Source organism: Scyliorhinus torazame, chromosome 25, assembly GCF_047496885.1.
Source record: "Scyliorhinus torazame isolate Kashiwa2021f chromosome 25, sScyTor2.1, whole genome shotgun sequence".
NCBI lineage: Eukaryota > Metazoa > Chordata > Chondrichthyes > Carcharhiniformes > Scyliorhinidae > Scyliorhinus > Scyliorhinus torazame.
The window spans coordinates 41524912-41596139 of record NC_092731.1 but is presented as its reverse complement, the minus strand read 5'-3'; the positions used below and the strand labels follow the sequence as shown (position 1 = coordinate 41596139).

The 71228-nt window shown below is 50.6% G+C and overlaps 1 protein-coding gene across 5 annotated transcripts; it reads right to left on the bottom strand.

Annotated features, from left to right (window-relative positions):
* Window positions 1–14386: 14386 nt before the first annotated feature.
* Window positions 14387–62922, bottom strand: LOC140402503 (uromodulin-like). Of its 5 annotated transcripts, none has more exons than XM_072490353.1 (9): window positions 62856–62922; window positions 55803–55905; window positions 48287–48336; window positions 37136–37295; window positions 33857–33933; window positions 33587–33751; window positions 29442–29540; window positions 18129–18211; window positions 14387–15656 (listed from the first exon to the last, which is right to left on the bottom strand). In XM_072490353.1, the coding sequence occupies exons 3-9, from the start codon at window positions 48318–48320 to the stop codon at window positions 15591–15593; spliced, it is 684 nt and encodes a 227-aa protein (XP_072346454.1). In that variant the 5' UTR covers window positions 48321–48336; window positions 55803–55905; window positions 62856–62922; the 3' UTR covers window positions 14387–15590. The 5 variants fall into 5 exon arrangements, with proteins under 5 accessions (XP_072346454.1, XP_072346450.1, XP_072346452.1 ...); XM_072490349.1 differs by having other exon boundaries at window positions 55803–55902; window positions 62856–62917; XM_072490351.1 differs by lacking the exon at window positions 62856–62922 and having other exon boundaries at window positions 37136–37280; window positions 55803–56218.
* Window positions 62923–71228: the final 8306 nt, after the last annotated feature.

The window sequence follows — 71228 nt, the reverse complement described above, 5'->3', positions numbered from 1 at the left end:
TACTTTGAGACACCAGAACAGGTTTGGGCTTTTATTAAAGATAAGAAGCTGGACGGGAACCAATGGGCACTTAGTGTTTTCAGTGCTGTACAGTGGCGGCGGTCTGTTAACCTAACCTGCTCTGACTAGGAGTGGACATTTATTAAGAGTAGAAGCTGGACTTGAACTAAAGGACTCGGGGCTCTCAGAGCTGTTGTGTGGCGGCGGTTTGTTCAATTATCCTGTTCTGTAATGTTTTATCCAGGATTGTTTTCAGCTGGGACAGAGAGCGGGGGCTGGAGGGCGCACTGCTTAGGGTGTTTTGGGGAGATTGAAACGAGGGGGGGTGAGAGGGGCCCTGCATAGGGGGCCCTGCACTTGGTATCTTTTGGCAGGAGATCGGGGCCTCTGATAGGGGGATGGGCTAGGGGCTGGTTAAGGGACTTGAAACGGCACGGGGAGATACAATCAGGTTAATGGGTCCTGTGTGTGTGGGGGGGAGGGCCCGAGCACTCGGGCGGGAGACAGTCAGGCACCAAGGGCAGGGGTCAGCGTAGCTAGCGTAGGTCAGGGGGCACCAAGGAGAGTAGGAGGAGGGACGGGCTAGGGCCAAGCGCAGGGCTCACCTGGCAGGTCAGGCCTCGGGGGGGGGGGGGGGGAGAGGGGAGGTGGAGGGGGGGTGCAGCTAAGAGGTAGAGCAGAGGAGAATTAAGTGGGCAAGGGGGGGGTGACCAGGGATCCCCCCGGGGGAGAAAGTCGCTTGCAGTCTCTCAGGGAACAACGCAGGAAACCGGCAGCAGCAGCACCCGAGAAGGGGGGTGGGGGAGGGTGGAGGGGCTGTGGGGGTGGGGGTGGGGGGGTGGTGTGGGGGCGGGGGGGGGAGGATTAGAGCCACAATAGTTTAGTTCAACACGTGGGGCATGGGAAAACAGAGCTGATAGGGGAAGTGCCTTATGAACATTATTATTCTTTCCCACTGTTCGTTTTCACTATGTTCAGGCTCTTTGCACAGGGCCTTTTTTTCTCTCTGTAAATGTTACAAATTTGTTTTAAATAAAAAATTTCCAAAAAAAAAAGATGTTCTCAATGATGGGCGGAGCTAATACATCAGGCATCTTGCAGGAGGCAGGTCACTTGTGCTCTGAATAAAGCTGTGCCCAGAAGTGAAACTTTTGTTGCTCTCTGCAGTTCCGTGAAAATAAATTAACCACCTTCAAAGCAGTGGAGGCTTGTCTGATAGCAAGGGGGAGCTGAAACTCGCATGTAAATATCTTCTCAGTACATCCAGTGTCATGGGACTGTCCCTTTAAGAAAGGGTTTTGTCTTATCACAGGGCTTCAGTGGTGTCATTTTGTGGGTGGAGCTGAGTGGTGGCTGTGTGAGGTTTTTGCTTTCGCTTGAAAATTTGACTGCGGTGGACTCAGAGTGAGAAAATAATTATTTTGGCCTGTCTCTCTCTATTTGCATTTCAAATATCTGTTCCAGGAAAAACGAAACATTGATTACAGCTGCCTGCTTCGGCAACGTAAAAACATATAGTTTGCTTTCCGGAAGGAGTTAAATCTGTTGAGGAGATGGGATTAGAATCTCCGGGAAAGCCACTCTTATTCAAGTGAGAATGCAGAGTGCTGGGCCACACCCTTGAAAAGGGGTTTTGGTTTGTGGGATTATGTTTTTGAATTGGAACAGTTCAGCAATAGTTAATTAAGTGTTATACACAGATCACTGTAGCTGCGGGGTGCTTTCTGTTTGTAATTGACAAAATGACTTGCTGTTTGCTTCTATATATATATATATATGTCAACTAAGTTCTTAGAATAGAGCTTGTTTTGATTAAAGTGTCAAGGAAGACAAACAAACCATACCTGAAGGGAAGGCTCTTGTGCTTATCCTACCCAAATTCAATATAATGTTTGTAGGTCAGGTGGACTTCATAATATAATTTGGAATTTCTGAGACCTTGCCCGAAACAAAATTGTGTGCTCATGGGATAAAAGTCTATCATTCGCGATTGGATTTGGCTTAGTGAACTTAAGACAGGTGAGGGGTCAACTTATTTGTGTTTGCTTTTCAGGTGTGGCATTCAAGTTTCAATAGGGAGTGCGTTGTAGACAACGGCTCATTCAGAGGGTTAGAAGTTTTTGGGGGTGGAGAAGGTCATGCACAGTACCTTACAAATGGAGAAAAAAGAAAGGCTTATCGAAATGGCAACAAGAGGTGATTTGTGAGAGGTTGATTGATTGAGTGATTGATATTTATTGTCAAATATTCAGAAGTACAGCGAAAAGTGGGGCTGGTTTAGCACACTGGGCTAAATCGCTGGCTTTTAAAGCAGATCAAAGCAGGCCAGCAGCACGGTTCGATTCCCGTGCCAGCCTCCCCGACCAGGCGCCGGAATGTGGCGACTAGGGGTTTTTCACAGTAACTTCATTGAAGCCTACCAGTGACAATAAGCTATTTTCATTATTCATTTTTTTCATTTCTAGTATTTTTCTGTGGCCAAGGGAACGTACACAGCACGTACATAGTAGGCAAAAGAATAATCAACAGAGAACATTGACAAATGGTACATCGACAAACAGTGATTGGTGACAGTGCGGAACAAGGGCCAAACAAGAGCAGCATAGGGCATTGTGAATAGTGTTCTTAAAGGGAATAGATTAGTCCGAGGGAGAGTCGTTGAGGAGTCTGGATGCTGTGGGGAATAAGTGGTTCCTATGTCTGGATGTGTGGGTCTTCATACTTCTGTATCTTCTGCCTGATGGAAGGGTCTGGAAGAGGAAAAAGCCTGGGTATGAGAGGTCTCTGACAATGCTGTTTACCTTCTGAGGCAGCGAGAGGTGTAGACAGAATCAATGTGGGGGTGGCAAGCTTCTGTGATGCGTTGGGCTGAGTTCGCCGCACTCTGCAGTTTCTTGCGATCTTGGGCCGAGCAGTTGCCATACCGAGCTGGAATGTAGCCGAAAAGGGTGCTCACTATGGACATATGTAGAGGTTTGTGAGAGCAGATGCAGACATGCCGAATTTCGTTAGCTTCCGCAGGAAGTAGAGACGTTGTTGGGGTTTCTTGACTGTTGCATCAACGTGAGTGAACTAGAACAGACTGTTGATGATAGTGACCCCCAGTAACTTAAAGCTGTCAAACATCTCCACTTCGGTGCCATGGATATCGGCGGGGATGTGCGTTGTGCTGCGCTTCCTGAAGTCGATGATCAGCTCATTGGTCTTTCCAACATTTAGAGAGAGTTTGTTTTCTGTACACCATGCAACCAAGTGATCAATCTCCCTTCTGTAATCTGATTCGTTGTTGTTTGAGACACGACCCACCACAGTCGTATCAACTACAAACCTATAGATTGAATTGGCGTTGAATCTTGCCACAGAGTCGTGTGTGTATCCGGAGTAAAGTTGAGGACTGAGCACACATCCTTGCGGGGCCCCGGTGTTGAAAACACAGAAAAGAGTTATTAGTAATTAGTAAATTGGTTATAAGTAATCATATTTATGCTTTGTACCATGAAAGGGAATCAGAAAACCAGATATCATAGGTGCCCAAGGGGGATATTGTAAGAAGCAAGGAACCTATCAGATGAGGAGGAACCAGGCTGCAACCTCCCACCACCAATGGGACACAGGCGCCGACCGGCTTGGACACAACAACGAGCCCAAGGACAACCCCCAGACCCGAATGTGATGAGCAAATGACTGGCCACACGACTGGACACGGGTCAGTCCTGACCCCCACTGATGGATTAGGGACAATGGAACCTGGATATGAACATGTAAATGTCACGATCAATCTCACCAGCCGACATATCCCGGCCTCTTGCTGTGACATGAGCTATTGGTGCCCATGGAGAGGGAAATTTAAGAAGGGACAGCTCTGAAAATGCGTAAGCGACAGACAAGAAGCCTGGTGGCGTTGGCGGTTGGAGGATATGGGGCAGGAGTGTCAACGATAAACTCCCTTGGCATTGCAGAGGTAAGTGATGAGATAGAGCGTATGAAAGGACAAGTGAGAACTGAGGTCAGAGGGCGTATACCAAGACACCGATACAGCAGCAGATCTCAACGAACAAGCCAATAGGTGAGTATGGGAAAGCTCAAACAGTTCCAACCATTTCAAGGGACCATTAATGAATTAATCAATAGACAAGCTGATATTTCAAAAGAAATACACAGGTTGCAAATGTGCAGCATCTCTGTAATACAACTGCTTCAGAATCCCCAGATTAACCTCTCCCACATTGATCAGCACCAGGGCTCATTGGGTGAGAAACAATCAATTGAAGGCTTGGGTAAAAATGGCCCACCAAGATCCGGATAATAACCCCACCCTCCTAGTGGGGATGATGATGGATATTCCCGAGCGGAGGAGACTAGCACTCATGAGCTCCTCCGGGTAAACAATGTGGGACACTATGGGAGTGGGGTGTTAGGCTGAATGAGGCCTCTGAAAATGAAATCAACCTCAGCCAATGCAAATGATGTGGAGGCTTTGTAGAGGGTGCGGAAGCGGTCTAGGAGGATGTTGCTTGCTATGGAGGGCATTAGCTATGAGGAGAGGTTAGATAAACTCAGTTTTTCTCAGTGGATTGACGGAGGTTGAGAGGCGACCTGATAGAGGTCTACAAGATTGTGAGTGGCATGGACAGAGTGGATAGTCAGATGCTCTTTCCTAGGGTAGGAGCCTCAAATACAAGGGGACATAGGTTTGAAGTGCGTGGGGAAAAGTTTGCGAGGGGACCAGATGTGCGAGGCAAGTTTTTAGCACAGAGGGTGATAAATATTGGAACGCGCTGCCTGGGGAGGGGCTGGGAACCGGTACAATCGGAACATTTAAGGGGCAACTAGACAAATCTCTGAATAGGGTGGGAATGGAAGGATACGGACTCTGTAAGTGCATTGGGTTTTAGTTTAGGCAGGTACCATGGTCAGCACATGCTTGGAGGGCCGAAGGACCTGATCCTGTGCTGTATTGTGCGTTGTTCTTTGTTCTAACTGGTTGTGTCCAGAGAAGGACATTAATGCAGAAGACTACTGCGGGTACACTACATGCGAGGAATGCACATGAGCAGTAGATGTGACCAACCAGACTGTCCTAAATAGCGCAAAATACATAACTTACTGTATTGTAATCTCACAGAGCGAAGATGCCTCGTCCTAATATTATTCTGGCCAATTTAGCTGAAACAATTAACATTGGCGATCTCCAGTTTATCCCGGTTGACGATGAATGTGGACTGAAAATGATGACATTGAGCGGAATGATAATGACCAACATAATCCACGGCTGTGCCCAGAAGGAACTACCACACATACCGCAACAAGAGCAGACTGGACTGAGCTCAAAAACAGAGGCTCTGGAATAAAGAGCAGGAGCAGATTAAGACGCACGAGCATGGCTAAGGAAATGTTTAAATCCCAGAGTTTCTTCAGCAAGATCTGGAATTGGGGACTGAATACCAATATCCACCCATGGATATGAATTCTATCACACGTGGTTGTAATCTTGTAGTCACGTGTCCTGATTGTGTTCATTGTTGCAATATGTTGCCTCAAGCGACGAATCAGGAAATGGTAAAGGGAAATGTGTCCCTGAAATATCGAAGAACTGCTGTGACTATTGCCCATTAGTACTTCCAGCCCTGAGCCCAAGCTCCACAATATCAGTCTGTCTATTCAATAGCCTATTCTTAGGTGAACCAAGAGCCAGATGAGGGGACTGAAGGGGTGTTCTGGGCAAAAGACCATTCGATCAAAGTTGTTGGGACATGTGGCACATACATAGGCAAGTTTGTTACACAAAGTCTAGGAAATCAACAGTAGAAAATGTATTCCCTTAGCAGAGGCAATTGTAGCAATTATTAACTATTAAATATATAATCTGAAAGAATTGTAGTAATGAAACATATACATTTTTGTAAACAGTAAAAGGCTCACATGGCAGAACGGGATTAAGCCAACTGAAGTTAGCCACATCCTTCAGGGACGAGGAGTCACATATAATACAGTCTGGTCAGCTGAAAGCATTTTTTATCAGCAGCCCCAGACAGCACTGATGGATAGAGACAATAGCTCCAGTCAGGGACCAGGCTGAGACAGGACGGGCTGTATATACAAAAAAACGAAGAACTGCAGATGAAGGGTCTGAAAAACATCAAGAGAGTATGGGTAAAACGCTAAATGCCAACGACCTAATCACACAGATCCAAGCTACCGAGAGGCAGAGGTCCATTGGTCAATGTATGCATCTATAACAATAATGATTGGAGCATGTCCAGCCAAGGTGGGCTACCAGTCTTTTGAAAATGGCATTTTGAAAATTGGATGCAGTTGAACCGTGATGTCACAGCCTGCAGGTAAGTGATTGGCTGGTGACTGGTAAGTAGTTTTTCTTTTCCCTGAGGTGTTATCGTGCGGGGCGCAGTGGCTGCTGAGTGAGTGCTTGCTGAGAAGGGGAGTAATTTTTTAAAAAACTTACTGTTGGAAGTTTCCAGCTGAATCCAGTCGGAGTGAGGACAGAGTGACTGCTGGGTAAGTAATAAAGATTTAAATTGTTTGCACATGCCCATAACCGCTGATTGCTGTTCTTGTGTGGGATGCAGTAGTTGCTGGTTAAGTGTTTTATTTTTACCTGTATTTAAGTTGGGCAGTTCCTAAACCCTAGACACTACACTTGTACTGTCCCCCAGACTTCCACCTGTTTTAACATAGGGGGTAGAGTGAATAACAGGTAAGCTCTTTCTTTCTTTTTCTTTTTTTTTATCTAGAGGGGATGGCAGGGAAGGCAGTGCAATGTTCCTCCTGCAGAATGTTTGAGGTGAGGGACGCAGTCAGTGTCCCTGCTGATTTCACCTGTGGGAAGTGCACCCATCTCCAGTTCCTCAGGAACCACGTTAGGGAACTGAAGCTGGAGCTGGATGAACTTCGGATCATTCGGGAGGCAGAGGTGGTCATAGATTGTAGCTTCAGGGATGTAGTTACTCCGAAGAATCAAGATAGATGGGTGACGGTGAGAGGGGCTGGGAGGAAGCAGTCAGTGCAGAGATCCCCTGTCGCCGTTCCCCTCAGTAACAAGTATACCATTTTGGATACTGTTGAGGGGGACGACCTACCAGGGGTAAGCCACGGTGAACGGATCTCCAGCACTGAATCCGTCCCTGTGGCTCAGAAAGGAAGGAGGGGGAGCAGGAGAGCAATGGTTATTGGGGACTCGATAGTTAGAGGGACAGATAGACGGTTCTGTGGCAGCGAAAGAGACTCACGGATGGTATGTTGCCTCCCGGGTGCCAGGGTCCATGAAGTCTCGGACCGTGTTTCAGAATCCTTAAGGGGGAGGGGGAACAGTCACAAGTCGTGGTACACATCGGTACCAACGAAATAGGTAAGAGAAGGGACAGGGATTTAAAACAGGAATTTAGGGAGCAAGGGTGGAAGCAGAGAGGCAGGACCAACCATGTTGTCATCTCTGGTTTGTTGCCGGTGCCATGTGCTAGTGAGGTGAGGAACAGGGAGAGAGTGCAGATAAACACGTGGCTGCAGGGATGGGGTAGGAGGGAGGGTTTCAGTCACGTGGATAATTGGAGCACATTCCAGGGGAGGTGGGACCTGTACAGACAGGACGGTTTGCACCTGAACCAGAGGGGCACCAATATCCTTGGAGCAGCACGGTAGCATAGTGGTTAACACAATTGCTTCACAGCTCCAGGGTCCCAGGTTCGATTCCGGCTTGGGTCACTGTCTGTGCGGAGTCTGCACATCCTCCCCGTGTGTGCGTGGGTTTCCTCCGGGTGCTCCGGTTTCCTCCCACAGTCCAAAGATGTGCAGGTTAGGTGGATTGGCCATGATAAATTGCCCTTAGTGTCCAAAATTGCCCGTCGTGATGGGTGGGGTTACTGGGTTATGGGGATAGGGTGGGGTGCTGACCTTGGGCGGGGTGCTCTTTCCAAGAGCTGGTGCAGACTCGATGGGCAGAATGGCCTCCTTCTGCACTGTAAATTCTATGACACCCTGGGAGGGAAATTTGCTGCAGCTCTTCGGGGGGTTTAAACTAATTTGTCAGGGGGCTGGGAAAACGAGCTGTAGTCCAGAAGCCAGTGTTGAGAGTAGTGAGGTACTGAGGAGGGTATCAAGGTCGCAGGAGTGTACCAGCAGACAGAAAGGTGTGTCGACTTCAATGCAAGGAGCATCCGGAATAAGGTAGGTGAACTTGGAGTATGGATTAGTACTTTGGACTATGATGTTGTGGCCATTACGGAGGCATGGTTAGAACAGGGACAGGAATGGTTGTTGGACGTTCCGGGGTATAGATGTTTCAGTAGGAGTAGGGAAGGTGGTAAAAGAGGTGGAGGAGTAGCATTGTTAATCAAGGATAGTTTAACGGCTGCAGAAAGGCAGTTCGAGGGGGATCTGCCGACTGAAGTAATATGGGCCGAAGTTAGACATAGGAAAGGAGCGGTCACGTTGTTAGGAGTTTTCTATAGGCCCCCAAATAGTAGTAGAGATGTGGAGGAAGAAATTGCAAACAGATTATAGATAGGTGTGGAGGTCTCAGGGTAGTTGTCATGAGTGACTTTAACTTTCTAAATATTGATTGGAACCTCTATAGGTCGAACAGTTCGGATGGGGCAGTTTTTGTACAGTGTGTGCAGGAGGGTTTCCTGACACAATATGTGGAAAGGCCGACAAGAAGGGGGGCACATTGGATTTGGTACTGGGTAATGAACCGGGACAGGTTTGTTTGTGGGAGAGCACTTTGGAGATAGTGACCACAATTCGGTGTCTTTCACTATTGCAATGGAGAGGGATAGGGCCATACGGCAGGGCAAGATTTATAATTGGGGGAGGGGTAATTATGATGCGATTAGGCAAGAATTAGGGAGCATAAGATGGGAATAGAAACTGTCAGGGAAAGGCACAAATGAAAAGTGGAGCTTGTTCAAGGAACAAATGCTGTGTGTCCTTGATAGGCATGTCCCTGTCAGGCAGGGAGGAAATGGCCGTGTGAGGGAACCATGGTTCACAAAAGAGGTTGAATGTCTTGTCAAGAGGAAAAAGGAAGAGGATGTAAGGATAAGAAAACAAGGTTCAGTTGGCTCGCTTGAGGGTTACAAGGTAGCAAGGAATGAGCTAAAAAAGGGCTTAGGAAAGCTAGGAGGGGGCATGAGAAGTCCTTGGCGGGTCGGATCAAGGAAAACCCCAAGGCTGTTTACTCTTATGTGAGAAATAAAAGAACGACCAGGGTGAGGGTAGGGCCGGTCCAGGACAGTAGTGGGAACTTGTGCATGGAGTCTGAAGAAATAGGAGAGGCGTTGAATGAATACTTTTCTTCAGTGTTCACCAAGGAGAGGGGCCATGTTTTTGAGGATGAGAGTGTGATACAGGTGGGTAGGCTGGAGGAGGTAGATGTTCTGAGGAAGGATGTATTAGCAATTTTGAAAAGCCTGAGGGTCGACAAGTCCCCTGGGCCAGATGGGATGTATCCAAGGATTCTTTGGGAGGCAAGGGATGAGATTGCAAAGCCTTTGGCTTTGATCTTTGGGTCCTCACTGTCCACGGGGGTAGTGCCAGAGGACTGGAGAGTGGTGAATGTTGTTCCTCTGTTCAAGAAAGGGCATAGGAATGACCCTGGTAATTATAGGCCAGTTAGTCTTACTTCGGTGGTCGGTAAGTTAATGGAAAAGGTCCTGAAGGATAGGATTTATGACCATTGGAAAGATGCAGCTTAATCCGGGATAGTCAACACGGATTCGTGAAGGGTAAGTCTTGCCTCACAAATTTGATTGAATTCTTTGAGGAGGTAACTAAGTGTGTAGATGAAGGTAGAGCAGTTGATGTTGCACACATGGATTTTAGTAAGGCGTTTGATAAGGTTCCCCATGGTCGGCTCATGAAGAAAGTAAGGAGGTGTGGGATAGAGGGAAATTTGGCCAATTGGATAAGTAACTGGCTATCACATAGAAGACAGAGGGTGGTGGTGGATGGAAAATTTTCAGACTGGAGACCAGTTACCAGCGGTGTACCACAGGGATCAGTGCTGGGTCCTCTGCTATTTGTGATTTTTATCAATGACTTGGAGGAGGGGGCTGAAGGGTGGGTCAGTAAATTTGCTGATGACACCAAGATTGGTGGAGTAGTGGATGAGGTGGAGGGCTGTTGTAGGCTGCAAAGAGACATTGATTGGATGCAGAGCTGGGCCGAAAAATGGCAGATGGAGTTTAACCCTGATAAGTGCGAGGTGATTCATTTTGGTGGAAAACATTTGAATGCGGATTACAGGGTCAACGGCAGGGTTCTGAGGAATGTGGTGGAACAGAGAGATCTTGGGGTTCATGTCCACAGATCTCTGAAGGTTGCCATTCAAGTGGATAGAGCCGTGAAGAAGGCTTATAGTGTGTTAGCGTTTATTAACAGGGGGCTTGAGTTCAAGAGCCGCGGGGTTATGCTGCAACTATACAGGGCAGCACGGTCGCACAGAGAATAGCATTGTGGCTTCACAGCACCAGGGTCCCAGGTTCGATTCCCTGCTGGGTCACTGTGTGGAGTCTGCATGTTCTCCTCGTGTCTGTGTGGGTTTCCTCCGGCTGCTCCGGTTCCTCCCACAGTCCAAAGACGTGCAGGTTAGGTGGTTTGGCCATGCTAAATTGCCCTTAGTATCCAAAACGTTTAGGAGGGGTTATTAGGTTATGGGTATAGGGTGGAAGTGAGGGTTTAAGTGGGTCGGTGCAGACTTGATGGGCCGATTGGCCTCCTTCTGCACTGTATGTTCTATGTATGTTCTATGTATGACCCTGGTGAGACCACATTTGGAGTATTGTATGCAGTTCTGGTCACCTCATTATAGGAAGGATGTGGAAGCATTGGAAAGGATGCAAAGGAGATTTACCAGGATGTTGTCTGGTTTGCAGGATAGGTCTTATGAGGGACGGTTGAGGGAGCTAGGGCTTTTCTCTTTGGAGCGGAGGAGGATGAGAGGCGACTTAATAGAGGTTTATAAGATAATGAGGGGGATAGATAGAGTGGACGTTTACAGACTATTTCCTCGGGTGGATGCAGCTGATACAAGGCGGCATAACTTTAAGATTCAGGGTGGGATATAGGAGTGATGTCTGAGGTAGGTTCTTTACTCAGAGAGTGGTTAGGGTGTGGATTGGACTTCCTGCTGTGATAGTGGAGTTGGCCATTTAGGAACTTTCAAGCGATTATTGGATAGGCACATGGAGCACACCAGAATGACAGGGAGTGGGATAGCTTGATCTTGGTTTCGGACAATGCTCGGCACAACATCGAGGGCCGAAGGGCCTGTTCTGTGCAGTACTGTTCTATGTTCTGTGTATAGCTGCCGAACGAAAAACAATGTAAATTCAGAGTTAATCTGGAACCTGCCCCAGATTGCTCTCCCAGGTATGTGGGGCAAGCTTTAAAACTAAAGAATGTATTTAACCAGAGTTGCTGTCTCCGTGAGTCCTTGTGTCGGCTGAACCGTAATTAAGAAGCAAAATCCCCCACGTGAGAGGCAACTTAACCCTTAGTCTATCAAAAGGCTCCTACACGTGGTAAACACGGCTTTTCCCACCATCACCGTCAGTGGGATAAACACGGCTTTTCCCACCATCACCGTCAGTGGGGTAAACACGGCTTTTCCCACCATCACCGTCAGTCGGGTAAACACGGCTTTTCCCACCATCACCGTCAGTGGGATAAACACGGCTTTTCCCACCATCACCGTCAGTCGGGTAAACACGGCTTTTCCCACCATCACCGTCAGTGGGATAAACACGGCTTTTCCCACCATCACCGTCAGTGGGGTAAACACGGCTTTTCCCACCATCGCCGTGAGTGGGATAAACACGGCTTTTCCCATCATCACCGTGATGGGATAAATACTGCTTTTCCAACTCATCGTCACCCTCAGCCAAATTCGGGAAAAATTCAGCCTCAGTCTCCATATTTAAACGAGGATGTGCATGTATTGGAGGTGGAACAGTGATGATGGATAGATTAATCGCTGAGATTCGGGGTAGAGTAAAACTGTTGATATTGTCTCAAGATCAGAGAATAAAACATACACGATTCCGTGAGGCGTTTGTTGACACTGAGAAAGTTTTTCTGGTGGTCTCGGAATCTAAACCACGAGAATCAGACTCCGGATCAGAGGATCAGAGTAACCTTGCTGTGCAGAAGCAGAATCACAGATCTCTGAAGACAGCAGGACAAGTAGATCACAGCGCCAGGGACTCGGGTTCGTGTTCAACCTTGGGTGACTGTGTGTGTGGAATCTGCACGTTCTCCCCTTGTCTGCGTGGGTTTCCTCCGGTTGCTCTGTTTCCTCCCAGAGTGCAAAGATGTGCAGGTTAGATGGATTAGCCAGGCTAAATTCTCCACTAGTGACCAACAGGTTAGGTGGGGTTGCAGGGATAGCACGGGGGATTGCGCAGAGGTAGGGTTCTCTTTCGGAGAGTCAGTACAGACACGCTGGGCTGAATGGTGGTCTTTTTCACTGTAGGGATTCTATGATCATTTAAATCGGAGATGAGGACAAATTTCTTTTCAAAGTGTTATGGATCTTTGAAGATCTCCACTCCAGAGAGTTGTGGAAGCTCCATCTTTGAAGAGTGGGAAAGAGAGATTGTTGTTCTCAAAATTCAAGGATGTGCGAGGGCAGTTTTTTACACAGAGAATAGTGGGTGCCTGGAACTCGCTGCTGGATGTGGTGGTGGAAGCAGGGACGATAGTGACGTTTAAGGGACCTCTTCACAAATACATGAACAGGATGGGAATAGAGGGATAAGGACCCTCGAATTGAGGAAGTCTTTAGGTTAGGGGGCAGCGTGGTCAGCACAGGCTTGGAGGGCCGAAGGGCCTGTTCCTGTGCTGTACTTTTCTTTGTTCTTTGTTGGGAGTGGCCAGGAAAGTCGAGGTGAAGCCCAAGGTCAGCATGATGATTTTGAGAGGTAGAACAGGCTCGAGGGGCTGAATGATCTCCTCCTGCTCCTATATCTTGTGTTTTTCAGCCTTGTGAACAGCGACATTTCATCAGCAGAAAACTTGGCAAAATGGCCAGACTGAGAGAGGAAGATGAAGCAGGTAGAGGACAGAGGCACAGAAAGATCCCACTGGGAGGAAAAAGCCTAACATCAGTATCAGCGTCAGAATAAACTTCAATCTGGACCAGGATGGTTTTCACTCCCAATCGGATCATAAGAACATAAGAACTAGGAGCAGGAGTCGGCCATCTGGTCCCTCGAGCCTGCTCCACCATTCAATGAGATCATGGCTGATCTTTTGTGGACTCAGCTCCACTTTCCGGCCCGAACACCATAACCCTTAATCCCTTTATTCTTCAAAAAACTATCTATCTTTATCTTAAAAACATTTAATGAAGGAGCCTCAACTGCTTCATTGGGCAAGGAATTCCATAGATTCACAACCCTTTGGGTGAAGAAGTTCCTCCTAAACTCAGTCCTAAATCTACTTCCCCTTATTTTGAGGCTATGCCCCCTAGTTCTGCTTTCACCCGCCAGTGGAAACAACCTGCCCGCATCTATCCTATCTATTCCCTTCATAATTTTATATGTTTCTATAAGATCCCCCCTCATCCTTCTAAATTCCAACGAGTACAGTCCCAGTCTACTCAACCTCTCCTCGTAATCCAACCCCTTCAGCTTTGGGATTAACCTAGTGAATCTCCTCTGCACACCCTCCAGTGCCAGTACGTCCTTTCTCAAGTAAGGAGACCAAAACTGAACACAATACTCCAGGTGTGGCCTCACTAATACATTATACAATTGCAGCATAACCTCCCTAGTCTTAAACTCCGTCCCTCTAGCAATGAAGGACAAAATTCCATTTGCCTTCTTAATCACCTGTTGCACCTGAAAACCAACTTTTTGCGACTCATGCACTAGCACACCCAGGTCTCTCTGCACAGCAGCATGTTTTAACATTTTATCATTTAAATAATAATCCCTTTTGCTGTTATTCCTACCAAAATGGATAACCTCACATTTGTTAACATTGTATTCCACCTGCCAGACACTAGCCCATTCACTTAGCCTATCCAAATCCCTCTGCAGACTTCCAGTATCCTCTGCACGTTTTGCTTTACCACTTATCTTAGTGTCGTCTGCAAACTTGGACACATTGCCCTTGGTCCCCAACTCCAAATCATCTATGTAAATTGTGAACAGTTGTGGGCCCAACACTAATCCCTGAGGGACACCACTAGCTACTGATTGCCAACCAGAGAAACACCCATTAATCCCCACTCTTTGCTTTCTATTAATTAACCAATCCTCTATCCATGCTACTACTTTCCCCTTAATGCCATGCATCTTTATCTTGTGCAGCAACCTTTTGTGTGGCACCATCTGTACATTGCTCCAACAGAAACACCTTTCACACCTTGTGGTCAAGAATTTATAGATTTATTGAGCACACACTTCATGCAATAACATTGAAACACCCGCTAAACCGATCAGCCCACATGTGATGGTGAGGGATTCGAACATCTTACACTTCTCAGCTTAATATTCAGTGAAACAAACTCCCCACAATCCCAATCCTCAGGACAGTCGACTGCTTCATTTGAGACCTTTCTGACCACAGGTTTGTGGCTGTGAAAGTCCATTAATGGGAAGCTCACAGACCTGATTGTGTAATAGAAACAAGAGACAAAACCAGTGAGCTGTAAATGCTGAGGCGGTCAGGCAGTAACTGTGGAGAGAATCCCAGTTACTGTTTCAGGGTCAGGAGCCAAAGCATTGCGCTCAAACAGGAATCTGGGGTTTTCTCCACAGCCGCTGCCTGACTGGCTGAGAGTTCAGTGTCTGCAGGAGTTTTCCCGGATATTAGTCCTAATCAAGGCTCGCTCACACGAGCAGGTTCCCAGCTTCACGCTGCACAGTTGTGACCAACAGGACATTTCCACCGGGTCTATTGGTTGACATGAGTGAAGGTGGGAACACATTGCTCTCTGCTCCATCAGGAATATCGCTCCTCCAGATAAGGAGGATCTGATTGGACCCACCACATATCAGAAAAGCTGATTCCCTCCCTTGTTTAATAGGCTCCTGGGATCAGTTATCAAATATTTCACTTTGATCAACAGAATGTGTTCCTGTGAAGGAAACAAGAATCCTGGATTTAATTCTGTCCCAACAACACCATTGTCGAGGAACCCTGAGGGAAAGGATGATCTCTACCCAGAGATTGTGCTGGGATTCACTGTTGTCTGGACACCCATTCTCGCTGCTGACAAATCTCTGAATTCAGCAACTGGACACAGATCTTTATAAAATCCTCTCATTCAGCAGACGGTTAAAAAGGGTCATTTGGGGTCAGTCTCTGTCCCACAGCCCAGTGGTCAGGAGTTCCGAATGGAGGTTATACTTCCCTATTCCACAAAGCAAAAACTAAAAGCTCCCACATTCCCCAATATGAAGGAGAATCAATCACGATGTAACATTAACACAGCGAGCGATTAACCCTTTGCTCGCTGCTGAACATTGGAAAGCTATTACTGAGCGAAGCTGTGAACACACAGGTCACTAGGTGCTCACTGGTACAATTCATCACCCTCAATCTTCTGGAGCAGCCACAGCCCAGAGCTAATCGTCTCCGACACTCAAATGAAGGTCCAGATCCGGGAATCGATTCCTGAGCGCCAGCTTCAGCTACATCACAGACAGGAGAAATGGTTAATATTGCAGTGAGGGTGGGGGGATTGTGGGGTAGTGTTTGGGGACAAAAAGCCACCTTCACTGCCAATCACTGGCTGGAACGGCACAGGCTGTAAGGAACGGGGCAAATTGCTGCCAATATTTGAAACGGAAAGATCCGAGGGAGAAATGGATTCAGGGACAGACAGTGTGGGAGAGGCTGTGAGAGTAACAGAGAAAGTGGGAGACAGGATGAGGCAGAGAGATAGACTGGAGTGGAAAGAAGGAAGGGATCAGGGGTGAGCTAGCAAGGTGGATACAGAACTGGCTAGGCCATAGAAGGCAGAGAGTAGCAATGGAGGGATGCTTTTCTAATTGGAGGGCTGTGACCAGTGGTGTTCCACAGGGATCAGTGCTGGGACCTTTGCTCTTTGTAGTATATATAAATGATTTGGAGGAAAATGTAACTGGTCTGATTAGTAAGTTTGCAGACGACACAAAGGTTGGTGGAATTGCGGATAGCGATGAGGACTGTCGGAGGATACAGCAGGATTTAGATTGTCTGGAGACTTGGGCGGAGAGATGGCAGATAGAGTTTAATCCGGACAAATGTGAGGTAATGCATTTTGGAAGGTCTAATGCAGGTAGGGAATATACAGTGAATGGTAGAACCCTCAAGACTATTGAAAGTCAAAGAGATCTAGGAGTACAGGTCCACAGGTCATTGAAAGGGGCTACACAGGTGGAGAAGGTAGTCAAGAAGGCATACGGCATGCTTGCCTTCATTGGCCGGGGCATTGAGTATAAGAATTGGCAAGTCATGTTGCAGCTGTATAGAACCTTAGTTCGGCCACACTTGGAGTATAGTGTTCAATTCTGGTCGCCACACTACCAGAAGGATGTGGAGGCTTTAGAGAGGGTGCAGAAGAGATTTACCAGAATGTTGCCTGGTATGGAGGGCATTAGCTGTGAGGAGCGGTTGAATAAACTCGGTTTGTTCTCACTGGAACGAAGGAGGTTGAGGGGAGACCTGATAGAGGTATACAAAATTATGAGGGGCATAGACAGAGTGGATAGTCAGAGGCTTTTCCCCAGGGTAGAGGGGTCAATTACTAGGGGGCATAGGTTTAAGGTGAGAGGGGCAAGGTTTAGAGTAGATGTACGAGGCAAGTTTTTTACGCAGAGGGTAGTGGGTGCCTGGAACTCGCTACTGGAGGAGGTAGTGGAAGCAGGGACGATAGGGACATTTAAGGGGCATCTTGACAAATATATGAATAGGATGGGAATAGGAGGATACGGACCCAGGAAGTGTAGAAGATTGTAGTTTAGTCGGGCAGCATGGTCGGCACGGGCTTGGAGGGCCGAAGGGCCTGTTCCTGTGCTGTACGTTTCTTTGTTCTTTGTTCTTTGAGAGAGAGAGCGGGCCAGACAGGAGCAGAGAGAGAGAGAGAGAGAGAAGGTGTTATATTCTTTGTTGTAGCCCCAAAGCGAGAGAATCCGAGGTGACACACGGTGCAAGGGGTTTATTTACAAAATGCTGCCCAGACAGGGCACACTGGTGAACTTCACAAAAGCCCGCAGAGCGCTCCGATTATGTCATTGCGTAACACGTGACATTAACACGTGGGTGGCACGGCGGCACAGTGGTTAGCACTGCCGCCTCACAGCACCAGGGACCCGGGTTCAATTCCAGCCTCGGGTGACTGTGTGGAGTTTGCACGTTCTCCCTGTGTCTGCTTGGGATTCCTCCGGGTACTGCGGTGTCCTCCCACAGTCCAAAGATGTGCAGGTTAGATGGGGTTATGGGGCTACGGGGAGAGGGCAGGGGAGTGGGCCGGGATAGGGAGCCCATCCCGAGGCTCGGTGCAGACGTGATGGGCTGAATGGCCTCCCTCGGCACTGTCGCGATTCGAGGGATTCGGTTGTTATATTACACCAGCCAATGCTGTTACTCTGATACATAACAGAAAGTAAAAGATGGGCAGATGGAGACAAAGCAAGAGATTGAGAGAGAGAGAGAGAAGGTGAGAGAGGGAGAGTGAGAGAGAGAGAGAGAGACAGAGGACAGACAGAGAGTGATGCAGCAGCAGAGATAGACAGAGAGGAGAGAGAGAGTGAGGGAAAGATGCAGAGACAGAGAATGACAGAGGGAGAGGGGGTGACCCCGGGGTCAGCAGTGCAATGTGGGACTGCTTCACATCTCATTCTGCCCCTTGTTGTGTGATGAGATCAGCCCAATGGGACTGACTGTGACAAAGCCCCTGCTTTAGTTACACTGTCGAGGCTCTGACACCAACACAACAACAGGAGGAGACCACTCAGCCCATCAAACCTGTTCCAGGGGATAGGAGGGCTGCCTGGGTAATATGAGGGTGAGCAGAGGGGGAGTGGAGCTGCTGTATGTGACGTGGAGACTCCTGATCTCTGAATTCAGACAGTGAGAGGCAGGTGTTGGTGTCAATATTTAATCGCAAAACAGTTTCTCACCTCCAGAATGATTTTCTGAATCGATGCAAGATCAAAGTCTCCCATTAATTTGATCACCAGTTTAAACTCTTTGCCGTTAACTCCTAAAGACAACAATCACAGCATGAGAATGTTAAACACACTAATCACAGCTCAGAATGTGTGTGCACAGCAAGAAGTCTGACATCATCAGGTTAAAGTCCAACAGGTCTGTTTGGAGAATGTGTGTGTGAGAGAGAGACAGCAAGATAGAGAGAATGTGTGAGAGAGACAGCAAGATAGAGAGAATGTGTGTGAGAGAGAGAGACAGCAAGATAGAGAGAATGTGTGTGTGAGAGAGACAGCAGATAGAGAGAATGTGTGTGTGTGTGAGAGAGACAGCAGATAGAGAGAATGTGTGTGTGAGAGACAGCAGATAGAGAGAATGTGTGTGTGAGAGAGAGACAGCAAGATAGAGAGAATGTGTGTGAGAGAGAGAGACAGCAAGATAGAGAGAATGTGTGTGTGTGAGAGAGACAGCAGATAGAGAGAATGTGTGTGTGAGAGACAGCAGACAGAGAGAATGTGTGTGTGAGAGAGAGACAGCGAGATAGAGAGAATGTGTGTGAGAGAGAGAGAGACAGCAAGATAGAGAGAATGTGTGTGAGAGAGAGACAGCGAGATAGAGAGAATGTGTGTGAGAGAGAGAGAGACAGCGAGATAGAGAGAATGTGTGTGAGAGAGAGACAGCGAGATAGAGAGAATGTGTGTGAGAGAGAGAGAGACAGCAAGATAGAGAGAATGTGTGTGAGAGAGAGACAGCGAGATAGAGAGAATGTGTGTGAGAGAGAGAGACAGCAAGATAGAGAGAATGTGAGAGAGAGAGACAGCCAGATAGAGAGAATGTGTGTGTGAGAGAGAGGGACAGCAAGATAGAGAGAATGTGTGTGTGTGAGAGAGGGACATCAAGATAGAGAGAATGTGTGTGAGAGAGAGACAGCAAGATAGAGAGAATGTGTGTGAGAGAGAGGCAGCAAGATAGAGAGAATGTGTGTGCGAGAGAGATAGCGAGATAGAGAGAATGTGTGTGAGAGAGAGAGAGACAGCAAGATAGAGAGAATGTGTGTGTGAGAGAGAGAGACAGCAAGATAGAGAGAATGTGTGTGTGTGAGGGAGAGACAGCAAGATAGAGAGAATATGTGTGTGATAGGGACAGCAAGATAGGGAGAATGTGTGTGAGAGAGAGATACAGCAAGATAGAGAGAATGTGTGTGTGAGACAGACAGCAAGATAGAGAGAATGTGTGTGAGAGAGACAGCAAGATAGAGAGAATGTGTGTGTGAGAGAGACAGCAAGATAGAGAGAATGTGTGTGTGAGGGAGAGACAGCAAGATAGAGAGAATGTTTGTAAGAGAGAGAGACAGCAAGATAGAGAGAATGTGTGTGTGAGAGAGACAGCAAGATAGAGAGAATGTGTGTGTGAGGGAGAGACAGCAAGATAGAGAGAATGTGTGTAAGAGAGAGAGACAGCAAGATAGAGAGAATGTGTGTGAGAGAGAGACAGCAAGATAGAGAGAATATGTGTATGAGAGAGAGAGACAGCAAGATAGAGAGAATGTGTGTATGAGAGAGAGAGACAGCAAGATAGAGAGAATGTGTGTGTGAGAGAGAGAGACAGCAAGATAGAGAGAATGTGTGTGTGAGAGAGAGAGACAGCAAGATAGAGAGAATGTGTGTATGAGAGAGAGAGACCGCAAGATAGAGAGAACGTGTGTGTGAGAGAGAGAGACAGCAAGATAGAGAGAATGTGTGTGTGAGAGAGAGAGACAGCAAGATAGAGAGAATGTGTGAGAGAGAGAGAGAGACAGCAAGATAGAGAGAATGTGTGTGAGAGAGAGATAGCAAGATAGAGAGAATGTGTGTGAGAGAGACAGCAAGATAGAGAGAATGTGTGTGTGAGGGAGAGACAGCAAGATAGAGAGAATGTTTGGAAGAGAGAGAGACAGCAAGATAGAGAGAATGTGTGTGTGAGAGAGAGAGACAGCAAGATAGAAAGAATGTGTGTGAGAGAGAGACAGCAAGATAGAGAGAATGTGTGTAAGAGAGAGATGTGGTGTTGGGTGCTCTGGTGCACAGATGAGCCAACACAGTTGTATGTGGTACAACTCTATTTTATTATAACTCTTATAATACAGTTCGTTCTGGATACTCTGCACGTGCTGTCTCCCTGAGTGTCCCCGGCTATGGCTGTGTCCTGGTTCTCCTCTGCCGCTCTTTCTGACCACCAGGGGTTGTGTCTGTGCTTTTATATCTTTCTGTCATTGTTTGTGGTGTTGTGTGTTCTGATTTGTCTGTTGGTGTGTCTATCATGATGTGTGTGTTTGAATATCATGACATCCCCCTTTTTTACAAAGACAAGTGCCTACGTGGTTATAAATACAATTGTGTCGTGAGTGCATCTAAGAGTGTGCATTTGTGTTGTGTACAGCGTGTGTTTATGACGTAACTATTTACATGGGGCGATGTCGGGTGCGTCACACTAACAAGGTTGTACCATAACAAAACTTGGATGCGAGAGAAAAAAAAACTTGAACATTGGTCCGGTCAGACGATATCTGGAACAATAAACAACAACAGGTTATAATACAGAAGTGTTTGACTTTTTGAACGTATTAACAGCGTTATAAGTCCAGTCTAATGGGTGACCGCCTCAAGAATGGGCTGGTCCTCAAGCCGGTTCAGCTGTGGAGATTTGGGGTCACACTGGTTCACCTTGGACTGTTGGAGGTGATGCTGTTGCCGAAGTCTCTACTTTACCATTTGTTGTACTTCCTGCAGTGCTTGGTCTTTTTCATTCTTGCAAATATGACATTCAACATCTTTGTTAGTGGTGCCCTGGCTGTGGTTTGGTTCTGGTGGCGATGGAAGGGGCATGATCCGTGGCATCTCCACGAAGTCATCCTTGGGAACCAGTGGAGGATCCGGCGTGTGCGTACGGTGCAGTTGCGAGCGTGGAAGGCGGCGCAAAGCTCGCTGATTGCGCCTACGCACCAATCCATCCGCCCTGCATGCCAGGAACAAGGTGGAGTCTGTTTTCTTTTTATGTTTGTGGTGGACGGCATCTTGTAGCCGATGGGTCGTTGCCATCGAAGTAGCACCATCACTAATATCATGCAAGGCGATGACTGTGCCAGATGTGGAAGTTGGCCGAGACCGTGTACGCTGGTTCCGGCCACCTGCTGTGCCGGAAGGGCGACTCCGCAGAGAAACGTCGAAGCATGTCGCCTTGGATAGAGAATTGTTGCTCGCATCAACGTCTGGCGATGGCGCGAGTTGGTGTGTCCATCTTGGACCGCCGGTGCTGGTTGCCACTGCCGACCCAGTGGGACTGCCACGCGATCCATTCCCTGTCGCCGTGGCATCTGCCGTCACCCTGAGCGTGCCATCACCGAGGCCGCGACACCGCCCGTCCGGAGCAAGGTCTGGCGTGCGCAGATCAGAGTCGGCGCTTGGCTGCTCCCCATCTGGAGTCCGGTCTGCCTTCCGTCGATGCCCCCCATCCGGAGTCCCAACAGGTTCACTGGAGGCAGCCGAGATTCCCTGAAGCTGCACTTCTGGAGTCGGAACATGCAGGAATGCACCAACCAGTGGAGAGGCTCGAGCCATCGAGGGTGGAAGCGGTGCGCCGCCACCGCAGTCGTCAGTGGTCCCACCGTGATCGTTGAGTGCCTTGGTACGCACTAGGCGAGGTCTGTCACCTTGCACCTTTTGCATGGGAAGTGGGATGCTGTCGTCACTCGTCTCACATCCCGTGGATAGATCGTCATTGTCTTGCCATTGTCCTTCATTTGGGCTTTTCTTCTTTGGAACTTTAAATCTTCCCCCAGACATTGCAGAACCTTGTTTATTACCCCCAAATTCTCCCATATGTATGGTCTCGAATATAGTATCCACTGTTTCTATCGACATTGTACCATTTTCCAAAGAACATTCCGTTTCACTTTTCTTCTCAGGTACCTCATATGTAACTTTGTTTGATGTACATGCCTTCATGGTCTCTGGGTCTGATTTTGCTGGGACTGGCATGGTCACAGTCTCTTTTTTACTGTTCTCAATTGCCCACATCATACTCCCCATACATAACTGCTTGAGCACTGGGGTTAGTGTGGTACAATGGATAATCGGTTCGACCTTATCTGCATCTTCATCATTAGTGGAAAGCACACTTGGTTCACTTGAAACTGCTGTGGGTGTTAAATTCGTTATCTGGCTACTCGATGTCGGTGTCCTCAGGATTCTTGCTCCAATGTTCTGCTCAATAATCAGTGGAGTGTGTATAGGTTCAATGCAATTAATGTTCCCTTCCAGGTTTGAAGAGTCATTACTGACTAACTGCTGGTCTCCGAAGTTGGGATTTTGCGGCATTGTGTTGAAGGGAGACATTTGTCCCTGCCGTGGATATGAGTCAGGTTGTGTTATTTCCATCACCTGAGGATCAATATCTTGTCCATTTTTTCGATCCGTACTAAAACACTGGCAATTCTCAGTCTGCTCCTTGCAAGTTAAACATACAATTAATTTTGTTAGGAAATCCTCAGCATCCTTCTGTGGCCGTGCTGCATTATTAATCTCTGTTCGGCTACAATGATCCTGAAGGTCAGCGCATAAACCTTTTTTCTTCGGGCTTGGACGAGGCGATTCCTTTGGCTTGTCTTCAGTTGGGCTTGAACAGTCTTCAGCGCTGTGCCCTTTATTGTAGCATGAGAGACCGTCATGGTCATGCTGCTGTGTAGTGGAGCATGGTAGGCTGTTATAGCCTTCTTGCTGTTCACGGGAGCATGGCAGACTTGCATCGTCTGCCGCTGGTTGGTCAGGAGAGGTTGCTAGACCCTCATGGTCTTGTTCCTGCAAGGACTGCGCTCTGGAGTCTTGCGTTCCTTCCATCGTGGAGTCCGTCCACGAGCTCTCTGTGGAGGCTTGTGACACTGGAGTCACTTCTTGTTCGTGCAAGGACTGCGCTCTGGAGTCTTGCGTTGCTTCTATCGTGGAGGCTGTCCACGAGCTTGCTGTGGAAGTTTGTGACACTGGAGTCACTTCTGGTTCATGCGAGGACTGCACTCTGGAGTCTTGCATGTCTTCTTTCATAGAGTCGGGAACGTTGAGCGGGACGTGGACCACGCTCTGTGTGGCAGCAGGGCACTCTCCGTGTGCTTGCACCGCTCCCTGTCTGTTAATGTCAGGCTGCAGCATCATCCGGTACTGATAAGTTGGAACGTCATATCTGCTGGGTTGAAGATCCTCAAATCCGAAAAATGAATCCGCATCTGCGTCGGATTCAGTATGGGGGCCGCCAATGTGCAACACGAAAGGTTCATCCGAGTCATAGTCGTATAGGACCACGGAGCTATCATTGGGCTCGCGAGGTCCGTACTACACTGTAAAAATCGTCATCGAAGTATTCAAGGTCGGAATCATCGGCTTGTGCGTAGGTAACTGCTTGTCGGAGGGTTCTTCGGAGGTAAAATTCATCTCCTGGGTCAATTTGCGGCACTGCGCTGTCATTCCAGGTGAGGGAAGGTTGTTTTACAGCTTTAACAGATTTTTGTTTTTTTGATTTGGGACGTTTCCCTTTTAAATTGGATTTGGGACATTTCCATTTTAAATTGGTGCAGTCTGGGGCCTCTGACATCCTGACGCTCGGTATGTAGCACGTAGGAAGCGACTGCGCATGCTCAGATCGCTGTTCCTTTACCGATGGCCATTTTCTTAACTGCGGATGCGCACCATATTGCGCATGCGCATACGAAACTTCCGGTTCTGCGCACTTCTCGCGCAACTGTGCTAGCGTTATACCTTTAGCAAGATGGCCGTCGACCTCGACCCAGCCTTTTCTTAGGCCCGGGATTTTGGGCTCCGGGATCCCAGCCACGAGGTGAGTACTGCCGCTTTTCTTACCTTTAAGTCCCCATTGGATTGCGTATTCTTCACAGTACTTGGCGAATTTGCCCATGACTGCCTGGTAATCGTGCCTTTGCTGCCTCCTGAAGAACCTGAACCTTCTGAACATTGCTCTTGCCCTTGCACCGGCGACGATGAGGAGAAATTCAATTTTTTCCTTGTCATCCAGGTCTTGGAGTTGAGCTGCCACCAGGAACAATTCGAAATTTTGCCGGAATCGCCGCCAGTTTTCGTGGAGGTCGCCGTCGCACTGGAGCGCCTGCGGAACCGGGAGCTCGTACATCATGTCTGGGCACTGCTGGTTGTCTCTGTACACTGGATGTATGCCGGCAGGTATCGATCCACTCCTGTACCATGTGGTGTTGGGTGCTCTGGTGCACAGATGAGCCAACACAGTTGTATGTGGTACAACTCTATTTTATTATAACTCTTATAATACAGTTCGTTCTGGATACTCTGCACGTGCTGTCTCCCTGAGTGTCCCCGGCTATGGCTGTGTCCTGGTTCTCCCCTGCCGCTCTTTCTGACCACCAGGGGTTGTGTCTGTGCTTTTATATCTTTCTGTCATTGGTTGTGGTGTTGTGTGTTCTGATTTGTCTGTTGGTGTGTCTATCATGATGTGTGTGTTTGAATATCATGACAAGAGAGACAGCAAGATAGAGAGAATGTGTGTGAGAGAGAGACAGCAAGATAGAGAGAATGTGTGTATGAGAGAGAGAGACAGCAAGATAGAGAGAATGTGTGTATGAGAGAGAGACAGCAAGATAGAGAGAATGTGTGTGAGAGAGAGACAGCAAGATAGAGAGAATGTGTGTGAGAGAGAGAGAGACAGCAACCCTCAAGTGTATTGAAAGTTAAAGAGATCTAGGAGTACAGGTCCACAGGTCATTGAAAGGGGCAACACAGGTGGAGAAGGTAGTCAAGAAGGCATACGGCATGCTTGCCTTCATTGGCCGGGGCATTGAGTATAAGAATTGGCAAGTCATGTTGCAGCTGTATAGAAGCTTAGTTAGGCCACACTTGGAGTAGTGTTCAATTCTGGTCGCCACACTACCAGAAGGATGTGGAGGCTTTAGAGAGGGTGCAGAAGAGATTTACCAGAATGTTGCCTGGTATGGAGGGCATTAGCTATGAGGAGCGGTTGAATAAACTCGGTTTGTTCTCACTGGAACGAAGGAGGTTGAGGGGAGACCTGATAGAGGTATACAAAATTATGAGGGGCATAGACAGAGTGGATAGTCAGAGGCTTTTCCCCAGGGTAGAGGGGTCAATTACTCGGGGGCATAGGTTTAAGGTGAGAGGGGCAAGGTTTAGAGTAGACGTACGAGGCAAGTTTTTTACGCAGAGTGTAGTGGGTGCCTGGAACTCGCTACCGGAGGAGGTGGTGGAAGCAGGGACGATAGTGACATTTAAGGTGCATCTTGACAAATACATGAATAGGATGGGAATAGAGGGATACGGACCCAGGAAGTGTAGAAGATTGTAGTTTAGTCGGGCAGCATGGTCGGCACGGGCTTGGAGGGCCGAAGGGCCTGTTCCTGTGCTGTACATTTCTTTGTTCTTTGAGAGAATGTGTGAGAGAGAGAGACAGCAAGATAGAGAGAATGTGTGTGTGAGAGAGAGACAGCAAGATAGAGAGAATGTGTGTGAGAGAGAGAGACAGCAAGATAGAGAGAATGTGTGTGTGAGAGAGACAGCAAGATAGAGAGAATGTGTGTGAGAGAGAGAGACAGCAAGGTAGAGAGAATGTGCGTATGAGAGAGAGAGACAGCAAGATAGAGAGAATGTGTGTATGAGAGAGAGACAGCAAGATAGAGAGAATGTGTGTGAGAGAGAGACAGCAAGATAGAGAGAATGTGTGTGAGAGAGAGAGACAGCAAGATAGAGAGAATGTGTGAGAGAGAGAGACAGCAAGGTAGAGAGAATGTGTGTGAGAGAGAGACAGCAAGATAGAGAGAATGTGTGTATGAGAGAGAGACAGCAAGATAGAGATGATGTGTGTGTGAGAGAGAGACAGCAAGATAGAGAGAATGTGTGTGAGAGAGAGAGACAGCAAGATAGAGAGAATGTGTGTGTGAGAGAGAGAGAGACAGCAAGATAGAGAGAGTGTGTGTATGAGAGAGAGACAGCAAGGTAGAGAGAATGTGTGTGTGTGAGAGAGAGAGACAGCAAGATAGAGAGAATGTGTGTGAGAGAGAGACAGCAAGAGAGAGAGAATGTGTGTGTGAGAGAGAGACAGCAAGATAGAGATAATGTGTGTGAGAGAGAGAGACAGCAAGATAGAGAGAATGTGTGAGAGAGAGACAGCCAGTTAGAGAGAATGTGTGTGTGAGAGAGAAGACAGCAAGATAGAGAGAATGTGTGTGTGTGAGAGAGGGACATCAAGATAGAGAGAATGTGTGTGAGAGAGAGACAGCAAGATAGAGAGAATGTGTGTGAGAGAGAGGCAGCAAGATAGAGAGAATGTGTGTGTGATTGAGAGAGTGAGATAGAGAGAATGTGTGTTGAGAGAAAGACACAGCAAGATAGTGAGAGTGTGATTGTGTGAGAGAGAGGGACAGAAGGGGAGAGAGAGAACGTCCTGTGCAAATAACACCAAAATACCCCAAGGAAGCCAACAAACAATTCGGTACAAGGCAAAGCCGCCATCACTCGGGTCAGTGCACGCACCCCACCCCCAGCCCCCAACTCTACCCCCCCCCCCGACTCCAGCAACAGCCCCACATTGGTGGAGAGGCGCCCGCACGCAGCACAGTCCACCAGGAAAGGACAGACAGTGAGGAGAGAGACAGAGCGAGAGAACACCCCTCCCCCTCACTCGCCCCGGGAAGGACACCTCAACCCCAGTGCACAGAAGCAGGAGGGCCGCAACTGGCGAGCACCCAGGCGCTAAGCCCAAAGTAAAAAACAGAATAAAAATATAATAACCATGTAATCCCACAACAATAAATTAAAACCAAAACATGCTATGGACAAGCAGTGCACATAGTCTATTGGACCCAAAATGAAAATGGTGGAAAATCTCAGCATGTCTGGCAGCATCTGTAGGGAGAAAAAGAGCCAACGTTTCGAGTCCAATTCCAGCATGCGGTCTCCGGACACCATCCAGTCCAAAACTGCAAAAGTGAGTCCGTTCTCCTCCACTTTCAGCCTGACAGCGGGCCAATCAAAACCGCCCGTGCTCCACTCCCAGACAGTAAGCCAAAAGGCAGCCAGTGACAAGTACTGGTCCCAGGCGTGGCAACTGCAGGCAGACAAACTCTATCCTCTCTCTCCCCTGCAACCGGGGCATGGAGTGGACTGAAGTTTTATTGTGACTAGTGAGGAACAAAGTGAGCTGTACCCGGTCAGTCTGGCATCTCGTGGAGTCCTTGTCTCCGTCTCCCACTCCCCTCATTCATGCCATCTCACTCCCCTCACTCACTCCATCCCACTCCCCTCACTCACTCCATCCCACTCCCCTCACTCACTCCATCCCACTCCCCTCACTCACTCCATCCCACTCCCCTCACTCACTGCAGCCCACTCCCCTCACTCACTCCATCCCACTCCCCTCCCTCACTCCATCCCACTCCCCTCACTCACTCCATCCCACTCCCCTCACTCACTCCATCCCACTCCCCTCACTCACTCCATCCCACTCCCCTCACTCACTCCATCCCACTACCCTCACTCACTCCATCCCACTCCCCTCACTCACTCCATCCCACTCTCCTCACTCACTTACTCCATCCCACTCCCCTCACTCACTCCATCCCACTCCCCTCACTCACTCCATCCCACTCTCCTCACTCACTTACTCCATCCCACTCCCCTCACTCACTCACTCCATCCCACTCCCCTCACTCACTCCATCCCACTACCCTCACTCACTCCATCCCACTCCCCTCACTCACTCCATCCCACTCTCCTCACTCACTTACTCCATCCCACTCCCCTCACTCACTCCATCCCACTCCCCTCACTCACTCCATCCCACTCTCCTCACTCACTTACTCCATCCCACTCCCCTCACTCACTCACTCCATCCCACTCCCCTCACTCACTCCATCCCACTCCCCTCACTCACTCCATCCCACTCCCCTCACTCACTCCATCCCACTCCCCTCACTCACTCCATCTCACTCTCCTCACTCACTCCATCCCACTCCCCTCACTCACTCCATCCCACTCCCCTCACTCACTCCATCCCACTCTCCTCACTCACTCCATCCCACTCCCCTCACTCACTCCATCCCACTCCCCTCCCTCACTCCATCCCACTCCCCTCACTCACTCCATCCCACTCCCCTCACTCACTCCATCCCACTCCCCTCACTCACTCCATCCCACTCCCCTCACTCACTCCATCCCACTCCCCTCACTCACTCCATCCCACTCTCCTCACTCACTCCATCCCACTCCCCTCACTCACTCCATCCCACTCCCCTCCCTCACTCCATCCCACTCCCCTCACTCACTCCATCCCACTCCCCTCACTCACTCCATCCCACTCCCCTCACTCACTCCATCCCACTCCCCTCACTCACTCCATCCCACTCCCCTCACTCTCTCCATCCCACTCCCCTCACTCACTCCATCCCACTCCCCTCACTTACTCCATCCCACTCCCCTCACTCACTGCAGCCCACTCCCCTCACTCACTCCATCCCACTCTCCTCACTCACTCCATCCCACTCCCCTCCCTCACTCCATCCCACTCTCCTCACTCACTCCATCCCACTCCCCTCACTCAGTCCATCCCACTCCCCTCACTCACACCATCCCACTCCCCTCACTCACTTACTCCATCCCACTCCCCTCACTCACTCCATCCCACTCCCCTCACTCACTCCATCCCACTCCCCTCACTCACTCCATCCCACTCCCCTCACTCACTCCATCCCACTCCCCTCACTCACTGCAGCCCACTCCCCTCACTCACTCCTTCACACTCCCCTCACTCACACCATCCCACTCCCCTCACTCACTCCATCCCACTCCCCTCACTCACTCCATCCCACTCCCCTCACTCACTCCATCCCACTCCCCTCACTCACTCCATCCCACTCCCCTCACTCACTCCATCCCACTCCCCTCACTCACTCCATCCCACTCCCCTCACTCACTGCAGCCCACTCCCCTCACTCACTCCTTCACACTCCCCTCACTCACACCATCCCACTCCCCTCACTCACTCCATCCCACTCCCCTCACTCACTCCATCCCACTCCCCTCACTCACTCCTTCACACTCCCCTCACTCACACCATCCCACTCCCCTCACTCACTGCAGCCCACTCCCCTCACTCACACCGTGCAGAGTAATAATTGCCACTCTCTCAGTAGTGGGTTTGACGATTGCTCCGGGAGTTTTCCAGGTGAACTTTGAGTTTAAAATCCCTCCGGATGTTTGTACCTGATGATGATGATGTAGCATTTGGGACAGTCATTGAAGATGCAATGTGTGCCCGAGTGGTCTGCGGTGTGGGTGGGAGAGTTGGAACAACAGCTTCAGCTGGAAATAAGGGACACAAAGAGAGGGAGACTGAGTGAGGACAAAATCACAACATCAAAACAAAATACCAAAGTGCCGGGAATCTGAAGTCATTACAGAAGCTTCTGGAAAGAGCACATCTGACAGCATCTGTGGAGCGAGGACCAGAGAGCCTTGCAGATTGATAAACTGTTTTTGGCCGAGGGACAGCAGCCTACAAGGTTAAGTCTGTTCCACAGACAGTGCCAGACAAGCTGAGTATTGCAGATTCTTCTGTGGGGCTGGTTTAGCACAATTGGGCTAAATAGCTGGCTTGCAATGCAGAACAAGGCCAGCAGCGCGGGTTCAATTCCCGTGCCGGCCTCCCCGAACAGGCGCCAGAATGTGGCAACTAGGGGCTTTTCAAAGTAACTTAATTGAAGCCTCCTTGTGACAATAAGTGATTATTATCATTATTACCACAATCACCAAAACTCCGTTTCAAACCCTTCCAATAATTCAGCAAATGAGAGAGAGGAGGCGGAACAGCCTCCACAATCATACAAATGTGACTCCTACCCAGACTGGTCCCCACACGGACAGTCCACATACTCCTGACCCCATAACAAACCCCTCCCATAACAAACCCCTCCCATAACAAACCCCTCCCATCCCCTCCCATAACAAACCCCTCCCATAACAAACCCCTCCACCCATCAGTAAGCCCCCCACCCTGCACACCAAACCTCGACCCGAACAAGCTCACCTCTGGGGTAGAGGATCCCAAACAGTCACAACTCTGTCAGTTTATCATTTTTTAAAGTTTCCCTCCCTCTCGGCCCGAACTGGCTTCCCCATATTTTGAATTTGTGCCTCATGGTTCCAGACTCCCAAACCCGGGAAAACAGCTCAGCCACACCCACCCTGAGCCATGCCCACCCTGAGCCACACCCACCCTGAGCCACGCCCACCCTGAGCCACACCCACCCTGAGCCACGCCCACCCTGAGCCACGCCCACCCTGAGCCACGCCCACCCTGAGCCACGCCCACCCCGAGCCACGTCCACCCTGAGCCACACCCACCCTGAGCCACACCCACCCTGAGCCACCCCCACCCTGAGCCACACCCACCCTGAGCCATGCCCACCCTGAGCCACACCCACCCTGAGCCACGCCCACCCTGAGCCACGCCCACCCCGAGCCACGCCCACCCTGAGCCACACCCAACCTGAGCCACACCCACCCTGAGCCACACCCACCCCGAGCCACGCCCACCCTGAGCCACACCCAACCTGAGCCACGCCCACCCTGAGCCACACCCACCCCGAGCCACGCCCACCCTGAGCCACACCCACCCTGAGCCACGCCCACCCTGAGCCACATCGAGCCTGTCTCTGCATTAAGTATGTTTTAGGTTTCAGTGAGTGTTCATCGGGTCAGAGAGTTTCACAACACAGAAAGAGGCCCTTCAGCCCATCGGGTCAATGCTGACCTTCAAATACCCGTCTATTCCAATCCCATTTCCCAGCACTTGGTCTGTTGTCTTGTTTGCTTTGGCATTTCAAGTGCTAAACGCTACTTAAATGTTGTGAGGGTCCCTCCTCCACCCCCCTTTCAGGCAGCGAGTTCCAGATTCCCACCTCCCTCTCGGTGTAAAAGCTTTTCCGCAAATCCCCTCCATGTCTCCTGCCGCTGGTCTGAAATCTGTGCCCCCTGATTATTGGCCCCTCAACTGAGGAGAAAGGTTTCTTCCTGTCCACCCTTTACATGTCCCTCAAATTGTGTACACCTCACTCCGGTCCCCCTCGGCCTTCTCTGCTCCATGGAAAACCGCAGCCTAACCAGGGGAGCGTGGTAGCACAGTGGTTAGCACTGTTGTTTCACAGCTCCAGGGCCCCAGGTTCGATTCCCGGCTGGGTCACTGTCTGTGCAGAGTCTGCACATTCTCCCCATGGCTGTGTGGGTTTCCTCCGGGTGCTCCGGGTTCCTCCCACAAGTCCCGTAAGATATGCTGTTCGATAATTTGGACATTCTGAATTCTCCCTCTGTGTACCCAAACAGGCGCCGGAATGTGGCGACTGGGGGATTTTCACAATAATTTAATTGCCCTGTTAATCTCAGCCTACTTGTGACAATAAACATTATTGTTATTAGAGCTGGAACGCTCCAACCCAGGAACATCCTGGTGAATCTCCTCTGCACCCTCTCCAATGTAATCACATCCTTCCTATAATGTGGTGACCCAGAACCGTACACAGTTTCCCAGCCAGGGTCTAAGCAGTGTTTTATACAGCTCCATCATTACCTCTCTGCTTTTATATTCTATGCCATGGCACGTATCCCATATGCTTCTTAACCACCTTATCTACCTGTCCCGCTGCCTTCAGGGATCTGTGGACATGAACCCGAAGATCCCGCGGGCCCTCTGTGCTTCCTCCTTTCCTGCCGTTCACTGTACATTCCCTTGTCTTGTTCCTCCTCCCAAAATGCATCACCTCACACGTTTCAGGGTAAATTCCACTTGCCGCTGTTCTGGCCCTCTAACCAGCCCGTCTATATCATCCTGAGAGAATACATGTCTGGGTTCTTCAAACTCTCTTTGTAAGACAGACCAGACACCCCACGAACAAGTCTGGTGAACCTTCGGTAAACTCCAGCAATGGGAATAATATCCTTCCTCGGGTAAGAAGGGGATTTGAGGAAAACAGTTTTACCCAGAGGGTGGTGACGGTCTGGAACACACTGGCTGGGAGGGTGGTGACGGTCTGGAACACACTGGCTGGGAGGGTGGTGACGGTCTGGAACACACTGGCTGGGAGGGTGGTGACGGTCTGGAACACACTGGCTGGGAGGGTGGTGACGGTCTGGAACACACTGGCTGGGAGGGTGGTGGAGGCGGTTGCCTCACATCCTGTAAAAAGTACCTGGCTGAGTTCTTGGCACATTGTAACATTCGAGGCTGTGGGACAAGTGCTGGCCAATGGGATGAGGTGGGCAGGTCAGCTGCTTTTCATGCATCGGTGCAGACTCGATGGGCCGAAGGGCCTCTTCTGCACTCGGTGATTCTGTGATTCTATAAGGAACCACATCGACACAAACCACTCGGGGTTTGGTCTAATCAGAGTTCTATAAATTTGCAGCAAGATTTTGCTGCTCCTGGACTCCAATTCTCTGCTGACAAAGCCTAACATACCATTCACTTCCTAACTGCTCGTTGTAAATGCATGCTGGGTCTCAGTGACTTATTGATGAGGTCTCCCAGCTCCCTTTGTACGTTTACACTTTCTAATCTCTCACCATTTGAGAAATAATCTGCACATCTGTCCCTCCCACCAAAGTGATGACCTCACATTTTCGATGTTCTCTTCCATCTCCCATGTTCTTGTCCACTCACTAAATCTGTCCAAATCCCCGTGAAAACTCTTGGTATCTTCCTCACAGCTCACATTCCCACTCACGTTGCACCTGTCACAATCTTGGAAAGATTACAATTGGTTCCCTACGTCCAAATCATTGATCAAGAACAGCTGGGGCGGTCCAGAGAGCTGAGCCTTGTGGACCCCACTCGTCAGAGGCTGTCAATGTGAGAGTCACCCCTTTATTCCCACTCTCTGGTTTCTGCTTGTGAACTAATCCTTAATCTTTGCCAACATCTTGCTTTAGTTTGTTGACCAAACTCCTGTTGGTAACTTTATCCAAAACTTTCTGAAAATACATAAACTCTTCATCCCCTTTATCAATTCTGTCAGTAACATCCCAAAAAACGTCCAACATGTTCATCAAACATCTTCCCCCACATTAACCCATGTCGACTGTGTCCAGTCAGATCCTCATTCTCCAAGTGTCCATTTCTCACATCCTTTGGAATTGATTCGAGCGTTTCCCCTCCGACTGCAGCAAGGTGATTGAGTTGGGAAAGGGTTACAAAGGAGCTGTAACAGTGTCTGATTCAGTTCCCGTCGCTGGAAATTACACTTTGGGTTTCAGTCCCTTACAGCAGGAAGGTCTGATGTAACTTTGTCATTGCTGCTGCTGACCTGGGACATCCCAGAATTACCCATTTACACCATTTAAAACCCCCAATGTACCTGTGCAGTAAGCGAGGTTACAATTTGTTGTCTTCTGCAAGTAATAAACAAAGTAATCGCTGCAGCGTTTGATCTTTATTTCCTGAGTCCAGAGACAGGGATTTCCACTCCAATGAAAACACACTCTCCTCGTCACCTCCCCATCACCCGGAGTGGGATGGGAACCTGAAATGAACAGAGTGAAACAGAGGGAACAGAGTGAAAAGTGTATCCAGTGTGAATACTGTTGGACAGTCAATGTAAATCTGAGATAATAGAGTCTGAAATTACCGTTTAACCAGCCTGAGGCCTGTGTGGAGCAGTGATTGATTGGGACAACAGTCTCAGGAATGATCGATCCACCAGGACTGAAAGAACAATCACACAGTCAGTCGCTGTACTGGGGAAAGCAAAATACAATGAAGCTGGAATTACTCAGCTGGTCAGGCAGCCTGTGTGGAGAGAAACAGAATTAACCTTTCTGTTTGTGATGACCCTTCGTCAGGACAGGGGAGTTATCACAACACCAAACATTAACTCTGATTCTCTCCACAGAAGCTGACTGAGCTGCTGAGTATTTCCAGCCTGTTCTGTTTCCATTTCACATTGTATTCAGGAGGACGTGTGTGAAATGTGCAATGAGATAAACTCAGTCAGGGAGGAACTATTACCATGTTTAGCACCCTGGCAAGTGGACATATCCCCTGAAAGAGACAAAATGTACCCGAGGCTGCTGAGGAGAACAAGGGAAGATGTAACAAAGACTCAAAGCAGCTTCACCCATCGACCGTGGCTATAGGTGTGGATCCGGAGATCTGGAGGACTAATAACATTGATAAAACCAGGATGAAGAGACAGGAGCACTAAGGACAGACCACTCCGCCTGATGTCTGTTGTGGGTAAATTACGGGAAATAATTGTGTGAGATGATATCTACCATGGTGAAGAAAGACATAAATTCATCAGAGTCAGGATAGATTTCCTCGGGAATCAAGTTTGACGAATGTGATTGCATTGAGGAAGTTACGTGGAGAGTTGATGAGGGTAATGTGCATGATGTAATTCACATGGGTTTTAGCAGGAGTTTGGACAACATCCAACAAGACAGACAGATCAGGGAATTAGAAGCTGATGAGATGCAGACAAAGTGGTGAACTGGACCCCAACTGGCTCCCTGTCACAACTGGCTTCTGGGTAGTGTGTGGCCTTTACCATTGAGTGAGTGTCCCTCACCACGGAGTGAGTGTCCCTCACCACGGAGTGAGTGTCCCTCATCATGGAGTGAGTGTCCCTCACCACGGAGTGAGTGTCCCTCACCATGGAGAATATGTACTTCACCATGGGGTATGCGTCCCTCACCATTCAGTGTGTGTTCTTCACCACGGAGAGTGTCCTGCACCGGTGCCAGAACCAAGATCTTCACGGCAGTCACCATCTCGCTGTGTTGACCTGGTTGTGTCGCGGGGTCAGTCTGAACTCCTCAGACAGAAGCATTCAGACTCTTCAGTCCTGGCTTTCAAACTGAGGAGTGAAGCTGACATCCCTTCCTGATGTTCCAGATGTTTTCTTTGCAGTCCAGTGACTTGAGGTCTGACCAAGTCCAGAGGCTCCACATCTGACTGGGACTCATCATATTCCTGGCCTCCAGCAGTGCTCTGAGAGGAGGCAGCCTGGGCCATCTCTGCCTCTGCCTGGTCAGAGAGACTGAGCTGCTCACCAGGTTGTGACCACACGGCATCTTTAGAACAAGATCCCCCTGAGCTAGGTATCTCTGCGCTGCTGCAGGAGGTGGATGAAAACTATTGCGGCTCTTCAATGACAACATCGGAGACCTCGCTGGTGTCAGAGCTTTCTTAGGTCTGGCTGGGAGCTCCCAGGACTACTCCCCGGTACCGGAGCCATGACTCATGTCAGGTTGGTGATATGGATGATGGTGTTCAGGCTCCTCCCTCGGTTTATTGGTCACCTCACCCTCAGCACAGGGGTGATCGACTTCCTCCCCAATTAGCTCGAGGGTTCCCTCCTTGAAGTCCGCGAGGTCTTTCAGCTTGGACACCCATCCGCTCGTCTGGAATCTCTGTTTTATTGTGAGCCAGCTTGTCCTGCATGGAGACAGGTGGAGAGAGTGTGTGCTGGACGTGTGCCAGGGTGGAAGGTAACAATGCCAGGCAGCTGTGGGTGGTGAGTGGAGGTGGAGGGGTGATGAGGTGATGACAAAGATTGGAAGAGTTGCAAATAGTGAAGAGGATTGTCAGACACGGATTGTGTCTTGGGCAAAGAAAGGGCAGATGGAATTTAATCCGGACAAGTGGCATTTTGGAAGGTCCAATGCATGTAGGAATTACACAGTAAATGGTAGAACTCTTGCGAGTACTGACAGGCAGTGGGCGTACATGTCCACCAATCACTGAAAGTGGCAATGCTTGTGGATAAGGTGGTGGTTAAGACGGCAGGTTGGCCTTCATCGGTCGGGGATTGAATATAAAAATTGCCAAGTCATGTTGCAGCTGTACAGGACTTTAGTTGGGCCTCATTTGGAATATTGTGTACAATTCTGGTCGCCACATTACCAGAAGGATATGGATGCTTTAGAGAGGACAGAAGCAGTTTACGAGGATGTTGCATTGTATGGAGGGCATTAGCTACGAGTCGAGGTTAGACAAACACGGTCTGTTCTCACTGGAACGATGGAAGTTGAGAGGCGACCTGATAGAGGTCTATAAGATTATGAGTGCCATGGACAGAGTGGATAGTCAGATGCTCTTTCTGAGGGTCGGAGAGTCAAGTACTCGGGGACAGAGGTTTAAAGTGCATGGGGAAAAGTTTAGAACTGATGTGCGAGGGAGATGTTTTAAACAAAGGGTGGTAAATATATGGAACTTAATGCCTGGGGGTGGGGGGGGGGGGGGGGGGGTGGGGGTGGGGGGGGGAGCAGGTACGTTGGTGGCAATCAAGCGGAAGCTAGACAAATATATGAATAGGGTGGGAATGGAAGGATACGGACTCCGTAAGTGCAGATGGTTTTAGTTTAGGCAGGCACCAAGGTCAGCGCAGGCTTGGAGGGCCGAAGGGTCTGTTCCTGTGCTGTATTGTCCTTTGTTCTTCGAGATGCAGGGGAGATGCAGATGTGTGTGGGAGAGGGAGTGGTGCTGGCAGTGAGTGAGCTCCCTGTGAGTGTGCGAGTGATGGGAGGAGTGACGTACCCTGGCAGAACGCAAATGGTCACTCACCCTTTTCCGACGCTGGGTGCCTGTCCTCCTCAGCAGGCTGTTAGCACTGAGCAGAGCTGTCACCGCTTCCCCTGGTGGGTCAGTGCCCCAGCTCGATGGTCTGCTCCCTGGGAGCGGGTACAGGCCCTCACGCTGCAAATCCACTGTATCTGGGAAAGATCCGCCCTTTATCTCTGTTCTATTTCCCTGGGAATCTCCCATTATTCCCCATGTTTCACTCTGCAGAAACCACATCTTCCCTTTCCCAGTATTCCCTCCCTGCCCCATTGCTCTGAATAACGCTCCCACTTTCTCTGCAGTTCCTCTGATGAGTTTAATCGCGTTTTCCCCTGGGTCTTACCTGTTGAATCTGGACCATCCCGCGACAAGATTTCTGTCACATTGCCAATCAGCGGAACAGTTTTGATTCAGACACTTTACGTTCCTCCATGGCTGCTCCAGAACTTTGTGATTCACACACGGGTCGACAGATATGGAGACGGCAGCTGAATGACAACAAGCTGTTTATTGTTAAAATAACGATTAGGAAATATTACACACTGGCTCGGCTGCATTGCAACAAACTCATTTTCAACCAGTGTCTGCTATCAATCCCTGAACTGGAAGCTGGAATCTCTGCTCCTTCTCCAAGCCAGTTTACTCCTCATCTCCCAGCTCCGTCTCTGGGGATCTGTGACCCTGGGGATGGAGCATGTAGAACCCAACACTGTATCTGCAGCTCAACACAAACTGTGGACATCGCAGGTGTTAAGATACCAGACAAGACACGTGGCAGGGGGTGAGGGGTGACTTGATCATGGACGGAAAGGGGCCATCTGGAATGGGCTCAGTACAGGGTGGATTTAATGGAGGGAGTTAAATGGGGAGATGATGGATGGTAGAGGGGATTGGAGGCACAGGCCTCCGCTAAGGCTGGTAATATGGAACGTCCGGGGACTGAATAGAACATAGAACGATACAGCGCAGTACAGGCCCTTTGGCCCACGATGTTGCACCGACATGGGAAGTCAAAAAACAAAAGCCATCTAACCTACACTATGCCGTTATCATCCATATGCTTATCCAATAAACTTTTAAATGCCCTCAATGTTGGCGAGTTCACGACTGTAGCAGGCAGGGCATTCCAAGGCCTCACTACTCTTTGCGTAAAGAACCTACCTCTGACCTCTGTCCTATATCTATTACCCCTCAGTTTAAGGCTATGTCCCCTCGTGCCAGCCATTTCCATCCGCGGGAGAGTGCTCTCACTGTCCACCCTATCTAAACCCCCGATCATTTTGTATGCCTCTAATAAATCTCCTCTTAACCTTCTTCTCTCCAAAGAAAACAACCTCAAGTCCATCAGCCTTTCCTCACAATGGGCCGGTTAAAAGGCCGGGGCTGTTCGCGTACCACAGGAGTTTTTAAGCGGGGTTGGTCTTTCTGCAGGAGATGCACCTCTGTGTGGAGGACTAGGTTAGGTTAAGGAAGGGGTGGGTCTGGCTGGATTTTTGCTCGGGGTTTGATTTGAAATTGAGGGTAATGGCAATTTTAATGAGCAAAAAAATGGGATACGTGTGTGCGAAGGAGGTAAGGAATCTGGGTGGGAGATATGTGAGTGTGAGTGGGGTATTGGAAGGGGCACCAGTGGTGTTGGTAGATGTGTATGCCCCAAATTGGGATGATGTGGCTTTTATGAAGGGGTTGCTGGCAGCAATCCCGGATTTGGACAAGAACCAGTTGTTCATAGGAGGAGATTTCAATTGTATCTTAGAACCAGGGTTGGATAGGCCGAGCCTCAGGTCGGTGGGTGGGGTGTGAATGGCAAGGGCTCGGGGGGGTTTATGGAGAGGATGGGTATGGTGGATCCATGGCGTTATCAGAACCCAGGGGGAAGGGAGTATTCCTTCTTTTCACACGTCCACTAGTTATATTTGAGGATTGATTACTTTGTACTGGGTCGGGAGATTTTGGTCAGAGAGGTCAGAGAATGTGGGGATAGTTATCTCGGAGCATGCGCCCCACTGGCTGGAGAATCGGTTCAGATCAGGACGAGAGCAGAGGCTGGGATGGAGGTTTGACTCGGGGTTGTTGGCGGATGGAGGTTTCTGTGATAAGCTGCCGGCGGTGATTAAGGAGCATGTGGAGTTGAATCAGAATGGGGACGTGTCGACGGCTATTTGTTTAGGAAGCACTGAAGGCAGTGGTCCGGGGGTGAAATTATTTCTTTTAAGGCTCGTGTGGATAGGGAAAGGAGGAAGGAACATGACCGTCTCGTGAGCAAGATAGTGGACAGAGAATATTCGAGGGTGCCCACTGTGGAGGGATTGGAGACGAGAAAAAAGTTGCCGATGCACTTTGACAGGCTGACAACAAGGAGTGCGGTAGGGCAACTGCGGAGGGCAAGAGGGGTGCAATATGAGTATGGGGAGAAGGTGAGCCGCATGCTGGCGCACCAGCTGCGGAGGCAGACTGCATCCAGGGAAATATTGAAGATGTGGACTGGGGCTGGGGATGTGGTGTCAGAGACAGGGAAGATAAATGAGGCAATTAGGGAGTACAAGCAGGGTCTTTAAGAGGCAGGCCCGGGGAGAGAGGAGGGGGAACTGGGCGGTGTCAGGACAAGCTGGAATTTCCCCAGGTGGAGGAAGCAAAGAGGCAGGCGTTGGAGGAGCCCCTGGGGCTGAGGGACGTGCTGGATAGTATCAGGGGTATGAAGTCGGGGAAGACCCCAGGGTCGGATGGGTACCCGGCAGAATTTTATCAGGAATTTGCAGCGGACCTGGCACCACATCTGTTGGGGCGTTTGATGAAGCACTGGAGAAGGGGGAGTTGCCGGAGACGATGACGCAGGCAGTAATCAAACTAACCCGATAAAGGGGAAGGACCCGGTGGGATGTGCGTCGTATCGGCCCATATCACTATTGAACACGGATGTGAAAGTATTGGGTAAGTTGTTGGCGGGGAGGGTGGCGGAGTGTGTCCCGGGGTGGTGGTAGAAGATGAAACAGGCTTTGTGAGGGGCAGGCAGCTCGCGAGTAATATAAGACGGCTGTTGAATGTGGTGATGAATCCGTCACGGGCTCTGGTACCAGAGGTGGTGGTGTCCATGGACGCGAAGAAGGCATTTGATCAGGTGGAGTGGCAGTACTTGTTGAAGGTTTTGGGAAGGTTTGGGATTGGGCCGAAATTTGTGGCCTGTGTACCGTTGCTGTATGTGGCACCAAGGGCGAGGATGAATGATATGAGCTCACAAAGCTTTGACTTACACAGGGGTACGAGGCAGGGGTGCCCGCTGTCGCCGCTGCTTTGCACTGGCTATAGAGCCATTGGCGATGGCTCTCAGGGGGTCGGCAGAGTGGCGGGGGATTATGAGGGACAGAGGGAGCAACGGTGTCGCTCTATGCCGGTGACCTCTTGGTGTATGTTTCGGATCCGTTGGAGAGTATGGGAAGGGTTATGGGCCTGCTGAGGAGGTTTGGAGGGTTCTCGGGTACAAGTTGAATGTAAGGAAATGCAGGGTTTTCCCGGTGAATGAGCTGGCACAGTGGGATAATTTAGGGGGGGTGCCATTTACGGTAGTGAGGGATAGGTTTAGGTATTTGGGGATTCAGGTAGCGAGAGAATGGAGGGGGCTCCATAAGTGGAACTTAACAAAGCTGGTGGAGGTGGCGAGCGAGGATCATCAGAGGTGGGATACGCTGAATTTAACGCTGGCGGGGAGGGTCCAAGTGGTGAAAATGAATATTCTGCCGAGATTCTTGATTATCTTTCATGCCCTCCCGATCTTTGTACCAAACGCCTTTTTTCGGAAAGTGGAATTTGTATGGACGGGGAAGGTGCCGGGGTGGGGGGGGGGGACCCTGCTACAGAGGCAGAGGCCGCAGGTGGGGTTGGCGTTGCCGAACTCTCTTCATTTTTATGGATGGGGGATGTGGACAAGGTGCGGCGGTGGTGGGAAGGAGAAGAGGGAGACTGGGTTAGGATGGAGGAGGAATCTTGTGAGGGGCCTAGTTTGAGGGCTATGGTGACGGCAGCATTGCCAATGGCTCCGAGTAGGTATTCGGGGAGCCCAGTGGTGCAGTCCACGGTGAAGATATGGAAACAGCTGAGGAGGCATTTTAGGGTGGAAGGGATGTCGGTGCTAACGCCGCTGTGCGAGAATCATGGGTTTGCGCCGGGGGGCGGGGGGGGGGGGCAGGTTAGTGCATACGGGAGGTGGAGGGAAGTGAGGCTGGTCAAGGTGAGGGATCTCTATTTGGAGGAGGGTTCGCCAGTCTGGAGGAGATAAGGGAGAGGGTAGAGCTGCCGAGGGGGAGTGAGTTCAGGTATCTGCAGGTTAGAGACTTTGCACAAAATGTCTGGAGGGGGTTCCCTTAGTTGCCGGGATACACCCTGCTGGAGTGACTGCTACTTCCGGATGTGGAAGGTGAGGGAAGAATTGGGGACATAGACAAGTGGCTGGGGGAGCAGCGAGTTCAAGCGGGTGGTGACGATGCTCTTTCCAAGGGTAGGAGAGTCAAGTACTAGGGGACATAAGTTCAAAGCCCATGGGGAAAAGTTTAGAACAGATGCACGAGGCAAGTCTTTTACACAGAGGGTGGTAATTATATGGGAAGCGCTGCCTGGGAGGTACAATAGTGGCATTTAATGGGAATCTAGACAAAAGTATAAATAGGGTGGGAACGGAAAGTTACGGAATCCGTAAGTGTGGGCGGTTTAGTTTCTGCAGGTAGCGTGGTCGGCACAGGCTTGGAGGGCCGAAGGGCCTGTTCCTGTGCTGTATCATTCTTTGTTCTTCACCCTCCCTCCCCAAACCCTCCCTCCCCAAACCCTCCCTGCACTTCCCCAAACCCACCCATCGTCCCTCCCAAAACCCTCCCTCCCCAAACCCCCCCTCCCCCCTCCCCAAACCCCCCTCCCCCTCCCCAACCCCCCCTCCCCCCCTCCCCAAACCCACCCTCCCCCCTCCCCAAATGCACCCTACCCCCCTCCCCAAACCCACCCTGCATTTCCCCAAACCCACCCACCGTCCCTCCCCAAACCCACCCTTGCCCCCCAAACACTCCCTTCCCCCCCAAAACCTACCCTTGCCCCCCAAACCTTCCATCGCTCCCCCAAACCCTCCCTCGAAGTCCCAAACACTCCCTCGCCGTCCCAAACACTCCCTCACCTCCCCAAACACTCCCTCCCCAAATCCCCCCTCCTCAAACACCCCTCCCCCCTCCCCAAACCCCCCTCCCCCCCAAACCCACCCTCCACTTCCCCAAACCCACCCACCGTCCCTCCCCAAACCCACCCTTTCCCCCCCCAAACACTCCCTCGCCGTCCCAAACACTCCCTCGCCGTCCCAAACACTCCCTTGCCCCCCAAACACTCGCTCCCCAAACCCTCGCACGCTTCGCCAAACACTCCCTCGCCCTCCAAAACCTCATTCCTCCCCAAACCCTCACACGCTCCCCCAAACTCTCACTCGCTCCCCCAACCCCTCCCTCGCCCCCCAAGCCCTCCCTTGCACCCCCAAACCCTCCATCACTCCCCAAACTCTCCCTTGCTCCCCAACACCTCCCTTGCTCCCCAAGCCCTCCCTCGCTCCCCTAAACCCTCCCTTGCTCCCCCAAATCCTCCCTCGCTCCCCCTAAACCCTCCCTCGACCCCCAAACTCTCCCTCACTCCCCAAACCCTCCCTCCCACCCCCAAACCCTCCCTCCAACCCCCAAACCCTCCCTCGCTCCCCCAAACACTCCTTCGCTCCCGCAAACACTCCCTTGCCCCCCCCAAACCTACCCTTGCCCCCAGACCCTCTCTTGCCCCCAAACAATCCTTGCCACCCCAAACCCTCCCTTGCTCCCCCAAACCCTCCCTCGCCATCCCAAACCCTCCTCCCCAAACCCCCCCTCCCCTCCCCAAACCCCCCCTCCCCTCCCCAAACCCCCCTCCCCCTCCCCAAACGCACCCTCCCCCCCTCCCCAAAACCCCCTCCCCCAAACCCACCCTCCACTTCCCCAAACCCACCCACCGTCCCTCCCCAAACCCACCCTTGCCCCCCCCAAACACTCCCTTGCCCACCCAAAACCTACTCTTGCCGCCCAGACCCTCTCTTGCCCCACAAACAATCCTTGCCCCCCAAACACTCCCTCGCTCCCCCAAACACTCCCTCGCCGTCCCAAACACTCCCTCGCCGTCCCAAACACTCCCTCGCCGTCCCAAACACTCCCGAACCGTCCCAAACACTCCCTCGACCCTCCAAACACTCCCTTGCCACCCCAAAACCTACCCTTGGCCCCCAAAGCCTCCCTTGCCCCCCCAAACAATCCTTGCCCCCCAAACAATCCTTGCCCCCCCAACACTCCCTTGCCCCCAAACACTCCCTCGCTCCCCCTAAACCCTCCCTCGCCCCCAAAACCTCATTCCTCCCCAAACCCTCACACGTTCCCCCAAACTCTCCCTCGCTCCCCCAAACCCTCCCTCGCTCCCCAAGCCCTCCCTTGCTCCCCAAACCCTCCATCACTCCCCAAACTCTCCCTTGCGCCCCCAAGCCCTCCCTCCCACCCCCAAACCCTCCCTCACCCCCCCAAGCCCTCCCTCGCTCCCCCAAGCCCTCCCTCAGACCCCCAAACCCTCCCTCGGACCCCCAAACCCTCCCTCGCTCCCCCAAACACCCCCTCGCTCCCCCAAACACTCCCTCGCTCCCCCAAACACTCCCTCGCTCCCCCAAACACTCCCTCGCTCCCCCAAACACTCCCTCGCTCCCCCAAACGCTCCCTCGCTCCCCCAAACACTCCCTCGCTCCCCCAAACACTCCCTCGCTCCCCAAGCCCTCCCTCGCTCCCCCAAACCCTCCCTCGCTCCCCCAAACCCTCCCTCGCACCACCAAACCCTCACTCGCCCCCAGAACCCTCACTCGCCCCCAGAACCCTCACTCGCCCCCAGAACCCTCACTCCCCCCCCCAAACTCTCCCTTGCCCCCCCATACCCTCACTCCCCCCAAACACTCGCTCCGTCCAAACCCGCCATCTCCAAAGCCTTCCTCAGCAAACACTCCCTCCATCTCGGAACACTCCCAATCCAAACTATCCTTCCCCAGATCTTCCTTCCAAAGCCTCATTTCACCCAAACTCTCCCTCCCTAAACCCCCCTGATGCCCATGATACCCCTCGCCAAGCCCTCCGCCACCACTTCCACCTCTCCACCCAAATTCTACCTCCACCCAAACTCTCCCTCCATCACCTACCACTACATCTGCCCTCCCACCACTCAAACCCTCCCTGCAGCCTCTCGCCCTCTCCCACACCTCACCTCCCTGCAGGATCCCACCTCTCCCCAGGGCATAGCTTCCCTCCACAACGTCACACTGCCCAGTGCCCAAGCTCTCTCCGGTGCCTCACATCCCTCCAGCCCCTCACCTGAGCCGAGCCTCCGGCCTGCATTTTGGCACCCTCCAGTGCTCACCTACCTCCAGCGCCTCCCCTCCCTCCAGCGCCTCCCCTCCCTCCAGCGCCTCCCCTCCCTCCAGCGCCTCCCCTCCCTCCAGCGCCTCCCCTCCCTCCAGCACCTCCCCTCCCTCCAGCGCCTCCCCTCCCTCACATACTCTCCCTCCAGCGCCTCCCCTCCCTGCAGTGCCTCCCTCCCTGCAGTGCGCCTCCCCTCCCTCCAGCGCCTCCCCTCCCTCCAGCGCCTCCCCTCCCTGCAGTGCCCCCCTCCCTGCAGTGCGCCTCCCCTCCCTCCAGCGCCTCCCCTCCCTCCAGCGCCTCCCCTCCCTCCAGCGCCTCCCCTCACTCCAGCGCCTCCCCTCCCTCCCACACATACTCTCCCTCCAGCGTCTCCTCTCCCTGCATCGCCTCCCCTCCCTCCAGTGCCCCCCCTCCCTGCATCGCCCCCCCTCCCTGCAGCGCCTCCCCACCCTCCAGCCCCTCCCCTCCCTCCAGCCCCTCCCCTCCCTCCAGCGCCTCCCCTCCCTGCAGTGCCCCCCTCCCTGCAGTGCGCCTCCCCTCCCTCCAGCGCCTCCCCTCCCTCCAGCGCCTCCCCTCCCTCCAGCGCCTCCCCTCCCTCCAGCGCCTCCCCTCCCTCCCACACATACTCTCCCTCCAGCGTCTCCTCTCCCTGCATCGCCTCCCCTCCCTCCAGTGCCCCCCCTCCCTGCATCGCCCCCCCTCCCTGCAGCGCCTCCCCACCCTCCAGCCCCTCCCCTCCCTCCAGCCCCTCCCCTCCCTCCAGTGCCTCCCCTCCCTGCAGTGCCTCCCCTCCCTCCAGCGCCTCACCCCCCGCCCCGCCCCTCACCCCTCCACCTTTTTGTTTGTTTGGAACGGAATACATCAGTTCTAGGTTTGGAAAGTCCATCTCCCTGCCCCTGGGTACGGGCTCTCCACAACACTCGGCTCTGTCTCAACTGGTACCTGGTTCAGGGAATAAACCAAAGTGACAACGTTTCGAGATTCTTGCCCCCAACTGCTCAAATCCCCGATTCAGAACCTGTGTCCAAGTCCTGTGTGTGTCATTGAATCCCATATGAGACACAAACACTGGATCCTCCCCTTCTCACGGCCAAGTTCCTCTCCAGACAGGAGATATCCTGAACCCCGGCACTGGACGGGCTCCGGATTGTGCCTGCAGAGTACAGTCTCGCTGCCCCTGACCAAACTGTCTCCTATCACAAAGCTTCTTGTTCTCCAAGCACTGGAGATGGCAAACTTCACCATGGTGCCATGCTCAGTCCCCTCTTCCACACTCCAGTCCTTCTCCTCATCCACACAGGTAACACACACCTCATTCCTGTTGGGCGAAGTCAGGGACTGAGGCTCCTCCATCACCACCTTCCCTGAAATCACACCCTCCGGTCCCTCACCGTTCACCTGGGACTGCCCCCTGGAACTGAGTATCCAGGAAACTCTCCCATTCCCCGTGACTTCGCAATGTCCACAACTCAGACTCCAGCTCAGCAACTCGCAGCCAAAGGTTTCCTGAGCTGCAGACACTTTCTGCTGATATGTGTCCGGCGTTGCGATGTCTCCCACAGATTGCTACCTGTTGCAGTCATGACCACCACATGCCAGTCCAAGGTGACTTACTGCATTGAGAAGTCAAATAGCTAGCTAATTTATCAACTACCGGCAAGTTATAATCTCTTAGATCAGAGACACAAGTGTGGCTGGGGAGAAAGGAAAACGAATAAAGACCAGCAGTTTTTTCAACATTGTCCCTCAGATAAACAAAGCTGTCAGCTCCCCCGGCAAACTCTCCGACTGAGGTCATTGTGTAAACTCCCTTGGCCATCCTCAAACTCAAATCCTCTCAGATCCTTAGGTCGCAATTTCCTCTGGCCGTACAATCCATGTCCCTGACCCTCAAACTCCATCCCTCCGCCCACAATCGATGTCCCTCATCCTCAAACTCCATCCCTCCACCCACAATCCATGTCCCTGATCCTCAAACTCCATCCCTCCGCCCACAATCCATGTCCCTCATCCTCAAACTCCATCCCTCTGCCCACAAATCATGTCCCTCATCCTCAAACTCAATCCCTCCACTCACAATCCATGTCCCTCACCCTCAACCTCCATCCCTCCGCCCACAATCCATGTCCCTCATCCTCAAACTCCATCCCTCCGCCCCAATCCATGTCCCTGATCGTCAAACTCCATCCCTCCGCCCACAATCCATGTCCCTCATCCTCAACCTCCATCCCTCCGCCACAATCCATATCCCTGATCCTCAAACTCCATCCCACCGCCCACAATCCATGTCCCTGATCCTCAAACTCCATCCCTCCGCCCACAATCCATGTCCCTCATCCTTAACCTCCATCCCTCCGCCACAATCCATGTCCCTGATCCTCAAACTCCATCCTTCCGCCCACAATCCATGTCCCTCATCCTCAAACTCCATCCCTCCACCCACAATCCATGTCCCTGATTCTCAAACTCCATCCTTCCGTCCACAATCCATGTCCCTCATCCACAAACTCCATCCCTCCACCCACAATCCATGTCCCTCATCCTCAAACTCCATCCCTCCGCCCACAATCCATGTCCCTCATCCTCAAACTCCATCCCTCCGCCCACAATCCATGTCCCTCATCCTCAAACACCATCCCTCCGCCCACAATCCATGTCCCTCATCCTCAAACTCCAGCCCTCCGCACCCAATCCATGTCACTGATCCTCAAACTCCATCCCTCCGCCCCCAATCCATGTCACTGATCCTCAAACTCCATCCCCCCACCCACAATCCATGTCACTGATCCTCAAACTCCATCCCCCCACCCACAGTCCATGTCCCTCATCCTCAAACTCCATCCCTCCACCCACAATCCATGTCCCTCATCCTCAAACTCCATCCCTCCGCCCACAATCCATGTCCCTCATCCTCAAACACCATCCCTCCGCCCACAATCCATGTCCCTCATCCACAAACTCCATCCCTCCACCCACAATCCATGTCCCTGATCCTCAAACTCCATCCCTCCACCTACAATCCATGTCCCTGATCCTCAAACTCCATCCCTCCACCCCCAATCCATGTCACTGATCCTCAAACTCCATCCCTCCACCCACAATCCATGTCCCTCATCCTCAAACTCCATCCCTCTGCCCACAATCCATGTCCCTCATCCTCAAACTCCATCCCTCCGCCCACAATCCATGTCCCTCATCCTCAAACACCATCCCTCCGCCCACAATCCATGTCCCTCATCCACAAACTCCATCCCTCCACCCACAATCCATGTCCCTGATCCTCAAACTCCATCCCTCCACCTACAATCCATGTCCCTGATCCTCAAACTCCATCCCTCCACCCCCAATCCATGTCACTGATCCTCAAACTCCATCCCTCCACCCACAATCCATGTCCCTCATCCTCAAACTCCATCCCTCTGCCCACAATCCATGTCCCTCATCCTCAAACTCCATCCCTCCGCCCACAATCCATGTCCCTCATCCTCAAACATGAATGTCTTCCCGAGAGCTCTCAGTAACTTTATCTTCCTCTCGTTCCCGAACTCCTTCCTAAATACACACCCTTCAATAAAACCTCTCCAAAAATCACTTTCTCGGATAAAACTGCAGTTCTTTGATCAGATCTTTGATCCGAATATCAGGAGCTGTTGGGGTGAGAGATTCACATTACACAGAAAGGGCCCTTCAGCCCATCAGGTCTGGGCCGGTCAAAAACAACCAGTTGACTATTCTAATCCCATTTCCCGGCACTTGGCCAAGAGCCGTGTCTGCCCGGGGATCACAAGCGCACATCGAAACACTTCTTAAATGTTATGAGGGTCTCTGCCTCCACCTCCCTTTCAGGCAGCGGGCTCCAAACTCCCACCGCACTCTGGGTGAAAAGGTTTCCCTCACATCCCCTCTGAACCTCCTGCCCCTCACCTGAAATCTCTACCCCATGGTCATTGATCCCTCCACCAAGGGGAAAAGTCTCTTCCTCTCTACTCCATCTATTTTCCGGGGATGATGCTGAATGATCACAATTGTATTCGGTGTCCTGAATGAAGGTTACTTACTCAGGTAGCCCAGAATCAACAACAACGTCTTCATCTCTCTCAGTGATATTCTGTAATTGAAAATGGACAATCCACATTAGAGAAAATTCCGGAGATGGGAAAATGATAGAGAATGTGAGTGAGATAGTGGACATTGAGTTTCTTTACCGATAGAGAGTGAAGTCTCTCTCTGGGAGTGGGATAGTAGACATTGAGTTTATCTATCTACAGTGAGTGAAGTCTCTCTCTGGGAGTGGGATAGTGGACATTGAGTTTGTTTACCTATAGAGAGTGAAGTCTCTCTCTGGGAGTGGGATAGTAAACATTGAGTTTGTTTACCTATAGAGAGTGAAGTCTCTCTCTGGGAGTGGGATAGTAAACATTGAGTTTGTTTACCTATAGAGAGTGAAGTCTCTCTCTGGGAGTGGGATAGTAGACATTGAGTTCATCTATCTATAGTAAGTGAAGTCTCTCTCTCTTGAGAGTGGGATAGTCGACATTGAGTTTATCTATCTATAGTGAGTGATTCTCTCTCACTGGGACTGGGTTGTAGCCAGTGAGTTTATTGATCTATAGTGAGTGAAGTCTCTCTCTGGGAGTGGGATAGTAGATATTGAGTTTATCTATCTATAGTGAGTGATGTCTCTCTCTGGGAATGGGATAGTAGACATTGAGTTTATCTGCCTTTCGTGAACAAAGAGCAAGAACAAAGAACAAAGAAATGTACAGCACAGGAACAGGCCCTTCGGCCCTCCAAGCCTGTGCCGACCATGCTGCCCATCTAAACTAAAATCTTCTACACTTCCTTGGTCCATCTTCCTCTATTCTCATCCTATTCATGTATTTGTCAAGATGCCCCTTAAATGTCACTATTGTCCCTGCTTCCACCACCTCCTCCGGCAGCGAGTTCCAGGCACCCACTACCCTCTGTGTAAAAAACGTGCCTCGTACATCTCCTCTAAACCTTGCCCTTCGCACCTTAAACCTATGTCCCCTAGTAATTGACCCCTCTACCCCGGGGAAAAGCCTCTGACTATCCATTCTGTCTATGCCCCTCATAATTTTGTAGACCTCGATCAGGTCATCCCTCAACCTCTGTCGTTCCAGTGAGAACAAACCGAGTTCATTCAACCGCTCCTCATAGCAAATGCCCTCCATACCAGGCAACATCCTGGTAAATCTCTTCTGCACCCTCTCGAAGCCTCCACATCCTTCTGGTAGTGTGGCGACCAGAATTGAACACTATACTCCAAGTGTGGCCTAACTAAGGTTCTATACAGCTGCAACATGACTTGCCAATTCTTATACTCAGTGCCCCGGCCAATGAAGGCAAGCATGCCGTATGCCTTCTTGACTACCTTCTCCACCTGTGTTGCCCCTTTCAGTGACCTATGTACCTGTACACCTAGATCTCTCTGACTTTCAATACTCTTGAGGGTTCTACCATTCACTGTATATTCTCTACCTGCATTAGACCTTCCAAAATGCATTACCTCACATTTAGACATAGACATAGATATAGACATTTGTTCGGATTAAACTCCACCTGCCATCTCTCCGCCCAAGTCTCCAAACAATCTAAATCCTGCTGTATCCTCTGACAGTCCTCATCGCTATCCGCAATTCCACCAACCTTTGTGTCGTCTGCAAACTTACTAATCAGACCAGTTACATTTTCCTCCAAATCATTTATATATACTACAAAGAGCAAAGGTCCCAGCACTAATCCCTGTGGAACACCACTGGTCACAGCCCTCCAATTAGAAAATCACCCTTCCATTGCTACTCTCTGCCTTCTATGAACTATGACACAGTGAGAACGTGCAAACCCCGCACAGACAGTGACCCAAGCCGGGAATCTAACCTGGGACCCTGGAGCTGTGAAGCAACAGTGCTAACCACTGTGCTAGCTTGCTGCCCGTGTCCTCCGGTACTGGCCCAGTTAAGTTTTGATGCACTAAGCGTCAAGAACCACAAAGACATGTGAGACTTTAACCAAGGCTTTAATACACTACATAGGAAGCTTACCCGACACAGACGACCCCAGACAAAATGGGTCAGGTCTCAGAAGCTGGGTCTTATACCTAACTCCCGGGGGAGTGGCCAAGGCGGAGCTCTCCGTGGCCAGGTCAGGTTACATACAGGTGACCAAACCTCTACAGAGCTACAGTACAATACACAGGATTACATGGCCACGTTACACACAACTATTATATAACTATGTACAATGCTAGGGAAGTACAGGGGTGTATCACCACAAGTTTGCAGTGCCAGTGGGAGGAGACTTTATTAACATAGGGAAGGTCAAAGTGTCATTTGATAGCGTATCTCAAGCACATCTATCTCATTCCCATGGAAACGCAAGCTCATTTGACTGTGGTGGAAGAGATGTAGGATTGTTGTGGTTCAGAACCCACCTCCTGTAAGGTTTTCGGGCAATTCGGCCCTTTTTGGACTGCCCAAGGATAAAACCCAGAGACTGTAAACTGGACACTTTTCAGCCAAGGGAACGTAACCAAATTTCCCAGCAGGCTTGGTCCGCTGAGCCGAGTAGGGGCATAGGTATTTACAAACCCCCCCCCCAGGAGCTACAAGGAAGAAGGAGCCAGACAACTAGATAAGATTAAAACACAGACAAAGGGGCACGGGACTACACAAGGGGCCTGCCTGCAAGCAGGACAATGGGATGGTCATAGCCCCATGCAGATGTAAATGACTATGCCTCCACCAGAGCAGAATCCAATCAACACCCCATCAACATAGCAGCGATCTCCAGAGCAGATGGAAGACTTTGAAAATCTTCACAAGGGAGCTCAACCTCGTTATCTCAAAAAGCAGACTGGAGGCGGACCTAGGGGAGGTACTCCTATCTTGACAGGTCTGACCGGCTCAAAGGGGGCAGGACCAGTGGGAACTTTAAACCTTATGGATTCAATGCAAAAGGGGCTGGCCGAACACAGGAAAAAGCCAGGTAAAACGGATATAAAAGGGGCTGTGTTTCGATTGAGGGTCTCTTGGCTTGACCTCTCCACCTTTGACTTGACCTCTCGCAGCCTGTGACTGTAAGTACCCTGCAGCAGCTTGCGAAACTCCCTTGACCTTGATAGTGGTTGAGGCTTTGGGGAAGGGGACTTGATTTGTGTTCTGTGTCATTGCTAAAACTGTGTAACAATAAGATTTTTCGTTGTGTCCGTTATAGTACTTTCTGAATAGACTTAGTTTGTGTTAGAGTTTAAGATTTTATTATAATTTCTTCTATTTGATGATTTTGACCTGGGTTTTGCAATAAACCTTGATTTGCTGATAATTGGAGTCGTTTAAATTCTTCAATCTCTCACCAGCGATCTCTGACCAAGTCATTGTTAAGATATTCCTCACCTTAATTCCGGGTTCAAGAATCTAGGGTCATCTTGAGCGATTCACTCAGGACAGGCTGCTGGTTAGGTAATAAACAGCAGTGTCCTATTCTCTCTCTTGGGAAAGCTACTCCAGCGAAGTAGGAACCGGGTGGGTGTTGCACCACCGGCAAGAGAGAGAATCACCTGGGCATTGGTAGGGGTCTGGATATCTGTGTGATATAAGCCTCAGGCTTCCGGTTAGGGATAAACGGCAGGCTTGATTCAGTGCTCTCTTCCGTGGAGGTGTCCCAGTGCGGCATCCCCTGGCCTCTGAAGTTTCAGTGCCAGCTGGAGAGAGACACACACAGATACTCAAACCCCAGATATCGGCCCAGTAGTGGAGTAGCAGAGATGACACCCTCTACACTCCCCAATTCTGGTTATTCTCCTATCAGTTTTTAAAAAAGCCTTGTATTTATATAGCACCTTTTGTGATCACCAGAACTCACAAAGTACCTCACCTTACCCAGAACCCAGAACGCAATTGCATGCTGGCCGGACAATTAATGGGGAGGCAACGTGAAATGCATGCTGGAAAAGGGACCATGATGTCGGAGGGAGGGTGGGGAAAGGGTGGGCACCAAGAAAAGGGAGGGTGTGGGCTGGCACTTCTATTTTTAAAAAAATAATTTTTATTAAAGGTTTTCATAAAATATCAATGACAAAATGAGACAGAAAAAAGAACCCAACAGGGTTAAGTACAAAACACAATCTAAAAAAGCAACCCCCCAAACCCCTCCCCCCCGTTACATAAATAATAAATTAACATTAACACCCCGACTTAACACAACAGGTGTATACACCCCTCAGACCTTCCATGTAAATAACATGAACAAAAAAAGTAAACCCCCCCCCCCCCCCACCCCCGAGCTGCTGCCATTGACCAATGTCTATCGTTCTGCCAGAAAGTCTAAGAACGGTTGCCACCGCCTAAAGAACCCTTGTACCGACCCTCTCAAGGTGAATTTCACCCTCTCCAATTTAATGAACCCCGCCATATCGCTGATCCAGGATTCCACACTTGGGGGCCTCGCATCTTTCCACTGAAGGAGAATCCTTCGCCGGGCTACCAGGGACGCAAAGGCCAGAATTCCGGCCTCTTTTGCCTCCTGCATTCCCGGCCCCTCTGCCACCCAAAATATTGCGAGCCCCCAGCCCGGTCTGACCCTGGATCCTATCACCCTCGACATCGTCCTCCCTACGCCCTTCCAAAATTCCTCCAGCGCTGGGCATGCCCAGAACATATTATTGTGATTTGCTGGGCTCCCTGAGCACCTAACACACCTGTCCTCGCCCTCCAAAGAGCCGGCTCATTCTTGTCCCGGTCATGTGTGCCCTGTGCAGCATCTTAAACTGTATGAGGCTGAGCCTCGCGCACGAAGAGGAAGAATTCGCCCTCCCTACGGCATCTGCCCACGTCCCCTCTTCGATCTCCTCTCCCAAATCCTCCTCCCACTTACCTTTCAACTCCACCACCGAGGCCTCCTCCTCATCCTGCATCACCTGCTAAGTTTCCGAGTGAAGTCTCTCTCTCTGGGAGTAGGATAGTAGACATTGAGTTTATCTATCTATAGTGAGTGACACCTCTCTCTGGGAATGGGACAGTAGACATTGAGTTTATCTATCTATAGAGAGTGAAGTCTCTCTCTGGGAGTGGGATAGTAGACATTGAGTTTATCTACCTATAGTGAGTGACGCCTCTCTCTGGGAATGGGACAGTAGACATTGAGTTTATCTATCTATAGAGAGTGAAGTCTCTCTTTGGGAGCGGGATAGTAGACATTGAGTTTATCTATCTATAGTGAGTGCAGTCTCTCTCTCTGGGAATGGGATAGTAGACATTGAGTTTATCTATCTATAGTTAGTGAAGTCTCTCTCTCTTGGAGTGGGATAGTAGACATTGAGTTTATCTATTTATAGTGAATGAAGTCTCTCTCTGGGAGTGGGATAGTAGACATTGAGTTTATCTATCTATAGTGAGTGAAGTCTCTCTCTCTTGGAGTGGGATAGTAGACATTGAGTTTATCTATAGTGAGTGAAGTCTCTCCCTGGGAGTGGGATAGGAAACATTGAGTTTATCTATCTATAGTGAGTGAAGTCTCTCTCCGGGAGTGGGATAGGAAACATTGAGTTTATCTGTCTATAGTCAGTGAACTCTCTGGAAGTGGGATAGTAGACATTGAGTTTATCTACAGTGAGTGAAGTCTCTCTCTGGGAGTGGGATGGTAGACATTGAGTTTATCTATCTCTGGTGAGTGAAGTCTCTCTCTGGGAGTGGGATAGTAGACATTGAGTTTATCTATCTATAGTGATTGCAATCTCTCTCTCTGGGAGTGGGATAGTGGACATTGAGTTTATCTATCTATAGTGAGTGAAGTCTCTCTCTGGGAGTGGGATAGGAGACATTGAGTTTATCTATCTCTGGCGAGTGAAGTCTCTCTCTCTCGGAGTGGGATAGTAGACATTGAGTTTATCTATCTATACTAAGTGAAGTCTCTCTCTGGGAGAGGGATAGGAGACATTGACTTTATCTATCTATAGTGAGTGAAGTCTCTCTCTAGGAGTGGGATAGTGGACATTGAGTTTATCTATCTATAGTGAGTGAAGTCTCTCTCTGGCAGTGGGTTAATAGACATTGAGTTTATCTATCTATAGTGAGTGAAGTGCATTACAGCCAGGTTATGCACTTTGGTCTCAAAAATGAGAAGGCTGACTATAATCTGAATGGCCATAAATTAGGAGAGGGGAGTGTGCAACGAGACCTGGGTGTCCTCGGAGACCAGTCACTGAAGGTTAACATGCAGGTGCAGCAGGCGGTAAAGAAGAGAAATGCAATGTAGGCCTTTATTGCGAGAGGATTCAAGTACACGAACAGGGCCTTGGTGAGACCACGCCTGGAATATTGAGTGAGATTTAACTGAATGGGCTTAATGTCCCATAGCGAAAGCAGTTAGGCTCCGGTTTCCCATCATTGAGAAACACAATGCTGTAATGTCACTCGGGTCAGATAGGGGGTCTTAGGGGGGATTGTGCGACTGAGGCTGTACATAGCCCCATTTCCTACACTGAGCAGCTCCACCCGCTGGAACTCCTCAATGTGGCGGGAGAGCAGATGCCATTTTTAAACTGTGACCTCATTTGTGGAACCCCCAACGCGATCCCCAACTCAACCCCCAATACCGAACTCACTATGCGAGGATTTCCAGGCCCATCTGTAACATCACTGGCAACCCCCCTCCCCCTCCACCCCCACCCCCCCCCACCCCCACCCCCCACCCCCCGAACACCCGGGCAGGACACCCCCCCGGCCAGATCGCCACCCCATAAAATGCCAGCTTGGAACCTTGGCCAACCTGGTATCCTGGAAGTGCCTCTGCAGCTGGCAGTGCCAGCTTGTCCAGGTGGAACCAGCAGTGCCAGGGTACCACCCTACCCAAAGGACATGTACCTGGGGGCCTCCGAGCGCCTGGGAGACCCCCACGAGTGCAGCTTGTCAGCCTCACGAGTGCCAATCCCCACCCTGGAGAATGGGACACCGTTTTTCAGTGGAATTGCTCTAGTTCCACAAGGCACGGTGCGAGCCCATTAACCCATCCTGAATTGCTCCGGGACAGGTGCCTCTTTCGTGGTTGTAGAACATCACCGATTCAGTCCCGGCGTCAGCACGTAGGCTCTGAATTGGAGAATCTGAAATGGAGAATCCTGCCCATTATACTTTCACCCCAACATGTTCATATTTCTTGGTTCAATTCACAAGCCCTCTCCTCCCCTCCCCCACACCAATCATTAAACCACTTTTGGGTTGTGACTTGCTGAGTAAATCCTCCAGATCCATCTCCAGTCTCCTCACAGACACAGCTCATTAATGAGCTCTGTATCGGGACTGGAGTTACAAAGTCCTGAGCGAATGTTTAAAAGCAGTGGCAACCAGGGGCTGGTTTAGCACAGTGGGCTAAACCAGTTTACAGCTGGCTTGTAACGCAAAACAAGGCCAGCAGCGTGGGTTCAATTCCCGTACCGGCCTCCCCGAACAGGCGCCGGAATGTGGCGACTACTAACTTTCACTGTAACTTCACTGAAGTGGACTTGTGAGAATAAGCGGTTATTATTATTAAACCTTCTCATCATCTAATTCATACCTGATTGCTTACCGGAGCTTCAGGTGTTGCCGTGTGAGCTGGAGCAGGTTCACTCAGGTTGCTTGTTCCTCAGTGTTGAACAGTCCGTGACAGCCTCTGTCTGCTTATAAGGCAAATGGATTGGACCAGAAACTGAGATTTGTATCAGATTAATCAAAGCACCATTATCGTGGAGTCATTTAAAACGTCATCAAAGAGTTAAACGTGTTGGTCTAAATAATAATTTGTGGTCAGGTGGATATCATCTCCGTAACTAGGTCCTGGAGATAAGTCTGACAATATTTACATTACTCTCGCTGAAAAGAATTGTGGTGAGTTTCTAAATCCCCCTGGAAGGTGGGTCCAAACGTATTGATTGTCAATCGGTGCAGTAAACGCACCTATTGACAGGGTGTGATGAGAAGCTATTTGCTAAGTCTATACAAGACTTGTATTTTTTCCAAACTAACACTGACCATTTGCTGGGTGTTTGTCGGCTGAGCCGCATTCGGCTCAGTGTATTTGTTTAACTGTGTGTAATCAATGACTAATCATCGTTTGCCATCTGTTTTAGCAACTCCGAACATGGACGAGTAGAACCGTGAAGATTTTCTGATTAAATCACCTTGTTCAAGTGAATCAATTGCTTTAATAAAGTGACTCTGACACGTGTGCTCGGGAATGTGTCATTGCTTCAGAACAGGAAATTGATTAAACCTCGTTTAGTTGTACCAATAGAACATAGAACATAGAAAATACAGCACAGAACAGGCCCTTCGGCCCACGATGTTGTGCCGAACCTTTGTCCGAGATTAATCATAGATTATCATTGAATTTACAGTGCAGAAGGAGGCCATTCGGCCCTTTGAGTCTGCACCGGCTCTTGGAAAGAGCACCCTACCCAAACTCAACACCTTCACCCAACACCAAGGTCAATTTGGACATTAAGGGCAATTTATCATTGGCCAATTCACCTAACCTGCACATCTTTGGATTGTGGGAGGAAACCGGAGCACCCGGAGGAAACCCACGCAGACACGGGGAGGACGTGCAGACTCCGCACAGTCAGTGACCCAAGCCGGAATCGAACCTGGGACCCTGGAGCTGTGAAGCAATTGTGCTATCCACAATGCTACCGTGCTGCCCTTGAGAACACATAAATCTACACTATATCATTTAACCGTAATCCATGTACCTATCCAATAGCTGCTTGAAGGTCCCTAATGTTTCCGACTCAACTACTTCCACAGGCAGTGCATTCCATGCCCCCACTACTCTCTGGGTAAAGAACCTACCTCTGATATCCCTCCTATATCTTCCACCTTTCACCTTAAATTGATGTCCCCTTGTAATGGTTTGTTCCACCCGGGGAAAAAGTCTCTGACTGTCTACTCTATCTATTCCCCTGATCATCTGATAAACCTCTATCAAGTCGCCCCACATCCTTCTCCGTTCTAATGAGAAAAGGCCTAGCACCCTCAACCTTTCCTCGTAAGACCTACTCTCCATTCCAGGCAACATCCTGGTAAATCTTCTTTGCACCTTTTCCAAAGCTTCCACATCCTTCCTAAAATGAGGCGACCAGAACTGTACACAGTACTCCAAATGTGGCCTTACCAAAGTTTTGTACAGCTGCATCATCACCTCACGGCTCTTAAATTCAATCCCTCTGTTAATGAACGCGAGCACACCATAGGCCTTCTTCACAGCTCTATCCACTTGAGTGGCAACTTTCAAAGATGTATGAACATAGACCCCAAGATCTCTCTGCTCCTCCACATTGCCAAGAACTCTACCGTTAACCCTGTATTCCGCATTCATATTTGTCCTTCCAAAATGGACAACCTCACACTTTTCAGGGTTAAACTCCATCTGCCACTTCTCAGCCCAGCTCTGCATCCTATCTATGTCTCTTTGCAGCCGACAACAGCCCTCCTTACTATCCACAACTCCACCAATCTTCGTATCATCTGCAAATTTACTGACCCACCCTTCAACTCCCTCATCCAAGTCATTAATGAAAATCACAAACAGCAGAGGACCCAGAACTGATCCCTGCGGTACGCCACTGGTAACTGGGATCCAGGCTGAATATTTGCCATCCACCACCACTCTCTGACTTCTATCGGTTAGCCAGTTCGTTATCCAACTGGCCAAATTTCCCACTATCCCATGCCTCCTTACTTTCTGCATAAGCCTACCATGGGGAACTTTATCAAATGCCTTACTAAAATCCATGTACACTACATCCACTGCTTTACCTTCATCCACATGCTTGGTCACCTCCTCAAAGAATTCAATAAGATTTGTAAGGCAAGACCTACCCCTCACAAATCCGTGCTGACTATCCCTAATCAAGCAGTGTCTTTCCAGATGCTCAGAAATCCTATCCTTCAGTACCCTTTCCATTACTTTGCCTACCACCGAAGTAAGACTAACTGGCCTGTAATTCCCAGGGTTATCCCTAGTCCCTTTTTTGAACAGGGGCACGACATTCCCCACTCTCCAATCCCCTGGTACCACCCCTGTTGACAGTGAGGACGAAAAGATCATTGCCAACGGCTCTGCAATTTCATCTCTTGCTTCCCATAGAACCCTTGGATATATCCCGTCAGGCCCGGGGGACTTGTCTATCCTCAAGTTTTTCAAAATGCCCAACACATCTTCCTTCCTAACAAGTATTTCCTCGAGCTTACCAATCTGTTTCACACTGTCCTCTCCAACAATATCGCCCCTCTCATTTGTAAATACAGAAGAAAAGTACTCGTTCAAGACCTCTCCTATCTCTTCAGACTCAATACACAATCTCCCGCTACTGTCCTTGATCGGACCTACCCTCGCTCTAGTCATTCTCATATTTCTCACATATGTGTAAAAGGCCTTGGGGTTTTCCTTGATCCTACCCGCCAAAGATTGTTCATGCCCTCTCTTAGCTCTCCTAATCCCTTTCTTCAGTTCCCTCCTGGCTATCTTGTATCCCTCCAATGCCCTGTCTGAACCTTGTTTCCTCAGCCTTACATAAGTCACCTTTTTCCTCTTAACAAGACATTCAACCTCTCTTGTCAACCATGGTTCCCTCACTCGACCATCTCTTCCCTGCCTGACAGGGACATACATATCAAGGACACGTAGCACCTGTTCCTTGAACAAGTTCCACATTTCATTTGTGTCCTTCCCTGCCAGCCTATGTTCCCAACTTATGCACTTCAATTCTTGTCTGACAACATCGTATTTACCCTTCCCCCAATTGTAAACCTTGCCCTGTTGCACGTACCTATCCCTCTCCATTACGAAAGTGAAAGTCACAGAATTGTGGTCACTATCTCCAAAATGCTCCCCCACTAACAAATCTATCACTTGCCCTGGCTCATTACCCAGTACTAAATCCAATATTGCCCCTCCTCTGGTCGGACAATCTACATACTGCGTTAGAAAAGCTTCCTGGACACACTGCACAAACACCACCCCATCCAAACTATTTGATCTAAAGAGTTTCCACTCAATATTTGGGAAGTTAAAGTCGCCCATGACTACTACCCTATGACTTCTGCACCTTTCCAAAATCTGTTTCCCAATCTGTTCCTCCACATCTCTGCTACTATTGGGGGGCCTATAGAAAACTCCTAACAAGGTGACTGCTCCTTTCCTATTTCTGACTTCAACCCATACTACCTCAGTAGGCTGATACTCCTCGAACTGCCTTTCTGCAGCTGTTATACTATCTCTAATTAATAATGCCACCCCCCCACCTCTTTTACCACCCTCCCTAATCTTATTGAAACATCTATAACCAGGGACCTCCAACAACCATTTCTGCCCCTCTTCTATCCAAGTTTCCGTGATGGCCACCACATCGTAGTCCCAAGTACCGATCCATGCCTTAAGTTCACCCACCTTATTCCTGATGCTTCTTGCGTTGAAGTATACACACTTCAACCCCTCTCCGTGCCTGCAAGTACTCTCCTTTGTCAGTGTTCCCTTCCCCACTGCCTCATTACACGCTTTGGCGTCCTGAATATCGGCTACCTTAGTTGCTGGACTACAAATCCGGTTCCCATTCCCCTGCCAAATTAGTTTAAAAAATCTATAATTTGCCACAATGATTAATATGTCAGGTATCCCAGTACTTGTTCAAGGGGTGTTTTAATGTTGCTCTCACTGTGCTGTCTGTGTGACATTCGAGCTGTTTTACAACATGCTCAGCTCTTTCATCCATGTCAGAATTGACTGGAGATGTAGGAAACCACAGGTTTGAATCTTGAGCCCCAATTAGTAAAAGAACCTTTCTACCTGAAGGGAATATCTGATTTATTTCGAACATCGCAGTTTTTAAATTGTGCTGAATTCCGTTTCATTCTCCAGTCAAAATCCTGAGTGGGCTGTGATTTGCCAGTGATTTCTTTGTGTTCTATTGGCTCCCCCGGCCGGCACTTTGAATTTACTTGGGGATGGACAGTTGAGATATCTGCCCCTGTGTCAATTAGCTGTTCCAAGTAAATCTCTGATTTGAATGTCTACGTAAGGGATATGATTCTCCTGCCTGGGGCTTGGAAGGCAAATTTCCTTTTGGCCTTCCCAATAGGAAGTGGGCAGCACGGTAGCATTGTGGATAGCACAATTGCTTCACAGCTCCAAGGTCCCAGGTTCGATTCCCGGCTTGGGTCACTGTCTGTGCGGAGTCTGCATGTTCTCCCCGTGTCTGCGTGGGTTTCCTCCGGGTGCTCCGGTTTCTTCCCACAGTCCAAAGATGTGCAGGTTAGGTGGATTGGCCGTGCTAAATTGCCCTTAGTGTCCAAAATTGCCCTGAGTGTTGGGTGGGGTTACTGGGTTATGGGGTTGCGGGGATAGGGTGGAGGTGTGGGCTTGGGTAGGGTGCTCTTTCCAAGGGCCGGTGCAGTTCGATGGGTCGAATGGCCTCCTTCTGCACTGTAAATTCTATATTAAATTTTTATATATTGTTGAGTCTGATCATGAGGATTCCCTGGCCGTCTAGACTTTCGCGTGTTAGTCTGGGTTAGTGCTAGGGTCTGCTGAACTCTTGGTGTTTGGGTTTGACGATTCCTATTTCCTCGCTGTCGCCTGGGAGTTCGTGGAAACTGTCCTTAACTGTCCTTGATTTTCCCACTGATTGTCCTAATATCCGGAATTCGGAATTCTATTTCTCGGGGCTGCTGTCTCGGTGGTTGTTGTCGAGGGATTATCCTGATGATAATTGCCCTCTATGGGACTGAGGTCGCTGTGATTTTCAGTTATCTCTTCTCGGAGACAGGATCTACTCCCATTTGGAAGCAAATGGACGTATTAGTGAGAGGCAGCACGGTTTTGTGAAGGGGAGGTCGTGTCTCACTAACTTGATAGAGTTTTTCGAGGAGGTCACTAAGATGATTGATGCAGGTAGGGCAGTAGATGTTGTCTATATGGACTTCAGTAAGGCCTTTGACAAGGTCCCTCATGGTAGACTAGTACAAAAGGTGAAGTCACACGGGATCAGGGGTGAGCTGGCAAGGTGGATACAGAACTGGCTAGGCCATAGAAGGCAGAGAGTAGCAAGGAGGGATGCTTTTCTAATTGGAGGGCTGTGACCAGTGGTGTTCCACAGGGATCAGTGCTGGGACCTTTGCTCTTTGTAGTATATATAAAAGATTTGGAGGAAAATGTAACTGGTCTGATTAGTAAGTTTGCAGACGACACAAAGGTTGGTGGAATTGCGGATAGCGATGAGGACTGTCGGAGGATACAGCAGGGTTTAGATTGTCTGGAGACTTGGGCGGAGAGATGGCAGATGGAGTTTAATCCGGACAAATGTGAGGTAATGCATTTTGGAATGTCTAATGCAGGTAGGGAATATACAGTGAATGGTAGAACCCTCAAGAGTATTGAAAGTCAAAGAGATCGAGGAGTACAGGTCCACAGGTCATTGAAAGGGGCAACACAGGTGGAGAAGGTAGTCAAGAAGGCATACGGCATGCTTGCCTTCATTGGCCGGGGCATTGAGTATAAGAATTGGCAAGTCATGTTGCAGCTGTATAGAACCTTAGTTAGGCCACACTTGGAGTATAATGTTCAATTCTGGTCGCCACACTACCAGAAGGATGTGGAGGCTTTAGAGAGGGTGCAGAAGAGATTTACCAGAATGTTGCCTGGTATGGAGGGCATTAGCTATGAGGAACGATTGAATAAACTCGGTTTGTTCTCACTGGAACGAAGGAGGTTGAGGGGAGACCTGATAGAGGTATACAAAATTATGAGGGGCATAGACAGAGTGGATAGTCAGAGGCTTTTCCCCAGGGTAGAGGGGTCAATTACTAGGGGGCATAGGTTTAAGGTGAGAGGGGCAAGAGTAGATGTACGAGGCAAGTTTTTTACGCAGAGGGTAGTGGGTGCCTGGAACTCGCTACCGGAGGAGGTAGTGGAAGCAGGGACGATAGGGACATTTAAGGGGCATCTTGACAAATATATGAATAGGATGGGAATAGAAGGATACGGACCCAGGAAGTGTAGAAGATTGTAGTTTAGTCGGGCAGTATGGTCGGCACGGGCTTGGAGGGCCGAAGGGCCTGTTCCTGTGCTGTACATTTCTTTGTTCTTTGTTCTTTGTTCTTTGAGACTGTCTTTTAAATCGTTTGCTGCTGTGAGTCCACTATTTTTAGTTGTCTCTGTTTTTTAACCAATGTCAATTTTGTTCCTTAGCAAACTTGTAAAGAAATTTTAAGATTTTTTTAACTTCAAATGGTGAAAGTACAAATTCAATTACTGACAAACTGCAAGCTGAGCTCTGACCTTGACTCAGAACGGAATTTAAGATTTTCTTAACAAGAGCTTTTCTAACATTCACAACGGAATTAATTCTTTATGTTAATAATTTTTTCTGACATTCACTAAAATGTTGGCTGCTTTTGGGAGGAAGCAGTTAGCTGCGGAGAATTGCACCGTAACAAAGACAACTGCAGTCTCCAGATTTCCACTTTAAACTGGTACCATTCAGTCGCTATCAATCCACAAATAAATATCAAGTAATTTAACACAAGTTTCTGGGCAATTCCAATCAATTGCCTGCTGAAATAATTAACTTACCTCCAAAACCCAATGTGCAGAGAGTGGGTGGAGATCTCGGTAATCCATTGGGTCCCTTTATACAAAGAACAAAGAAAATTACAGCCCAGGAACAGGCCCTTCGGCCCTCCCAGCCTGCGCCGATCCAGATCCTTTATCTAAACCTGTCGCCTATTTTTCAAGGATCTACTTCCCTCTGTTCCCCGCCCATTCATATATCTGTCTAGATGCATCTTAAATGATGCTATCGTGCCCGCCTCTACCACCTCCGCTGGCAAAGCGTTCCAGGTACCCACCACCCTCTGCGTAATAAACTTTCCACGCACATCTCCCTTAAACTTTCCCCCTCTCACCTTGAAATCGTGACCCCTTGTCATTGACACCCCCTCTTGGAAAAAGCTTGTTGCTATCCACCCTGTCCATACCCCTCATAATTTTGTAGACCTCAATCAGGTCCCCCCTCAACCTCCGTCTTTCCAACGAAAACAATCCTAATCTACTGAACCTTTCTTCATAGCTAGCACCCTCCATACCAGGCAACATCCTGGTGAACCTCCTCTGCACCCTCTCTAAAGCATCCACATCCTTCTGGTAATGTGGCGACCAAACTTAATATTGCTCTAACCCCCCCCCCCCCCCCCCGAAGAAATGTGTCTGTTTACACTAGAAGCTGTTGCAGGCGATATCTCTCAAAGCCTGTCTGATAAGCGCTCTCTCTGCAGTCCAAACCCTTTTGGCTGCTGTTAACCCATTGAGGGACTTCTGCTTTGACTGCCCAATGTCAGCAGGTGCCCTGTGCCCGGGGTCAGCAGGTGCCCTGTGCCCGGGGTCAGCAGGTGCCCTGTGCCCGGGGTCAGCAGGTGCCCAGTGTCCGGGGTCAGCAGGTGCCCTGTGCCCGGGGTCAGCAGGTGCCCTGTGCCCGGGGTCAGCAGGTGCCCAGTGTCCGGGGTCAGCAGGTGCCCAGGGTCAGCAGGTGGCCTGTGCCCGGAGTCAGCAGGTGCCCAGGGTCAGCAGGTGGCCTGTGCCCGGGGTCAACAGATGCAAAGGGCCCGAGGTCAGCAGGTGCCCTGTGCCCGGAGTCAGCAGGTGCCCAGTGCCCGGGGTCAGCAGGTGGCCTGTGTCCGGGGTCAGCAGGTGCCCAGTGCCCGGTGTCAGCAGGTGCCCGGGGTCAGCAGGTACCCAGGGTCAGCAGGTACCCAGGGTCAGCGGGTGCCCTGTGCGCGGGGTCAATAGATGCGAAGGGCCCGAGGTCAGTAGGTGGCCTGTGTGGGGTCAGCAGGTGCCCACTGCCCGGGGTCAGCAGGTGCCCAGTGCCAGGGATCAGCAGGAGGCCTGTGTCCGGGGTCAGCAGGTGCCCGGTGTCAGCAGGTGCCCGGTGTTAGCAGGTGCCCAGTGCCAGGGATCAGCAGGAGGCCTGTGTCCGGGGTCAGCAGGTGCCAGGGGTCAGCAGGTGCCCGGTGTCAGCAGGTGGCCTGTGTCCGAGGTCAGCAGGTGCCAGGGGTCAGCAGGTGCCAGGGGTCAGCAGGAGCCCTGTGCCCGGGGTCAGCAGGTGCCCTGTGCCCGGGGTCAGCAGGTGCCCTGTGCCCGGGGTCAGCAGGTGCCCTGTGCCCGGGGTCAGCAGGTGCCCGGTGTCAGCAGGTGCCCTGTGTCCGGGGTCAGCAGGTGCCCTGTGCCCGGGGTCAGCAGGTGCCCTGTGTCCAGGGTCAGCAGGTGCCCTGTGCCTGGGGACAGCAGGTGCCCTGTGCCCGGGGTCAGCAGGTGCCCTGTGCCCGGGGTCAGCAGGTGCCCTGTGTCCGGGGTCAGCAGGTGCCCAGTGCCTGGGGTCAGCAGGTGCCCTGTGCCCGGGGTCAGCAGGTGCCCTGTGCCGGGGGTCAGCAGGTGCCCTGTGCCCGGGGTCAGCAGGTGCCCAGTGTCCGGGGTCAGCAGGAGCCCAGTGTCCGGGGTCAGCAGGAGCCCTGTGCCCGGGGTCAGCAGGTGCTCTGTGCCCGGGGTCAGCAGGTGCCCAGTGCCCGGGGTCAGCAGGTGCCCTGTGCCCGGGGTCAGCAGGTGCCCTGTGTCCGGGGTCAGCAGGTGCCCTGTGCCTGGGGTCAGCAGGTGCCCTGTGCCCGGGGTCAGCAGGTGCCCTGTGCCGGGGGTCAGCAGGTGCCCTGTGCCCGGGGTCAGCAGGTGCCCAGTGTCCGGGGTCAGCAGGTGCCCAGTGTCCGGGGTCAGCAGGAGCCCTGTGCCCGGGGTCAGCAGGTGCCGTGTGCCCGGGGTCAACAGGTGCCCTGTGCCCGGGGTCAGCAGGTGCCGTGTGCCCGGGGTCAGCAGGTGCCCTGTGCCCGGGGTCAGCAGGAGCCCAGTGCCAGGGGTCAGCAGGTGCCCTGTGCCCAGGGTCAGCAGGTGCCCTGTGCCCGGGGTCAGCAGGTGCCCGGGGTCAGCAGGTGCCCAGTGCCCGGGGTCAGCAGGTGCCCAGTGCCAGGGGTCAGCAGGTGCCCTGTGTCCGGGGTCAGCAGGTGCACTTCCCCCACCCCCACTCCTCACCCCACCCCCACTCTCTCTCCCCCCCCCACTCCTCACCCCGCCCCCTCTCCTTCTCTCTCCACACTTTCCCCACACCCACTCCTCACTCCCAGCCAATTCTCTCCTCCACCCGAGCTCTCTTCCCCAACTCCCCTACCGCCACTCTCTCCCCTCCACTCCCCCGCACCCACTCTCTCCCCCGCCCACACTCTCTCCCCCGCCCCCACTCTCTCCCCCTTACCCACTCTCTCCCCCGCCCACACTCTCTCCCCCGCCCCACTCTCTCCCCCTCACCCACTCTCTCCCCCGCCCCCACTCTCTCCCCCGCCCCCACTCTCTCCCCCTGTTGCTCTTTTTAACCTTATTCTATTTGCTCTGATTACGTCACCTTTGCTCATGAGTCGCCAGGTATCTTTATGATACAGCCACGTGGTTCAAGTTTAGGTTATGATTAATAACACAGCACACCGCTTAGTAAGGATTAAAACAACGGTCATTTATTATATACAACAAGCAATATTAGTACACTAATACTACTATTTATATAATAAACCTATCACTACTGGCCAATACTTAACTTAGGAAGAGCCCACCAGGTCAGGGCAATGAATGGCTTGTCCAATCGGATCTGGTCCGCGGGATTCAAAAGGCTGCTACAGGTCGGTGGCTAGGCGTCTTTACCGGATAGCGATCGCTGGATTCAAACTTACTGTTGCCGGTTGCTGTTCTTGCGAAGGTCTCGAGCAGGCGAAGAGGAGAGAGAGAGAGATCTGAACTTGGACCCTCACTTTTATAGGGCCCAGGGGCTTCCCGCCTCCCGGGGCGGCCCTTGACCCCGAGTCCCAAGTGATTGGATCTGTCCCCAATCTCTGGGGTCGATGTGTCCAATGATGAGGCGATTCCTCGATCGGGGGGTGGTCGCTCACCTGTCTTTGTTTCGGCCACTGCAGCGCCGACAGGTCTGGCCCGGTATTCAATTGCTAATATGTTGCAATTGTTCCCGGGGATAGCCGATTTAACTGTGGATGTCTGGACAGATGGGCTGCAAACAGTCCTGAATGCAACTGCAAATACCTGGGTTGATGGGCTGTTGATAGCCCTGAGTATCGATCTGGGCTAACTTCCCAGAGTCGAATATGCAATACTGTCTGCAGCTGCCTGCTTGTGTCTTCTTAGCTGCTTTTCCCAGCAGTCTTTCGGGTTAGCCATTTCAAACTGGGTTTTGGATAGATTAATCGTAACGCAGCCATTTTACGTGGCTATAGTCCCGCCTTGTGATCCTAACGCGAAGCGTGAAGGATCACATAAATCTTCATTCCCTGACCGGGGGGGGGGCACCTCCTACATGGCCACTACTCTGACCCTAGCTGTGCACAAAAATTTACCTAAACAATTCTTGAGGGCGCTATGTCAGGCAGGGGCATGTATCTATAAAAAAATAATCTGGGAACCTCTAATTTTACCTAAACAATTTTTCAAGCATTATAGAATCTTTTCTCTCTAAACATACAATAACAATCACAACATTTAATATATTCTTTCCTGGCTTGGCAGTCAAGCTCAGGATCATACATTTTCTTTTTATTTACAGGAAAAACCGCCAGTGCATGTTTTATTATTCATATGTCGCGGGGGTCTGGGGTCTGGTCATAGCTGAATATCGGGGATCGGATCCGATAGACCGGGGTTCGAGCGCGGTACGCTCTCCTTTTCCACTTGCGGAGGCGCATGGTCTGTACCGCACAACTGAGTATAGCCAATGCCAACAGTGCCTCAATGATGTACGACAGGGAGTACCAAGTTGTGAACTTGGCACACCAGGATAATGCAGTGTGGTTGGTGACTGGGCCCTCGGTACTACTGGGCCGTGAAGTGTTAACAGTAAAGGGGTTTGGAGTGATGGGGTCCGCGTTCCCGCGCAACCAAAGGTTCATCAAAAGAGTGTTGAGCACGAAGAAAGGAGTCCTCATGGCTGTCTTCTTTCTTTCCTTTTCCTGTGTTCGCTGGTTTTCTCCGGACTTGGAGCTTCTGGAGTTCTGTAAGACAAGCGTAGTGTGTGTAAATACTTCGGTTTAATATCTGGTGTGTTAGTGTGTCTGTCCTTCTTGGGGCCAATTAAACCCTTATAATTGGTCACAGTCTGTGACTCTCCCCCCATTTTTTTTTCAAAACAAATGTTTGGACACGGCACACTTCCCATTGGTGGACCAGTGCTAGGTTTATTATCCAAATGTTCCAGGATGTAAATAGCATGTGGCAGCAACCCAAAGGTTGCCTAAATAAAATAAAACTGTTTTTGAAAGAAAAGGTCGAATGAGGTGCGTGTGGGCTGCGACGGGTAAGATTTGGGTGGAGTCCCCGGGTAGGACGGCTACCAATACCGTATCTTCCCTACCCGAGCGTTTTTGACCAACGGGGGGGTCCCCAGGCAGAGCGGGTCTCACGCCGTTTCTCCACTGCCTGAGCGACCAAAGAACGGACAAAAATGTAGTCATCATGGTGGGGTTACTGATCTGATTCTACCATCCAATCAGAAGAGTAGCTACGATCGGGCGTCTGGTCTGGTGACCACGTATCAGCTGAAAAGCTAGTTCCTCTGAATGGGCGTCTGGTTTCGGGGGGGCCTCTGAGGCAAGTCCTCCGAGGTTTCGGCAGAATGGGTGAGTGGCCGCGGTGGGTGTCAGTGGGAAAAGTTAAAAAGTTCAGGTGAATGGGTGTGGGGCGGTGAGAAAATTCTCCTGTAGGACGAACAACATTTAACAAACAGACAGACAACATAAAACATTCTGCAGGTTCCATCAGGAAGGACAACACTTTTCACCAAGTGTCTCCTTTAAATCATCATGTGGACACCTCAGTTCTCGGTTGCGAACAGGGTCGCAAAAGGGTTGGCGGCTTGGGAGTCAGGCCCGAGGTCGTCACCGTCTCCCGGGTGCCAAACTCTGGAGTGGATCAGGGCAGAAAGGGCTGCGTGGTGTGAGTTGGGATCGTCCTCGTCGTTGCGGACGAGTCTGCAGGAGTTGTCGTGGTGCCAATGAGTAGGGTCGAGTTGGGTGGGGACAAAGTCGGAGTCGTCCGTGTAGTTCGGTGGTCGGTGGTGGGGTTTATTTAAGTAGGTGATGAGGAAGGGGTCACTGGAGTCGAGTTCGGAGTTGCTGGGTGTGGGACCAGGATGGTAGGGAGGCGTGCTGTGGCTGTCGTCAGAGTCACAGTCGCTGTCTGTGCTGCTGCAGTCTGTGGGCGTTCCGGGGCGGAGCGTAAAGTTCGTGGGTGGAGTCGGGGGTGAGTCCGTGTCTGGGCTGGATGTGGAAGGGGTGGGAGTGGTTACGTTGGATGTGGGCGGGGTTTGGTCGGCTGCGTCAAGCATGACGTGGTGGGAGTGGTTTGACTGTGCTCCATAAACCTTGAGCTGGTTTATGTGAAACCATGCAGTCTTACCATTTTGGTATTTAATTTTATATACCGACGGGCTTATTTTGTCCGTAATTGAATAAGGACCCGAGTATTTTGGAGACAGAAACGTGCTGGGGTTGTACACGGACAACATTACTTGCTGTCCTATGTTGTACTCCGTCGCATGTACTGCCTTAGCAAAACAGGCCTTGCTCTGTTTTCTTTTAGTGCCCAGTTTAACAGCGGCTGCTAGCTGAGCCGTTTTTATATTTGCAAGTAGTTGTTCCACGGCCTTCTCGTGGGTGAGTGCCGTGACTTCGGGGCTGGTTAGGTCTAAACCCAGCAAGTATTCTGTCCCTTTCATGGGGCGTCCGGTCATGAGGGTGTGTGGGGTGAAACCTGTGGAGGTGGAAACTGTTACGCAAAAACATCAGTGCAAAGGGGAGGCCTGAATCCCAAGTGGTGTTGTTCTGCTGGACCATTTTTCGGAGGGTGGTTTTTAGGGTCCGATTCATGCGCTCCACTATACCACTCGACTGAGGGTGGTACGCAATGTGAAATTTTTGGGTTATGCCAAATATCGTGAGGACGTTCTGCATGACCAGTCCCGTAAAGTGAGAACCTTGGTCCGATTCAATACTGCGGGGGAGTCCCCATCTTGTGAAGATGTGGTGGGTTAGGATTTTGGCGGTGGTTTTCGCGGTGTTGGTGCGGGCTGGAAATGCTTCCACCCACTTTGTAAAAGTGTCAATGACCACCAGAACATATTTATAGCCATTCCTGCAAGGGGGCAATGGATCTATAAAATCGATCTGGAGGTTAGTCCAGGGGCCGTTAACGGGTCGGGTGTGGCTGAGATGTGCCTTTTTGGCATACCTATCTGGGTTGTTCTGAGCGCAGATGAGGGTGGCGGTGTTGACCTTGGGTAGGGTGCTCTTTCCAAGAGCCGGTGCAGACTCGATGGGCCAAATGGCCTCCTTCTGCTCTGTAAATTCTATGATAATCTATGATAATCCACATAAACCCTGATGGGGTCACACGTGTCCGGGTGAGGGGGGTTCTGAGATGGAGTGGCTAGTTTTCTGGGGGGTGTTCTGGCTATAAAGGGGCCTGTATTATGGTGGGGTGAGATGATTTCACACCCGTGGGGGGTTCCGGGGTATTGTAGATTGGACAATCTACAATAACTACATGATAGCGGACGCTAAGTATGTGTGAGTCTTTGTCCGTTTGACTGTGATGTCCCGTCCTTGTAAGAGAAGGGTCCACCTAGCAGCGCGGATTTGGCTGACGGTACCGTCTTTAAGTCGTCCGTCCAGTAAGAGTTGTGTGGGGGTGTGTTCGGTCAACATGGTGATTGGGTTCAGTCCGGTAATGTATGAAAAGTACTGCCCAGAAAACTGCGAGCAGGTGCCTCTCACAGGCTGAAAATCCCTGCTCCACAGCATCTAAAATTCGGGAAGCATAAGCTCCGGGTCTTAGCTGGTCGTGCCGTTCCTGCAGGAGCACGGCTGAAAGGGTGCGGTCTGTGGTCGCTACCTCTATGGCGAAAGGGGAAAGCGGGTCTGGAACTTGTCGTGCGGGGGCGGCTCTGAGTGCCTGTTTTAGTGATTCCACAGCATCCGTATGCTGCGGAAGCCATTCCCAGGGGGCTCCTTTCTTTAGGAGGTCTGAGAGGGGCGCTGCCTTGCTGGCGAAACCGTCAATGTGGTTTTGGCAGTAGCCAACCAATCCTAAAAACGACCGGAGGGCTGACACGTGTTGGGGAAGGGGCAATTTAGCGATCGAGTCAATTCTTTTGTGCTCGATCTCACGTTTGCCGTGTGTGATGATAGTACCCAAATATATCACCTTTTCTTCCAATATTTGGGCCTTTTTGGGGTTTACTTTACAGCCAATGGAGTGTAGTAACTCCAGGAGTTCGGACAGAAGCTCAATGTGCTCTTCCTTTGTGTCTGTCTGCAGTAGTAGATCATCTACATACTGTACCAGACATTCGGGGCGAGAAGATTTTGCTAGTCCATTTGCCAGCTGTCGGTGGAAAATGGAGGAGGAGTTGTGGAAGCCTTGTGGCAGGCATGTCCACGTGTACTGCTGAGCTCGGAAAGTGAAGGCAAATTTGTACTGGCACGCCTTTGCCAATGGAATGGACCAGAATCCATTACTGACGTCCAAAACCGTGAAATATCGGGCATGGAGTCCCTGTTTGAGCATGGTCTCGGGACTTGTTGCAACGGTGGGGGCTGCTGCGGGAGTGACTTTATTGAGTTCCCGATAATCAATGGTCAAACGCCGTTGTGGTAGTATGTATTGGGGGTCATGTGGGACTGGAAGCCCTGATGTCATTGGCTGACAGATCCCGGGTCCTGGTTGGCCGTTGACCTCATACTCCGCCCTGAAGGCGAAGTATAAGAAGCCGGTGCCTTCCCCCGCAGGCCAGTTTACTATCGGGCTGCTGGGGAACGGACACGCTTAATAAAGCCTCATCGACTTCACTCT

What these genes read in the sequence shown, in the direction of transcription:
- LOC140402503 (XM_072490353.1), bottom strand. Translation starts at nt 48,320, where the DNA reads ATGAAGACGTTGTTGTTGATTCTGGGCTACCTGA. An exon ending in GGATGGTCCAGATTCAACAG is followed by an intron (nt 33,934 to 37,135) that starts GTAAGACCCAGG and finishes TTGTTCTTTCAG; the next exon opens with TCCTGGTGGATCGATCATTC. An exon ending in TTCAGAAAATCATTCTGGAG is followed by an intron (nt 15,657 to 18,128) that starts GTGAGAAACTGT and finishes TCTGTGATGTAG; the next exon opens with CTGAAGCTGGCGCTCAGGAA.